The following is a 72,089-nucleotide window of genomic DNA, read 5'->3' as shown; positions in this document are numbered from 1 at the left end:
TCAGCAAGGCCTTTGATATTGTCCCCCACAGTAAACTCATGGAGAAGCTGTCAGCCCATGGCTTGTACAACAGCACTCTGTGCTGGATTAAGAAATGACTGTAGGGCCAAACCCAGAGAGTGGTGGTAAATGGTGCTATAACACATCTAAATGCCAGGTTCTACACATTGGCTACAACAACCCCATGCAGTGGTACAGGATGGGGTCAGAGTGGCTGGAGAGTGGCCAGGTAGAAAGGGCCATGGGGGTACTGGTTGATAGTAGGCTGAACTTGAGCCAGAAGTGTGCCCAGGTGGCCAAGAAGGCCAATGGCATCCTGGCCTGCATCAGGAATAGTGCGGCCAGCAGGAATACGGAAGTCATTGTACCCCTGTCCTCAGCACTGGTTAGGCCACACCTTGAGTCCTGTGTCCAGTTCTACACCCCTCAGTTTAGAAAAGATGTTGAGTTGCTGGAATGTGTCCAAAGAAGAGCAGCAAAGCTGGGGAGGGATTTGGAGCACAGCCCTATGACGAGAGGCTGAGGGAGCTTGGGTTGCTTAGCCTGGAGAAGAGGAGACCCAGGGGAGACATTATTGCATCTACAGCTACCTGAAGGGTGTTTGTAGCCAGGTGGGGGCTGGTGTCCTCTCCCACCAACAGGCAACCAGCACCAGAACAATAAGACACAGTCTCAAGCTGTTCAAGGGGAGGTTTAGGCTTGATCTTAGAAAGAAGTTCTTTACAGAAAGAGTGGTTGGCCATTGGAATGGGCTGCCCAGGGAGGTGGTGGGGTCAACATCCCTGGAGGTGTTTAAGAAAATATCAGATGAGGCACTTAGTGCCATGGTCTAGTTGATTAGATAAAGTTTAGTGATCAGTAGGAGTTGATGGTCTTGAGATCCTTTTCAATCTGTCTGATTCTGTGATTCTATGGTCTGTGATTGGCTCTTTTTGTGCTTGTTTACTTTAGTATATAAACATATCAGAGGCATACCCAGATATGTTTATTTCCCACAAAAGATACTAGAAAGTTTCCCAGTAATGCTGTCCTACTGACACTTTCTTATTTGTATATGACTAAGATATGCCATGTAAAATATTGTTTTGTTCATTAGGTGGTGTTTTTTCCAAACAATTCTGTGTGCTTTCCTTGACAAGTGAAACCACCACTGACTCATTTTGATTGTATGTCACCATCCTCCCTTGTCTTATCTCCTTAAATTGTCCCTCCAAGCTCCATGTACATCATAGTTTATACACAAAAGGCTTTAAGAAGCTATATGAAATAAAAGAGCCAAATTGTTTAGCAATCATGATTATTCAGAATCTGAGTAAGCAGGTTAATACTCTCAATTAAAGCAAGTGCTCTTAATTGAAGATGTGACATCTTCCTGTTTCTGTCAACCAATATTTCCTTGCTACTCTCTCTATGGACTGGCAGAGAAATTCAGCTGCCCTTCCATTTACCTGTTAAATATCTGGCATTTTCCTCTGCTGAACTCCCTACCTGCTGTGTGCCTGGTGCTGTTTCCTGCTGTCTACTCCACCTGTCCACTTTACTCTTTTATTTTCTCCTTAAATGTTAACATGGCACAGATGGGCTCTTACTGCCTGTGACTTTCTAATGGAGTTGTGGAATGTTAATGATACTTTGGAATTTAAAAAGAAAGAGATGGACAGTGACTAAAACAGCAAAGAAAATGAAGATATGCATTCAGTGTATCCATTTGTCTATAGGCAACACAATTAAACAGCTCATTAGAATATTTATTTTTGCAGTATAAAAGCATTGAAAGTCTCCAGACCACACCAAGTTGAACATTACTGGGATTTTTTTATATCTGAGAGTGAATATAAATTTGCCTCTGAAACAAATAGATTGCAGAAGAATGAAGGTTCTTCAACAGTCTGTTCCATTGCTTTGAAGCCCATAATACATCTGAGAAGGGAAATAGCCAAGGCATTAGAAATCAGACATTCCAAAATTTTTTCTACTTTGGAGGGCCCTATTATTTTCACAGAATCACAGGATTTTAGGGTTTGGAATGGACCTTGAGATATCATCCAGTCCAACCCTTCTGCCAACACAGGATCACCTATACCCCATTACACAGAGACTCCTTCATGTGGGTCTTGAATATCTCTAGAGAGGGAGACTCCACAATCCTGCTGGGCATCCTGTTCCAGTGTTCTGTCACACTCACAGTGAAATAATTCTTCCTCCTGTTTCCATGGAACTTCCTATGCCTCAGCTTCCACCCATTGCCCCTTGTCCTGTCATTGGGCATTCTCAAGAAGAGCCTGACTCCATCCTCTTGGCACTCACCCTTCACTTATTTATGAACATGAGGTCACCCCTTAGTCTCCTCTTCTCCAAGCTGAAGAGCCCTAGCTCCTTCAGTCTGTCCTCATAAGAGAGATGTTCCATTCCCTTAATCTTTTTTGTGGCTCTGTGTTGGACTCTTTCAAGCAGTTCCCTGTCCTTCCTGAACTGAGGGTCCCAGAACTGGACACAATATTCCAAATGTGGCCTCATTAGGGCAGAGTAGAGAGGGAAGAGAACCTCTCCTGACTTACTGACCACACCCCTTCTAATACAACCCAGAATACCATTAGCCTTCTTGGCCACAAGAGCACCTTGATGGCTCATGGTCAACCTTCCATCCACTAGGACCCCCAGATCCTTTTCCCTTTCACTGCTCTCCAGCCTAGGTCCCCAACCTATACTGGTACATGGGGTTGTTCTTTCCCAGGTGCAAGACTCTACACTAACCTCCTTCACAAGGCTGAATTCCAAGGAGGCCTTAGCCTTCCTAGTAGCCTCCCTACATCCTCTGACAACTCTCTTGTATTCCTTCCAAGTAGCCAGCCCCTCCTTCCATGATCTCTGGACTTTCTTCTTCCACCTGAGTTTGCTTAGCAGTTCCCTACTTAACCATGTAGGTCTCCTGGCTCCCCTTCTTGATTTCCGCCTCCTTGGAATGCTCTAATCTTGAGCTTGGAAGAAGAGGTCCTAGAATGCTAACTAATTGTCTTGGGTCCCTTTGCTTTCTAGTACCCTGCCCCATGAAACTTCCCTTAGCAATTGCTGGAAAAGGCCAAATTTAGCCCTGCTGAAATGCAAGGTTGTAATCCTGCTTGATACTTTCTTCCTACCACACAAGATCCTGAACTCCATCATCTCATGGTCACTGCAGCCAAGGCTGCCCTCAACCTTCACTGTTTCAACCAGTACCCCCTTGTTGGTGAGTAACAGGTCCAGTAACATTCCTCTCCTCATTAGTTCCTCCACCATTTGCATCAAGAAATTATCATCAATGCACTGGAGGAACCTCCTGGACTGTGGCTGGCTGGCTGTGTAGGCCTTCCAGCAAATATCTGAGCAGTTAAAGTCCCCCATGAAAACCAGGGCCTGGGATTGTGAGGCTGCTATCCACTGTCTATAGAAGGTCTCATCAACTTCATCATCCTGATCAGGTGGTCTGCAATAAATACCCACAGCAGTGTCACCCATGCCAGCGTGCCCCTTAATCCAAGCCCACAAATTCTCAACTCACCCCTCAACCACCCCTGGGCTGAGCTCAACACATTCTAGCTGCTCTCACACATAGAGAGCAACGCCACCACCTCTCTTAACTGATCTATCTTTCCTAAAAAGGACATAGCCATCCATGACCACATTGCAGTGGAAACTAATAAATTCAATAAAGAAAAGTAGCACAACTGTATAAAAGGGAGAACTGAAAATATCTGAAATTAACAGTAAAGCTCCCTTTAATAAAGCCATGTCATACATCTCTGCTTGTAAATACACAATTTTGCATGTTAAAACTATTGTTTAACCCTCTCTTTCTACCAAGTGGTTACTCTACAACTTCAAAACTCAGAATACTAGCATCTCCTTTAATTTTAAGATTACATTGGTTTATATTAAATCCACTTCATTATTATCTATTATCATATTTTCTTCAAATTCCATTTTCATATATACCATTAATCATTGTACTTATAGTCTGAAATAATATTCCCATCTCAGACTTCATACAGTTAAGCCAAATTCTTTTAGTGTAAAACTGTCCCTTTTTATGTCTGTTCGTTTGTTTTGTCGGTCTATTTCTTATGATTTTTCTTCAGCAAGGATGACCAGCATCCAAGTAAAACTACTCAAGCACACAGTACTTAAAATCTCTTGCCTGACAAACAAGAGCCTAAGATAACATCAATCTCTTTACCAGATGCACCACACTGGTAATGAATAGATATTTTATGATCTGTTAACATACTGTCTTCCATTTTCTTCTGTCATTTCTAATTAGTAGCCTCCAGATTTACAGAAGAATTAACAGTTCTAATTCCCATAAATTTCACACTACTTTTCATTTAATTATCAATATTGTTGACTTGTTTTTTATCATAGACCTTCCTTCATGTTGATCATACCTCTAATTTTATTTCATCAGGACATCCAAGGGACATTCATTCCCAAAAATCAAGCACATATTCTGAACAACTCTGCCTATCCAACATGGATGTTAAATTGTATTAATAAGCATATGCACTGTATACAGAAGTGCAAAGCTTGGCATTGAAGATAACCAATATGAACCTAAATAAATTTTCTCCTCAGCTCTTTATTGACTGTAAGGGAGAAGCTTATGCAATTACACAAAATTTGCAGATGACCAGTGCTGAGGACAGAAGCACAATGACTTCCCTGCAGCACCTTGAGTCCTGTGTCCAGTTCTGCACCCCTCAGTTTAGGAAAGGTTTTGAGTTGCTTAGCCTGGAGAAGAGGAGACTCGGGAGACATTATTGATGTCTACAGCTACCTGAAGGGTGTTTGTAGCCAGGTGGGGGCTGGTGTCTTCTCCCACCAACAGGCAACCAGCACCAGAGCAAGAGGACAGAGTCTCAAGCTGTGCCATGGGAGGTTTAGGCTGGATGTTAGCAAGAAGTTCTTCACAGAAAGAGTCATTGGCCATTGGAGAGGGCTGTCCAGGGAGGTGGTGGAGTCACCATCACTGGAGGTGTTTAAGAACAGACTGGATGAGGCACTTGGTGCCATGGTTTAGATGGTGTTGGATGATAGGTTGGACTTGATGATCTTGGAGGTCTTTTCCAACCTGGTTAATTCTGTTCCATTCTCATTCTCTTCCTTTATAGGGGCTACCTATACTGTGAAGACTGTACTGTTTTAGGCATCTGTTCAAGTTTGCATATATCATTTAGCTAAAAACTCAACTAAGTAAGTTAGCTTTACCTGGAGAAATCAGTAATAAACATGAAACACAGGCAATGATCTTCACTTTGTAGTTTCTATAGACAAGAGGCTTTTAATGTTTTATTTGTTCAGTATTTAGACCATTGAATCCTATGGTTAAGTCTTTTAAACACTTATTCCTAACTTGACACTTTCACTGATTAGTATTTCACTATTCACATGGAGGAGATACATCATCTAGTCATCAACTGCTTTCTATGGAGAACTGCAAGTCATCCTGTTTACACTAATGGATTTGGTTCAAAGCATAATGTTTGTTGAAATGAGCAATTCCACTGAATGATTTATTCAAGTGCTTTGTAGGTGAATTCATCTACCTGACTCGAGGCGCTTATCTGATACGTCTAAATGAGAAGTGAATACTACTCCATACTCATGAAGAGTAAGATCAACAACTCTTGCAATAATTCAGGACACTTTAAACTCTAATGACTTACTTGAGTACTTACAGGACTTTTCTTGCATCGTTAACTTTAGGAATAACTTAGAGTGATTTGACTTCTAACTTGGGTGCCTCTATTATGTTTCTAAAGTTCTCTAAGGTGAATGGAGGCTTGTAAAGACAGGAATATCATATTTTCATACAACTAGTAATGCAGTCAGGGTGGTTTGGGGACAGATACACTCTATTTGGAGTATATCCTTCATGATTCAAAATGCATATCTCATGCCCAAAATCATTAAGTGTAGTGCATTGGGATAAGATGTTCACAGGGGAAAGCCTGACTATGTCTATGGAAGGGTTACTGTACCTTTCTCTGAAACATCTGGTGCTGGCCAATATTAGCAACACAAGACTGGACTAGATGGACTGCAGGTCTGATCTGGTGTGGCAGTTCCTATGTTCCTGTGTTATTCCTCCACCTGGTGCAAGGGCAAAACTGTCAGGTATAATGAGGAAATCTTTGTTCAGGTCCTTGGGTAAGACTGTAAAGTTGGCAATTAAAAAATCATCTTTTGAAAAACTCAGAGAATTTTACTTCTTTTAATGAGAAAATATACTTTATTTATACTGAATTTTGTCCAATTATTTCCCTAATTCTAAACAAATAAGATTAACACAGATAGATGAAGAGAACATTCCCAGAGAATATATGGCTACTATTATTCTATATTAGTTTTTCGTTGTCATGCAGTCATGGAGTGGAGTAGACTTTATTGTCTATATTCTATATTACTATAGGAAAAAAGATAGTTTTGTCTCTAAAATCTTACATTTAGATCTCTAATTCTAGATCTCATAACTGTATTTCCTAAATGAAGTGCTTAGTTGTCTTGGGAGCATTGTAAGTGATGCAGAAAAATGAGTTTCAGATAAGCTCCAGATGAAGTTTCAGGTTTGAACACCTTCCCCCCGCCACCTCCAATGATAAGTTTTTCTCTTCACTGAGAAAAGTGAAGAGAAAAACATATTTCTCTCCACTGACTACAAACCAAACCTAAGTACCCTTTTTAAGTGAATGTGACCAAAAAGGATTAAATATGTTTTCATAAATACAATTGAAGACACAAAACCTTGAAACCAGTAGACAAAGTAGCAAAAAGAATCAAAAAGAAAATATTGTCCATCATTCGGCAAGTAGTGATACCAGAGCACCAGCAGCATGACTCTTCTGCAATTCCTAGTTTTTGAGCAATGCTCTATATTTTTTTGAGGATACATCTTTTTTTCCTCTGCCCCCTTGTATTATACTTGTGTCTACTTGTAAAGTACTTTAGTGATAAATGGCACAGGAAAAACTGGTATTTTGTGTCTAGAAAAATTTCTGATGCCTCATTATATACAAGTATTATGGTTTGAGATATTAATTCATTACTGTTTCAAAAGATGCAATGCTACTACAGTCACAGATATCGACAATATTTCAGAAATCCTGGAAACTTTGCCATCTCTGTATGAGGTTCTTGTACTTAAGGTTTTTGCTTTTCATAATCTCTTATCATAGCTATATCTGCTGAAATCCTAGTGAATTGGATACCAATTAGAATCTAGATGAAGGTATTCTGCCTCTGTCTCTTAATGGAGTTGTCTAATTGAGGCACACAGCCATCCTAGAGTCCCATTACATTCACTGGAGACAAAAAGAGGCACCTGCACATGCTGTGTCAGATCTAAAATAAGCTGAATTGTCTTTTAGAAGTGCTTATTTCTTCCTTCCATTGACAGGAGAAAGAACACAGCTGAACAGCAGGCTAAATTTAGTGCTCCCAGGAAGTGAACGGGATATTAGGAAGAACAAATCTGGCAGCAGCAGTTGGATCATAAGGTCAAGTGCTAAAACTCATCACACTGCTAGAAAAAGTGAAATAGAATTACATTTCTTCAGTACCTTGTTCCCTCTTCCTCTCAGCTTCCTCTGCTTGAGTCTTTGGCATATCACTTTTCCCTACCTTGCTTGGTTACCTGTCTTAACTATTTGCATTCCTTGTAGATATTGATGGGAAGAAGGAGATTTTAGTGTTGCCAGGTTTGTGACACACAGAGAGAATAAAAAAAAAATAAAATAAATAAATAAAAGGCCTTATTGATAAGAGTGAAATGTTTTATTCATAGAAAAATCTAAACTTAAATTTTGAAATTAGTCAATGAGACAAGCAAATTAACATTCTAGCATCACAGAATTGTAGAATCACAGAATACTAGGGTTTGGAATGGACCTGTGGAGAACATCAAGTTCAACTCTCCTGTCAAAGCATTCATGCAGGTCTCCTGCAAAGGAAAGCACTTATCTTCACAGATTCGCAAAATACATCTGATTGTAACAGACCACAAAGATCATCCAGTCCAACCTTTGACCTAGTACTGAAGGGTCAACACTAAACCATGTCCCTAAGCATCAGGTCCACACAAATCTTGAATGCCTCCAGGGATGATCACTTCACCACTGCCATGGGAAGACAGTTCCAATGTTTGATAACCTGTTCAGCTTGAGCTTTGAGGTAGTGATGTTTGGATACAAATCAGCTCTCTTGCATTTTCCTGCTTTCGAAAGTTTTGGCCCATAAGTCTCCTCTAAGTAGGTCATTGAATACGATAAATTTAACTCTCCTGCAGGCCAGTGTTACAATCCTGCTTATTACCCTGCTTCTCCCTTGTATGGTATAAAACTCTACCATGTCACAATGACTGCAGCCAAAGCTGCTTGGAACTTCCATTTGCCCAACAAGACCATCTTTTTTTCATTAATACAAGGTCCAGCAAACTGGATCAAACTCAGCTGAATTCCAATAATACAAGTTTAGTCATACTGTGTTGGGTTAGTTGGACAGAAGGAAAAGGGAGCTCACAATGGCATAGTGTTCAGTCAATACCACTGCTTCAGAAGAACATCATTCTGGTCCAGTGGAAGGTGTTCCTGTTCATGGCAGGGGGAGTTTGAACTAAGGTTCCCTCCAATCCTAACCATTGTATGAACCTATGGAACCAATAAGGGAAAAAAAAATACAAGGTCATTAGCAAACAGAAGATTACATACATAGATTGCATTTTTTGTTAAAAAATGAAGTATTTTGTTATTACTGTTGTTTCTGTGATTCATAATGGGAATGGGATCTCATTTCCTGTGCATCAACTTATGAAACAAAACAAAACATAATCCAAACAAAAAGAAAAATCCACAAATACCCTATAAAATAAGAGGTAACTTATGGAGTGTGATGCTGCTTGCATTAAGGTGATAAAATTTATTATTTGTGGAAATAGAAATGTCATTATAATCTCTTGGCCTGATACCATGAAAATTCCACTGTATTTTTCACACTGATGATGCATTTACACAAACTTTTTGAATAATAAACATTCAATATTCCATTACCAAGTCAGATTGTCAATGTTATGCCCACATAAAAGTTCAGTATTTGTATACATACCTGGATTATGGAGACAAAAAATCCATCTCAATCAATAATTCCTTTAATAATTATCAGTGGAAGTTCATAGAGTACATAGAATAAACCAGGTTGGAAGAGACCTTCAAGATCATTGCCCATCAACCCATCAACCAATCCAACCCACCTAATCTAGTATGTTCTAAATATGTGGAGTTTTCTTGGAGAGTAGGAGATAGTCCCTGATCCACTAAGACTGAAAATGCCCTCTTCCAGTTTTCAGCCCCTTGATCATGAAGTCTCAAGTGCACTGCAACACCCAGTAAAACTTCTTTTTTTTTATTTTTTTTTTTTTTGGCGAGAGGTTGCCTTTCCACCTACTGTCATTTACATGATAATTTCACAAATCATATTGCACACAAGATTTATAAAAGAAACCTCCTTATAGATGCAAGTGAGTAGAGATACTGGGATATATTTCCAGGTTGCCATTAGAAGGAAGAAGTTTTGCAGATGTGGAAGAAGAATGGCATTCTCATATAACAGTTCAATACTTCTGAATAAATCCTTTTAATTTCTCACGCAGTAGTGACACTCATCTCTCGTAAGTTTTATAATCTTATTTAAATTAGGTGTACATTCTCCCATGATCATCAATAGATATAGTTAGAAATCACTGTAAAGAGATTCAACTCATAAGATTAACCTGCATTAGGCGTGAGCAGATCAACTATTTGCTTAACCTAGTGGCTGAACTGAAGGAGGAAGTTACTAGACTTAGGACTGTAAGGGAATGTAAAAGGACATTGAACTTAAGTAACCAGGCTCTGCAGGCTCCTCTAGCAGAGGCAGGTGACCCAAAAAGCAATGGGGAATGGATACAGGTTCCTCTTAGGACATGCAAAGTGAAACTCCCACACCTCCCCTCACCTTCCCTGCTGCCCTTGCAAAACAAATATGGGGCAGTGGAACTTGAGGGTGAGGTGATTTTGATGGCAGAAGACACATGATCTGAGGTGTTGCCTAAGGAAAAACAGCCTGAGGCAAAACAGCCTACCCCCAGCATCAGGACTTGTTCCCTCAAAAAAAAGGGGAGGATTATTGCTATTGGTGATTCCCTTCTGAGAGGAACAGAGGGCCCCATATGTCAACCAGATCCTTCCCACAGGGAAGTCTGCTGCCTCCCTGGAGCCCAGGTCAGGGATCTTATCAGAAGGCTGCCTAGTCTGGTACAGTCCTCTGATTACTATCCCTTAATAGTCATGCAGTTAGGGAATCAAAAAGGACTTCAAGGCTCTGGGAGAACTGGTTGAGGAGTCAGGGGTACAGATAATTTTTTGCAGGAAGGAATACCAAAAGGAACAGGTCAGCAGCTGTAATTAACAAGTGGCTCAGAGGCTGGTGCTACCAAAACAATTTGGGATTTTTGATCTTGAGGAACTTTCTGTGGCACCAGGTCAGCTAGCAACAGATGGAGCTTATCTGTCCCAGAGCATGAGAAAGATCTTAGCACATGAGAATGACCTATCCCCCAAAGGGAAAAAGCTTCTAGGAAGGAAGTTGGCAGGTCTCATTGATAGGGCTTTAAACTAGATTTGAAGGGGGAGGGGGCTGAAACCACTCCCCCCAGACAGGAGTCTGAGAGTGGTAAGCTGGAGTCAGGGGTGAAACCAGCAGCCCAGCTAAAGTGCACGTACACTAATGCACAAAACATGGGTAACAAACAAGGGGAGCTGGAAGCCTTGTTACAGCAGGAAAGTTACGATGTAGTGGCCATCACAGAAATGTGGTGGGATGACTCATATGACTGGAGCACTGCAATTGATGGCTACAGGCCCTTCAGGAGAGACAGGTGAGGGAGAAGGGGTGGAGGGGTGGGCCTGTACATCAGGGAGGCACTAGATGCCATCGAACTAGAGATCAAGGATGATCAAGGTGAGTGCCTGTGGGTGAAAATTGGAAGGAATGCCAGCAAGGCTGACATCCTGGTTGGAGTCTGTTATAGACCACCCAACCATGATGAAGTTGATGAATTATTTTATAGGCAGTGTGGTAGGTTGAGAGACCAATTCTCCCACCATGGGGAAAATAAAAGACTCAGACAAACATATTGCAAAAGTGGTGGAAAGTTTAAATGGAAAAAAAAAAAAAAAAAGAAAGTTTTACAGAGAACCACAAGCACCTTGACAAAAGAGAGATCCCAAAACATACCCAAAAGCATCCCTTCTGAGGGTACACCCAAAACCCCCAGGGGTTTTTGTCCTGCCCCCCCCCAGCCTTGGGCCTAGCCAGGCCCAAGAGGGGGCTGGGAGGTGGTTTACCCTATTACCCAGGTAGCGTTGAGGGAAGAAAAAGAGAGAGAGGAGCCCCCCCTGATGTCTTATAGAGGAGCAGAGCATTATGGGATGAAATACCTGGCTTCCTGTGCTCATCCACTGGGCTGGTCCCTCTGTGGCATCACAGTTGTGGCTTGTGCAACAGCACCCAGCCTAAACCACCACAGGCAGCTAGAGGCAGTCTCAAGATTGCCAGATCTTGTTCTTATGGGCAATTTTAACCTGCCTGATATCTGCTGGGAACTCAAAACAGCTGAGAGGAGGCAGCCCAGAAGGCTCTTAGAGTGTACAGAGGATAGCTTCTTATCCCAGTTGCTGCGTGAGCCTACTAGGGGTAAGGCTCTGCTTAACCTCCTTTTTACAAACAGAGAAGGGCTGTTGGGAGATGTGGTGGCTGGAGGCTGTCTGGGGTCCAGCGACCACAAAATAACTGAATTTTCAATACGCAGTCAAGCTAAGAGGGGCAGCAACAAAACCTCCACTGGACATCTGGAGGGCAGAATTCAGGTTACTTAAGGAACTAACTCAGAAGGTACCTTGGGAAACAGCCCTTGAAAACAAAACGGTCCAGGAGGGCTGGACCTACTTCAAGAAAGAATTCTTGAAGGTGCAGGAACAGGCTGTGCCAATGTGCCAGAATATGAGCCGCCAGGGTAGATGGCTGGCCTGGGCAGGCAATGAGCTTCTAAGCAGATTTAGGGAAAAAGAGCGGGTATATCATCTTTGGAAAGAATGTGAAGTAACCCATGGAATGTTTAAGGATGTTGCTACATCATGCAGGAGAAAAATTAGAGAGGCAAAAGCTCATTTAGAGCTTAGACTAGCCACTGCTGTGAAGGCCAACAAAAAATCCATCCACAAATATATTAATAACAAGAGGAGGGGCAAAGACAACCTCCACTCCTTGATGGACATGGAGGGGAACATAGTAATAAAAGATGAGGAAGAGGCAGAGGTACTTAATACCTTCTTTGCCTCAATCTTTAATAGCAGAACAGATTGTCTTCCTGACAACTGGGCTCCTGGGCTGGCAGATGGAGTCAAGGAGCAGTATAGTGTCCCTGTGATTCAGGAGGAAGTAATTAGAGAGCTCCTTAGCCACTTGGATCCCCACAAGTCCATGGGGCTGGATGGGATCCATCCTAGGCTGAGAGAGCTGGCAGATGAGCTGGCCAAGCTTCTCTCCATCATTTTTCAACACTCTTGGATCACTGGAGAAGTCCCTGATGACTAGAAGATGGCCAACATGATGCCCATCCACAGGAAGGGCCAATTGGGTGAGCCAGGGAATTACAGCCTGTTAGCCTGACCTCAGTGCCAGGCAGGCTTATGGAACAGGTCATCTAGAGTGCAATCCCACTTGTGGATATAAACAGCGTAGATTTTATTTTTTTTTCCCCCTATATATGGTAAACTAATTTTACAGAGATAATTCAGTTAAGATCCGGAGATTATGTTAATATGGTGCTTACACATAAGACTCACAAAAGACAAATATTTTGTAAATTCTTCACTTAGTTATCTCTTATCTATTAACAAGAAACAAAGCAAACATCTTCCCCTTATATTCATGCTTTGAGATAAGCAAGGGAAATGTTAAAGTTTTTAGGACTACAAATAAAAATTTTAAATTGTGGAAACTTTGTATTTTCATTTATGAAAAACACAAAACGAGAAAAATATATAGAGAAAAAGAACTATACACACACAACCACCCCACCACCACCAAAATCCCAAAATCAAACTAAAAACAAACAAAAAAAATCTTAGATCTTAGAAATAAGTTCTTCATAGAAAGAGGAGTTATTCATTGGAATGGGCTGTCCAGGGAGGTATTTAACCAAAGACTGGATAAGGTACTCAGTGCTGTGGTCTAGTTGATTAGATAGAGCTGACTGATCTATTGGATTTGATGAACTTGGATGTCTCTTCCAACCTGCTTGATTCTGTGATTCAGATCTCCAACCCAGCCTTTCCTCCTCCAGTCTTCTCCTCCTTCATCCAGGGTCTGGAATTCACAGGGGAGTTCAGTCTTTGAAGTAAAGACTGAAGTAAAGAAACCATTCAACAACTCTGCCTTCTCTGCATCCTCAGTTGTCAGGGTAACACCTTCAGCAGTGGGCCCATGCCTTCCCTATTCTTCTTTTTCCTACTGATATATTTGAAGAAGGCCTTCTTGTTCTCTTTTACTTCCTTTGTAGTTTTAGTTCCAAGAACTAAATTCCAACCAATCTCTGAACATAGCAGAGAGATAAGAGACTGTTCCTTCTATTAGTTATAGACAGGAATACTGAAATAGAGAAGCCATAAATTGTAGAATACCAAATAATGCATGCATCTGGACTATTGATTGAGTCTTAGTGAGGTGCTTCTCCACAGATTACTGCTTTTAAATAGGAGGAAGGAAAAAAGAGCAGTACTCACAATTTATTCTCATTTAACATGATGAAAGTTTGTCGTAGTTTGGGCTGGGTGCCCTCTGCTACAGGGGTGTTTCCTGTGTCCAGAAGTCCATCCCAGTGGGTGGACTCAGGAAATTAGGTATTTCTACCATAATCCCTTGCACCACTATAAATTTTGCGGTGGGGTCTGGCACTTCCTCTTTCCTTCCCTCTCCGAGACTTGGTAACTGGGGGAGAGATCTCCCGGCCATGGGCCTGATTGGGCCCAAGGCCACAGGGGGATGGGCAGTCTCAGGCCTGGCCAGCTGAGACTAGCCCAGCAGAGGGAGGGGGAAGAAGGAGCCCTGGGGGTTTTGCATGCACCCTCAGGTGGGGATGGGATCTTTCTTTGTCACTGCGCTTTGGGTTTTCTGTAACATTCACTGCTTTCTATTTAAACTTTCATCACTTTTGCAATCCGTTTGCCTGAGTCGTTATTTCTGCCTGTGTTGGGGAGGGGACCTGCCCCAACCCATGACAAAGTTAGAGATATTACTGCAAGAAGATAAAATGGTTCCTGGAAAGGAAAGATGTTTAACCACTTTGGAAGAAAAAACAAGGCTGGTTTTGGGTAAATGGAAATAGCTAAGGAACTGGATTCAGTTAAAGTTGTCTGCCTTCTCTAATGGCAACTAGTTTATTTGAAATGCAGTTTGTGTTTCTGCCTGGCTCTGAAAGGGGATCTGATAATAAAGAGTGATTTGAACATGCTATACCAGAGCATGGTTATCTTTCAGGAACAATACCTTCATGGATTTGCAGCAATTTGTCCCTCACATACTAAATTTGCTACATTTCTATGTAAATATTATCATGCAAATAATCTCAAAAGAATGAATCCTGTTGTGAATATAGTTAGTGAGCACATATAGGCACATCACTGAATTGAATTCAGTGAATAAACAATTACATTAAGCACAAGATCTTTAAACTCCACTCTAATATGTAAATATAATTAAGCTTACATTGTATTATATCTGGAGCAATTGTGCACTTAAGAAAAAAAAACATTACATGCAAAAAATGGGAACAGAAGAAATTGAAAAAATCTATTTTTTCTCATTCAATATTCAGTTAGGAATGGGTATAAAGTCCATGTTTTTATGTCTCTGTTAGTCTCAATCTCTCAGATACAAGCAGCCATTTTCCATCTTCTACAAGACTTCACAGCTTTGCCTTCAAAAGTAAATAATATTGCTATGAGTTCTTGGTGTGCAGTATATTGTTAGTAGTAATTCTTATTATTTCTAGAAATACTTATAAAAACTAAATAATGATCTCTGCATTCTCAGAGCACTATAATCTTGCTTCATGTCTAAACAACACTAGGGGTTTTGTTTTTTCCAAGCTGCCTTTTATAAAGTCAAGAGGAAATTTCTAAACAAAATAAAAATATTTTTTGCCATATCATTATAATTTACAGTATGAAGTAGCACCAGACCTGTAGTGATGAAACTAAAACTGATTGTGATACACCATGTGCACTGGTTAGGCCGTACCTCGAGTACTGTGTCCAGTTCTGGTCCCCTCAGTTTAGGAAGGATGTTGACTTGCTGGAATGAGTCCAGAGACGAGCAACGAAGTTGGTGAGGGGTTTGGAACACAAGCCCTACGAGGAGAGGATGAGGGAGCTGGGGTTGCTTAGCCTGGAGAAGAGGAGACTCAGGGGTGACCTTATTACTCTCTACAACTACCTGAAGGGAAGTTGTGGACAGGCGGATGTTGGTCTCTTCTCTCAGGCAGCCAGTACCAGAACAAGAGGACATAGTCTCAGGCTGCAACAGGGGAGGTTTAGGTTGGATGTTAGGAAAAACAGACTGAGACAGCTGGGGTTGCTCAGCCTAGAGAAGAGAAGCCACCAAGGAGACCTTATAGGAGCCTTCAAATATTTGAAGGGAGGCCTACAGTGCAGATGGAGAGGGACTTTTTGCAAAGGTATGAAGTGATAGCATAAGGGGTAACAGCTTCAAACTGGAAGAAGATTTAGGTTAGACTTTAGGAAGAAATGCTTCAACACTAATGCAGTGAAACACAGGAACAAGTTGCCCAGAGAACCTGCGAAGGCTTTCTGGAGGTTTTCAATGCCAGGTTGGGTGGGGCCTTGAGCAACCTCTTTTAGTAGAGGTGGCCCTATGAATGGCAGTGAGGTTAGAAGTAGGTAATTTTTAAGGTCCCTTCTAACCCAAGCCTTCATATGATCTTATGATCTAATGAATCCCTCTAATAAAGCAGTATATCTTCACCCAAAGATTGCTGTAAGTCATCATGTAAAGGTAAAAACATAAAGGAAAAATATTTCAATAGTCTAGATGTAATTGTCTGATTTTGAAATGTTGATTCATAGTTTTCTTTCTTTCACCTCCAAGTTTGAACTTCAAGTCATCTACAAAAAAGCAAAACACTCAATAAGCTACTACACAAATTGTCTTTGTAAATTGAAATACTTACCAAATGTGGAAATAGAAGGCTTTCTCATATAATGATGCAGTAATACTGAATAGAAGTCCTTAGCTCTTAAGCATTTATAGACATTTCCATGTACTACTTCCCCAGATTTGTTGCTGGGGTATTGAAAAGAGAAAAGATCTAATTAAAAGTAATCTAAATTGTTTAAGAAATCTAACAGAAAACTTAAGTAAATCCCAGGATTGCCTGTATTAGCAAATGAATAAAAATAACTATTTTTAATAGGCATATAAGAGATTAATAGCAGTATCTCAATTGGGTTTGATTATTGTTTTTAATTATGGGTCATGAAAACTAGTAATGATGTAGTTTAAGAGATTCTCTCATGAGGTAATGCACATATGAACTCACCATACTTATGTGAATGTGCATGTCTGTGTTAATGTATTACAGTATCACAGTATAACTAAGGTTGGAAGAGACCTCAAGGATCAGCGAGTCCAACCTGTCTCCACAGACCTCACAACTAGACCATGGCACCAAGTGCCACATCCAATCTCCTCTTGAACACCTCCAGGGACGGCGACTCCACCACCTCCCTGGGCAGCCCATTCTAATGACGAATGACTCGCTCCGTGAAGAACTTTCTCCTCACTTCGAGTCTAAACCTCCCCTGGCACAGCTTCAGACTGTGTCCCCTTGTTCTGGTACTGGCTGCCTGGGAGAAGAGACCAACCCCTTCCTGGCTACAACCACCTTTCAGGTAGTTGTAGAGAGCAGTGAGGTCACCCCTGAGCCTTCTCTTCTCCAGGCTAAACAATCCCAGCTCCCTCAGCCTCTCCTCATAGGGCTTGTGCTCAAGGCCTCTCACCAGCCTTGTTGCCCTTCTCTGGACACGTTCAAGTGTCTCGATGTCCTTCTTAAACTGAGGGGCCCAGAACTGGACACAGTACTCAAGGTGTGGCCTAACCAATGCAGAGTACAGGGGCAGAATGACCTCCCTGCTCCTGTTGACCACACTATTCCTAATGCAGGCCAAGATGCCATTGGCCTTCTTGGCCACCTGGGCACACTGCTGGCTCATGTTTTGGCGGCTGTCAATCAGTACCCCCAGGTCCCTCTCTCTTTGGGAGATCTTGTGTATCATCCCACCCAAAATACTCCATTGTAAGAAAAAAAAAAGATGTAGAAACGAAAGAAAGGAAGCACTCTTCATTTTAATTCTGTCAAAAAGCATACATGGTGTTATGATATTAATAAAAATATTGATAACTTTTTATTAATATGAAAATTTGCCAAAAATTAATTCAATAGGTTTGGTGTATGTTTGGAATATATATTTACAATAGGAATGTAAAGTATTTAGGCAATATTTAACATTTTAAGCAATTTTAAGCAAATCAGACAAATAAATGGCAAAGAGAATCCCTAGCACAATATGGTGCCCTACCACAGGGGAAGACTTGACAAGAACTACAAATACAAAGGAGGAAATGAATTACTTACAAGTACATTCCACCCATGTAGGGGGGGTGCTGCTGCCATTGAGGATTTTGGGGGTGCTCTCATGCCCCTAGCATGGCAAGAGACTGGTGCTAGATGCTGTTAGGAATACCACACATTCTTGATGGCTGTTCTGGCTTCAGCACAATGGCAGGCATTACAACACATTTCTGCAAAGGGTTCTTGCATCTTCCTGCATAAACAGAGGTATGGCATGAATTCCAGTTGCAACAGAAGTGAGATTTCTGCCCCTGTACACTGCACTGGTTAGGCCGCACCTCGAGTACTGTGTCCAGTTCTGGGCCCCTCAGTTTAGGAAGGATGTTGACTTGCTGGAACGAGTCCAGAGAAGAGCAACAAAGTTGGTGAGGGGTTTGGAACATAAGCCCTACGAGGAGAGGCTGAGGGAGCTGGGGTTGCTTGGCCTGGAGAAGAGGAGACTCAGGGGTGACCTTATTACTCTCTACAACTACCTGAAGGGAGGTTGTAGACAGACGGATGTTGGTCTCTTCTCCCAGGCAAGCAGTACCAGAACAAGAGGACACAGTCTCAGGCTGCGCCAGGGGAGATTCAGGCTGGATGTTAGAAAAAAGTTCTATACAGAAAGAGTGATTGCACATTGGAATGGGCTGCCTGGGGAGGTGGTGGAGTCGCCATCACTGGAGGTTTTTAGGAGAAGACTTGACAGGGTACTTGGTGCTGTGGGTTAGTTGCTTGGGCGGTGTTGGATTGGTTGATGGGTTGGACGCGATGATCTTGAAGGTCTCTTCCAACCTGGTTTATTCTATGTATTCTATGTATTCTATATTCTAAGGTTCATGGCTTCTCAGGCTTGCAGAAAATAGGGCTCATGGCTTCTATCCCAGGTCTTCAACAAGGAGACTCAAGGCAAGGTGAGTCCAGGCAGGCAAGTCCAGGCAAGACAAATTAGAATAGAATAGAACAAACCAGGTTGGAAGAGACCTTCAAGATCATCGTGTCCAACCTATCATCCAACACCACCCAACCAACTAAACCATGCAACCAAGCACCCTGTCAAGTCTCCTCCTGAACACCTCCAGTGGTGGTGACTCCACCACCTCCTCGGGCAGCCCATTCCAATGGGCAACCACTCTCTCTGTGTAAAACTTCCTCCTAACCTCCAGCCTAAACCTCCCCTGGTGCAGCCTGAGACTGTGTCCTCTTGTTCTGGTACTAGTTGCCTGGGAGAAGAGACCAACCCCTGCAAGGCAAAGCAAGGCAAATACAATTCAGCCTGTATTTATAATTTGTCTGAGATTCAATTGGGCCAATAGGACAAATGAAGCCAGCAAACTGTCACCCAGCGAAATAGGACCTTGCTAGGCTGTGACCATGAAACGCAGAAACACAGGCCTAGTCTAGGAGAGGCGTGGCCAGTGCACGTGCTCTTACATCAAATGGAGACCTTGTTTACCAGACTTGTTGGTGATTGGTTTTTTTGTCCCTTTTCCTGTGTTATGCCAGACTCCTGCAGGAGGGAAGAGAATGAGAACATGTCTAGACATACCTCTCTGGGTTTGTGCTAGGCCTGTTTGGCCCTACCAACATATGGCAGAGAATGATTTCACAGAACAAATGCTGTAGTATGGTAGGTGGTTACCAAGTAATAAGTTACTTTCCAAGGACAAATCATAGACAGTCTATGATAGATACATTTTATACAACCTTGCCCCTTGTAAGTTCTCCAGGAGAAAAGAAAGCACACAAAAATTTATTAGTCATATAATTTATTAGTTGTTAATTACTTGCTTCTCTTTATAAACATACTACACCTCAGAGAATAACTATGAGGTAGGTAACTTGAACTAGGCTTCCTTTGTTGATGTGTAATTTACAACATAAAGTATGTACATAATGAGTAGAAATGAGTGCCCAAAAATAATTTTAGCAAGTACTGTCTTTGGGGGCTTAAATATGCACAACAGAAGTCACAGCAGGAAGGCAGAAGCTGAAGGGAATATTTCAGAAATAAGATGACACAGATTAACTCCATGTCTGAACAGAGAGAGGTATGATTATAAGGAAATGTGAAGGCTTGCCATTATGTTTGCAGAATGAATGGGAAACCATTTAGCAAACCTTTTTAAAGTGTCCCACAGGAAATGAATATAAGAGAGATGCATACACTTAGACTGGCACTGTGGCAGAAACATATCACCACTTAAACTGCATGCCTAAATTAGTGGGTGAAATTTTGGTCAATAGAGGGAGAAATAATGTCTCCCAAAGAATCATTCTGAGTGCTAGTAAAGTAAAGTGTCATCTCACTTCTCTTCAGATGTTTCATGGCAGTGCCTGGACTGAAAACTACCATAGCTGCTGTCCTTTGCCTGGAGCAGAGGAGGCTCAGGGGAGAACTTATTGCTGTCTACAACTGCCTTAAAAGAGGTTGTAGTCTCTTCCCCCAGGCAACCGGCACCAGAACAAGAGGACACAGTCTCAAGCTGCACCAGGTGAGGTTGAGGCTGGATGTTAGGAAGAAGTTCTTTATAGAAAGAGTGACTGTCCATTGGAACAGGCTGCCCAGGGAGGTGGTGGAGTCACCATCACTGAAGGTGTTTAAGAAGAGACTGCATGGGGCACTTGGTGCTATGGTTTATTTTATTAGATGGTGTTGAGTGATTCTATTCTATTCTATTCTATTCTATTCTATTCTATTCTATTCTATTCTATTCTATTCTATTCTATTCTATTCTATTCTATTCTATTCTATTCTAATAAAAAGAGAATGGGAGGCTGCTGTGAAGCCCAGAGGAAGCTAAAGCTATGCATGATAATTCACTCAGTCTGCCTGTTGAAGACAAGGTGAAAATGTGGTTACAGAGTTAAGATAAAGCCCATGAGATCTCATCTACCAGTTACCTGGGTTCTGCTTCTCCTCTTATGTTAAATCGTCCAAATGAAAATGGTTCAAAGTTACGCCAGGGACTGTTTATACTTAACACTGGGAAGCCTTTCTTTACAGATAACATAGATGAACACTGGAATAAGCTTCCTAGGAGGTGCTTGGTGTCCCAAGCCTGTTGATGCTTAACAGGTATTTGGAGAATCCCCTTTAGCAACATGCATTAACTTTTGATCATCCCTGAACTGGTCAGGCATTTGGACTAGATGATCATTGCAGATCTTTTCTGAAAGAAATAGTTCTGTTCCGTTCCGTTCCATTCCATTCCATTCCATTCCTATTCTATTCTATTCCATCCCATTCCATTCTGTTCTATCTTTATTCCTGTAATTAGAGATGCATCAAGATAAAAATAAGCATGAGAAGAACCTAGGTCCTAGCTATTTCCCTAGGAAAAGAAGCAAAACTGTTTTGTAGAAATATATACATGATTCTTACTTCTGTAAACACCAATGTTTCTGTAGAGTGTGGGTTATGTTGCAACCAGTGCCATTCTGACACTGTCCTCAATAAGCAGATAATTAATGGATTAAGATGACCATGATAATACTTATGGGTTTGATACAAATTTGATTTTTAACGGAATTGTAGTAAAATTGACACGTTATTATGATCCAAGATTGTGCCAATCCAGACTCATTCAATTTATGAAGAGTTTTCTATTAACTTCAGTGAGCACTGAAGTGAGTGTTGTGACTTGAAATATTTGTCTGCCTTCTGTGCCAAGGAACAAAGGTTAGAAGATTTATCCTGCAGATGTTGGATTTTATACTAGGCAAGCAGTCACAGTCAAAGAGAAAGAAATAATTTACATCATGAAAGTGCAACCTCAGAATGGTGAAACTTATTGACATTATTCCAGTTTTGCTTTATTGTAAATAAGAACATAGGTCTGTGTGTCAAAAGAGACTTTTTTCTCCCTACAATTAAGAATAAAAGAGGGAGGGGAGGGAAGAGGGAAATGTACTTAAATAGCAAACACATGCAGACAGAAAGTTATTGCCCAGTTCCCAGAAAAAAAAACAAAGCCAAAAGCAAAACCAAACCAACCAACGAATCTACCCAACCCAACTCAAAACCCACAAAAAAAAAAAAAACCAAAAAAAACCACCCCCCCCAACCAAAATAAAACCAAACCCCAAAACAAAGCAAAGCAAAACAACCAACCACTCAACCAGCCGAAAAAAACCAACATATTTTCTGTTGCACAAATGAACTGAAATAATTTTGGATGTTTTACTTTAATGCGTGAGGCATAGGCATAGATCTCACAAAACTTATTTACCTGGCAGTGAATGATGTATGACTGTTGAGAAAATCTCAAATTTAAATTAAAAAAAAAATGTTATGCATTTGTGTGCTTCCTGGGTAATACAAAAGCTCAAATATGATGGAAGAACAGAGTGACAAAGGCAAAAACAAAGATACTGTAACCATATGGAATGAACATTGTACAGCGTGATACACAATACATCACTTTTAGACTTTTATAACATAATAACTTAATAAACAGATGTACATGGTGTTCTTTTGAAAACACTCATTCTTTGGGTGAAGAACAAAAAATAATTTGGTATTAAGATACTTCTCAAATTAACAGGATTGTTTGCAGTGTTTGGGATTTACAGAAACAGTTCACTGAGTCCAGTGATTTAATCCAGCATAATACAATTTAGTTTTATAGAAAGTCTTGTATGCAACACGGTTACAGAAGTAAATAATGAATAATAGTACAGGCAGGAATGAGAACAGAAAGCAATACATAAGAAAAATAACAATTTTATTTGTAATTTAAGAAATAAAATCTTTGACACGAAAAAAATGTAAAAAAGATTATTAAAAACCCCAAAACGTGTCCATCTACATTCTATTGAATAATGAAGTTATTGACCTTGTAAATTCCATGGTTTAACTAGATGAATAGCTCAGTGATGTTCAGAATGTGTTTTCATGTTTATTTGGATTAGGACCAGAGCTGGATTTTTTCTTTTTTTTTCCCCTTAGGGAAAGAGTAGCTGAACTCAGGATGAAAAAAAACAACAACAACAACAACAACAAAACATTAAAAAAAATGTTGGGGCACTGTGTGAAGAAACATTGTGAAAAGAATTAAAATATGGAAGGGGAAAACCAACCAAGCAAGCAAACCCATAACAAAAAACTAATAGAAATGTACAATTCAGATGTAATCTCAAGAGGTTAGAGCTTAAAAAACTGGAGGATTTATTTTAAACAATTTTTTTGGAAGATGGTAATTACCAGGATGCAACAAATACTGCTCATGCAATAAACCTGAGTCACATGATATTGTGAATGGTGTCTAAACTTATGACACAAGTAGGCTGCTAGAAGTCAAATATCAAACATTACTGGCTGTGGATGCTATATATCTGGACGTTAATAAAGCATTTGAATCACCTCTTGCATTGTCCTCCTGGATGAACTGGCTGCTCATGGCTTAAATGAGTGACGCTTCACTCCATAAAAACATTGCTTGTATGGTCAGGCTGAAACAATGGTGGTAGTAAATGGAGTTAAATTCAGTTGGTGACCAGTACAAAGAGGTATTCCCCAGTGCTGACGACTGGGGCCAGATTTACATAGAATAGAATACATAGAATAAACCAGGTTGGAAAAGACCTTCAAGATCATCTCATCCAACCCATCAACCAATCCAACCCATCTAATCAACTAAACAATGGCACCAAGCACCCCATCAAGTCTTCTCCTGAACACCTTCAATGATGGTGACTCCACCACCTCCTCAGGTAGCCCATCCCAATGAGCAATCACTCTCCCTGTATAGAACTTCTTCCTAACATCCAACCTAAACCTCCCCTGGTGCAGCCTGAGACTGTGTCCTCTTGTTCTGGTGCTGGGCTGCCTGGAAGAAAAGACTAACAGGTGTAGAGAGTAATAAGGTCGCCCCTGAGTCTCCTCTTCTCCAGGCTAAGCAACCCCAGCTCCCTCAGTCTCTCCTCATAGGGATTGTGTTCCAAGCCCCTCACCAACTTTGTTGCCACATTGTTCTTGATGCAGGCCAGGATGCCATTGGCCCTCTTGGCTGCCTGGCCACAATGCAGGCTCATGTTCAGCCTACTGTCAACCAGTACCCCCAGGTCCCTCTCCACCTAGCTGCTCTCCAGCCACTCTGACCCCAGCCTGTAGCTCTGCATGGGGTTATTGTGGCCAATGTGCAGAACCCAGAACTTGGATGTGTTAAATCTCATGCCATTGGATTCTGCCCACCTGTCCAGCCTGTCAAGGTCCCTCTGCAGAGCCTCTCTACCCTCTAGCAGATCAACTCCTGCCCCCAGCTTGGTGTCGTCAGTAAACTTACTGATGATGGACTCAATGCCCTCATCCAGATCATCAATAAAGATGTTAAAGAGCATGGGGCCCAGTACTGATCCTTGGGGCACACCACTAGTGACTGGCTGCCAGCTGGATGTGGCACCATTCACCACCACTCTCTGGGCTCGGCCCTCCAGCCAGTTCCTAACCAAATGCAGTGTGCTCCCATCCAAGCCATGGGCTGACAGCTCGGCCAGCAGTTTGCTATCGGGAACGATGTCAAAGGCCTTGCTGAGGTCCAGGTAGACTACATCCACAGGCCTCCCCACATCCACCAGGTGGGTCACCTGATTGTAGAATGAGATCAGGTTGGTCAGGCATGACCTGCCCTTCCTAAATCCATGCTGGCTAGGCCTGATCCCTTGACCATCCTCTAAGTGCTGTGTGATTGCACTCAGGATACATAGAATACATAGAATACATAGAATAAACCAGGTTGGAAGAGACCTTCAAGATCACTGCGTCCAACCCATCAACCAATCAAACACCACCCAAACAACTAACCCCCGGCACCAAGCACCCCATCAAGTCTCCTCCTGAAAACCTCCAGTGATGGCGACTCCACTACCTCCCCAGGCAGCCCATTCCAATGTGCAATCACTCTTTCTGTATAGAACTTTCTCCTAACATGTAGCCTGAACCTCCCCTGGATGACCTGTTCCATAATCTTGACTGGCACTGAGGTCAGGCTGACAGGCCTGTAATTCCCTGGCTCATCCAATTAGCCCTTCTTGTGGATGGGTACGACGTTGGCCAGATTCCAGTCTTCTGGGACCTCTCCAGTGAGCCAGGACTGCTGAAAAATGATGGAGAGTGTATTGGCCAGCTCATCTACCAGCTCTCTCAGCACCCTAGGATGCATCCCATCTGGTCCCATGGACTTGTGGGGATCCAAGCAGCTGAGGAGAGCTCCAATCGCCTGCCCATGGAAAATAGGGAAACTGCTGCTCCCTGGCCCCTTCTGCCAGCTCTGCAGGCCAGCTGTCTGGAAGACGTTCTGTCCTGCTAGTAAAAATTGAGGCAAAGAAGATGTTAATTAACTCTGCCTTTTCCTCATCCTGTGATACAACATTTCCCTTCATGTCAACCAAGGAGTGGAGGTTGTCCTTGCCCTTCCTCTTGCTATTATATATTTATAGAAGGACTTTTTGTTGTCCTTCACAGCAGAGGCCAGTTTAAGCTCCAAATGTGCTTTTGCCTCCATAATTTTCTTCCTGCATGATTTGGCTACATCCTTAAACATTCCGTGAGTTGCCTCACCTTTCTTCCTAAGATGATACACCCTCTTTGTTTCCCTTAGTTCTATTATAAGTTCACTAGCCATTGAGGCTGGCCGTCTGCCCCAGTGGCTCATCTTCTGGCGCATTTCTATCAGTGATCTGGATAAGGGGATTTGGCGCACCCTCAATGCATTTGTAGATACCACTGAAGACAGCAGACGGACAGGCTGAGCTGATATGTCGAGGCCAACTGTATGAGATTTAACAAGGTCAAATTAGTTATAACAACTCTAACACTCCATACTTGAGGGACAGAGTGTCTCGAAAGTTGCCCAGTAAAGAAAGACCTGGGGGTGTTGGTCAACAGCCAGGAGAATATGAGCCAGCATGGGTCTAAATGGCCAAGAAGTCAAACAGTATCCTGGCTTGTATCAAGAACAGTGTGACTAGTAGGGAAACGATGATGACCCTATACTTGGTAGTGGTGAAGCCACATCTTGAGGACTGTGTTCAGTTCAGGGGTCCTCACTACAAGAAGGACATTAAGTAGCAGAAGCATGTCCAAAGAAGGGCAACAAAGCGGGGGAAGGGCCTTGAGAACAGATCTGATGAGGAACTACCCAGAGAATTGTTTTTTTTCAGTCTTAAAGAGGCTGAGAAGAAACCTTAAAGCTCTCCACAACTATCTGAAAAGAGATTGTAGAATGGTGCTGCTCTCTTCTCCCTAGTAAGTAGTAAAACAATGAGGGAAAATGGGCTCCAGCTGCTCCAGGGGAGGTTTAGAAAGGATATTAGCAGAAACTTCACTGAAAGAGTTATCAAACAGTGGAAGATGCTCCTCAGGAAGGTGGTGGAATCACCATCCCTGGAGCTTTTTTTTTTACAAGATTCATAGAACCAGTTCTAAGAGAAATGTTTTAGCCCCAGATTTAGTATAGTTAGATAATATCTGGACTCAATGGTCTCAAAGGTCTTTTCTAATCAAAATGGTTCTATGATTCCATGTTATATCATTGTAATTTGCCTGATAAAAAGGATCACAAAAAGTTCACTCTGCTACAAAAGGAGGACACCTTCACTGTTACTCAGCTACAATTTCACACATCTTCAAAAACATAACCCAGTTTTACAAAAGAAACCAATCAACAAAACAAAACCCCTTAAAATCTGAGAAAAGTACTTGTGAACTGTCTTTTTAGAAAATATTCTGGGGTTTAGCTCATTCCTCAGTAAGTCATATGAAATAACTTCTTTATCCCAAAACCAGTATGTCAAGCTTCTCAACAGCGTTACTTCTCTTGACAGGGTAATTATATTGGATGAATGGAGAAAAATGTAAATTTAAAATGCATATATTTGGAGAAAACAAGAATCAAAACCATACACCAAGAATCAAAACCAAATTCACCATTAAAAATGAAGGTGTAAGTGTTCAGGTTGAAGACAAAATTAATGAATAATGGAAAAACAATTAAATAGGAACTAAAGTCTGCTCCTGGAAACCACTTGATTCATAAACCACAGATGTCATAAGCAAGATCCACAATAAAGTAACCTTAGTAAATTAGTAAAGTCAATGGAAGCATTGTGATGACTTCAGAAGATGACTCACAAGAGTTAAACATTTTGAAGTTAGTGCAGTAAGGTCAATCTGATGTAAATTCTTAGAAGTTTTGTCATGTTTGGGGAGACCATACAGCAGTTTTTCAACACTTAAATAGGGCCTGCAGAAAAGATGGAGGTAGTCTTTATCATAGAGTGTAGTGACAGGATGAGTGGTAACAGTTCTAAATATAAAGAAAGTAGAGTTAAACTAGATAGTAAGAAGCCATTCTTCAATGTAAGGTTGGTGAGACACTGGGACAGCATTGTCCAGAGAAGTTCGAGATGTTACTTGCCTGGAAGCATTTAAAGCCAGGCTGCATCAGGCTTTGAGCAGCCTGATCTTGTGGAAGGTGTCCTTGGTCATGTCAGAAGGGCAGCTAGAGAACTGAAAGAAACAAGGAAGTCTTTCAGGTTGTCTCATCTAACTGTCCTGCATGTTCTTTATTGCACTTGTATTTATTCTACCCATTTGTTTATTTCCCAGTCTGCAAAAAATGTCATATGGTCATATTGTATTGCACTCTCTTATTTCCCACCCCACCACCCCGCCACCCCCCCCTCCCTAATTTTCCTTTTGGAAGAAAACGATAATCCTGCAAATAGTGAATACTCACTATATTGTTTTCTGTAATGTATTTATTGTTCTGTGAAATATGCTATTTCCCTAAAGAAGAAGTTTCATAGCCTCATAAAACTCTGTTTGGCAGATTCCTCACACAAACACAAATTCTGCTTTAGACTATTTCAACAATAATTGGAATTTAGTAGTAGAAGGGAAAAAATTGACCAACAATTTTTTTTTAATTTATATTTCAGTATGTTAGTACAATGGGAATCTGACATTTTCAGAGTTAAGAAAATAGTAGGGGAAAACATTTAAGAAATGGTCATGACTTATTTTGATTAGTAAACCAACCAAAAAAACCCAATAATAATCAAAGTGTGACAAAAACAATACATAAAAAAAGTAAAGGAAATTGCCCACTCTTTTTTAACTAACTGCAGAAATAAATTATTGACATACAGCAGTTAATTATAGTAGTATGACTGCAAGAACTCTGTCACTAAATTCAGTTGTCTCCCCTCAGTGTCAAGATTTTGATTTCTTGATTCTCATAGAATTGTTTTTCTTATATATTTTACTCTCTTGTGAATAGACAAGAGTTCTTGTTTCTCTGTCTGTACTTCACAAATTCACTGTGCACATTTTCAAGAAACATCTGCAGGTAACCATTGGAAAACTTCACCTATGCAGCAAGGTGAATAATGCTTCCGGAAGTATGAGGTTGAGAATATAGACTCATACGGTCTTTTAAGATGAGTTTCATTTATATTCACTTTCCCTGCAAACACTGAAGTATCTGATATTATTAGAAACCCTCCATAAGGATGCAAAGTCACAGCAGGTAATGAAGATTTCAGGGATTTCCAAATCTATGCACTAATATAGGCAGAAATCTGTACTTGTATTTGTTAGTATTTTGGCCTTACGTGAGCAAAAGTGGCTCAGTTGGTAGCATATAAGACCCTTAATGGGAAGGTTGTGAGTTCAAGCCTGCAGTGGGCAGTAGTGACAGGTTGGACTCAATGATCTTTGAGGTCTCTTCCAACCTTAGTGATACTGAACCAAAACAGCTATTCCTTCCTTTTTGTATATCCAGCTTGTTCTACACATCTACCTGAGTGCACTACACAAATGTGCTCCTTTCTACAAGATGTATAGTAAAAGATCTTACCGTCTGTGCAGCAGAGAGGAGCTTAAAATCTGTCTCCTGAATAGACAGAAACAGAATTCTGGTATAAGGCAAATCTCTGTGGAAATATCATGATTTACACCAGTGTGTTGTTCCTTTGTTCAGTACAATCTGCAAGGTTCTCTGTGAAAGTAGAGGCTATTGAATACATTTAGTATTTCTACTTCTTTCCTCCCCCCTTATTTTTCTCTTTGGATCAGTTATATTTTCTATATTCATTTGTACATGTGTTCACATGAATTCATACACATTTACTTATATAATTAGGTAATTTGGTATTCTTACCAAAAAAAAGCTAGGTTTTACTAAAAATAAATCTTAGGCCAGTATTGTGTTGCTCTCATTCTGAAAATGGTTCCAGAACAGCTTTTACTCTGCCTGTGATGGTAATATATATTCTCCTGAATGTGGCTGTTTATTCACTTAAAGGCGTCTTTGAATTATTGTCCAATTCTTTGCTCTGTACCACAGTGTTCTTTGCTGCTTTATAGAATGAGTAACAGACTGGATAGAGGAAAAAGAATTAGAATTAGAGGCAATTGAGTTTATTCTTCTTCATCTTTGTGAAAAATAATGACATAGAATGTGCAATATTTTACCACTATCTCCTTAATAATTCTCATAAATTATGAATATGTATTTCATTTATTCCTGCCTGTCTGGTGTCACTATTACAGATTTTTTTTTTTCTTTCATCAATAGAACCTTCTTCCTTCTTTACCTTCTGGAAATGAACTATTTATGCCACTAAAAACACGAAGTTTGCTAGCCTATTAAGTTTAAACTGTTGAGTAGTTGGGATCTAGACACAAAATAGGAAAGAACCTTTCTTTAACAAGAGAAAAGAGAATTGTAGACAGTGCAAGCAGGTCAAAGAGTGAAAGGCTGAATATGTATATACATATGTGTGTGTTTATAGTTAAAATTAAATTTAATGAGAAGAGGAATGGCCTGAGAGGATAACAGTAAGAGGAGTTGATGCACATTAATCTTTTGATTTGGAGAATCTGTAACAGTAATTGGCTTCAGAGCTTACACCATGTATTATTGCAGATTTCCGGATGACAAAAATGCATGTCATATAATCACCTACTGTATTTATGATCTTTTAAGGGTATCTGGGGATTCTTTCTTTCAATAGAACAGCTTGAGATTTTGTATTCTACAGATATAGCCCTATAATACAAAGCCAAAGGCACTACTGTAATAGCTGTGGAATGACTACTTTTGTTGGTTGTTTCTATTCTGAAGTATAAGTGAGCATCAGTTAATAAAATTTCATCTGTTATTCTCAGGCTGTCTTGTCCTTGTGGAAGATGCGCCCCTTCATAATGACTGTGTTGTGCAATATTTAAAGAATAGAGAACCAACCTTAAGTACACTGAGTCACTGAAAATATACCTTTTAATCTGAAGGACTTTTCACAAGGACTGTTCCAGAAAACAGTCTCCAGAAAACAGTCTCATTCTCTCTTCTTGATGAATATTTCACTAAAACAAAATAGCCTTGGAAAGACAAATTAAAATGTAATGTAAAGTATGCAGCCCTATGTACTTTGTACTCTTCAGCCCAAAATTTAAAGAGTGCATATCCACTACAAATATTGCTCTTATAAACACCTTCCTTCATCCCAGACCAGACAGGTACTAAGCATCTTCTCCAGAGTCCCAAGAAATTATTGGATAAGCTTGAAAACAGTCCTGTAACCTAATTAAATAGTGAGGGAGGAAATCTTGCCTAGAGATTATGATTCTTCATGTAATCCAAAGATATAACTGCACACTGTAAGAAAGCTGAAGTAATTGCATTTCTAGCTATTGACCTCCAAGTCATTAAGGCAAAAGTCACTTCAGTCCAGAGTTCTTTAAGTAGTTAGTGACTGAAGCACTTAAGCACAAAAACCAAACCAAACCAAACCAAAACAAAACAAACCCCAGACACCAAAGGCATAAGTGGACACAAATTATTTCAAATGACAGATAAATTTTGCCCCAGCTATCATCCTTAGGTTTCCAGTAGAACTTACCATAATGAAATTATCTCTCATTTTAAATAAACAAATCACAAAGTGAGTAGGTGTTTGGAAGTGTATCATGTAGTCACTGATGGTGACAGAGTCAGTACCTAGGAAGCCTTCTTGAAAAAGAGACATGGAAAAAAAACAAACCCTGAGACTGCTGAGGAGGACAGAATGAATACTACTTTATTGAGTATGCAACTAACATCAGCAGACAACACTTCTTCATTGAGGAGCCAGTGAATTCCATCTACAGGGAAAAACAAAACAAATCAAAACAGTGCATACCTTAAGAAGCAGCATGCAGGTCAGGTGTCTCAGGACACAGATAAAAATGTTTGCAGTAAATACTAGATTTCAGCATGTGAATCACTAAGCACCCCACTGTTCAATTTCTCTGTGAATTTGAGTTTCTCTTTTATTATCCCAATTTTAACAATTTAAATATAACCATTCCTTTTGTTTTCTGTAGTTGACAGAGATAGTGTTCAGCTGAGTTTAAGAAGATAAAAAACACACAGAAAGACAACATAGGAATTGAAAGTGATGACTTGTTTTAATAATCAAGGAATTGGTAGTTGCTTTGGAAGTGACATGTACTAACTTCATTCTTCCAGGAGTATGTGCTGATTTCTGTAAGATACCTAATAGAACTGGAAATAGCTAGTTGAATTTTGACTGAAAATTTTACAGACATTTCCAAACAGCTGGAATTACATAGTCCATGGGCTACCCAACATAAGAACAAGAGAAGTTTGTGTATGGTTTTGCAGTACATAAAATATTACCACTCAGCAATGACACATCTATACTCTCACAACGAATGATAGTAGTTCCAGAACTGGATACTGACAGCAACACTGGTGCCAATTGTACTACAAACTGTCTCAAGACAAGCATTTTCTACTTCATTATATAGATCAATAAATTTTACTGTGAAGGAACATTTCTTAATTTCTGAAACTCATCAAAACTTGCCCCTTCTCCATATAGATCTTATTGCTTCAGACAGTGTTCTTCCCCATCATGCTCATTCATCAAGCAAAACAGTCCAATGACAGATTGCATTAATTGATCTTTGCAGTTTACATTATGGTACTGAAGAGGAAAAATAAAATAAATGGGGTATTTTGCTAGTGTATTAAAAAAGAAACTCCCTTTCCCACAGCAAATGACTGATTAACTCCTCTCTGAACTTCATATATTTGTAGAGAACTGTCTTTTTGGTTTTAGATGGAAGTGAGGTGATACATTTGAGAATGTGTTATCAAAATATGCACCTTTTTTAAAAAAAAAAATATTTCCCCAGGATTCCTAAGCCACCCGTTATCATGGATCACAAAACTAGAGTTTAATTAAAAAAATCACAATAATGACAAATGATATGTTAACTTGTACTATTATTGCTTTAAAGAATTGTCTGAATCAAATGCATACTGATACCTTTGAAAAACAGCACAATTTACCACAGGTAAATTAAACTGAAAATTAAATACTTCATATCATTTTTTTCCAGAAGCAAAACTGTTTTGACAGAAATTTTTTTTTTTCCCTTTTTCTCCTTATTAAGAGCTATGGAAAAATAACCTTTCTGTGGAGCTCAGTTGCTGCATTTTCTTTGATAATTAGTTCACCACAGTTGTTACCAGAATTTAAAAAAGATTTAACCTTTCCTATTCAATTCCCTTAGCTAAGATTTTCTGAAATTGGTGTCTGATGTAGGGTTCCTTCATGTGTATTAAGATGCTAATGTTACATTTTTCTAGAGCATCAGCCCTTTTGAACAAAGACGCATTTATTTAGCATCCTACATTTTTAATGCATTTCAGAGTTATTCGTGTTCTACTTGAAGGTTTCACTAGCTGCTGAAGCATTAAGGTGTGCTAGTAATCCTGTGCTGTTTTAAAGAGAGAAAGGTCCAGAATTGTCCACATGTATCATTCAGGGAACTCAAATGAATTGCTTTACTTCATCACTGAAATACAACTAGGATAAGAGTAAGACACTTTACTGGCTGAAATTTCCCTTATCTACATGATTATCCATTCACTAAGAAGCCTATGTTATAGACTATTGCCAACCCCAGCTATTAAACCAGAACCTGATTAGTATTTTGGAAGTTGCTGTACCTGGCATGGACATCATAGACCCTCTGCTGAAGTGGGGCCTCCTAATAGCAGAGCCAGCAGGAGATTTCCTAAACTTGTCACAGCTGGATGTCACACTTTCTGCATGATACACTCGTATTATTCATTAAGTCACTTTCTGTCTCCATATGAAACTCTATCAACACACCTGTATCAACGTTAATTTCTGGAAGGAGACAAAAGATTTTTTTGCCTTGGAAATCTGCTGAAAACAGGAGCAGCAGTGCAAAGAGCATAGCCACAAAACAGACAACAGTTTTATTTCAAGAATTGGTACATGAGGAAGATTTGTCCTCTATGAGTACAGTTTTTCGGTGTTTTAGTAGAGCATCAAACAGATCATGCTGAGAAATATCAGACCAATATAACACTACTGATAATTCAGATCTGGTTCAAACAGCAAGAAATATTGTCTCCCTTAACATAAGATAAAAGACAATGTTCTTGGAAAATCCATGTCTCTAAACAAAACCCAGGTGGGACTAAAGTATATTAATTTCTTTTCCTAATTAAATGAAATGTTTTCCCATGAAAACAAACCTAGGAAAAAGCTTTACTACTTGGTAATCAAGCTTGTAAGCTCTGTGCCATTTTCTGGTGATACTTATACTCTGCTCTAAAGAGGGATAAAGACAAATATGAGGGCCACACTTCTTGTTCAGATCCTCATTTCTTTAAACTCATTATTATGCAGCAAGACAGACTAAAGTAATTTAGAGGAATGTCAACAGCTCTTATCATCCTGTCTTTTCCATACCTGAACTTACCACAATTAGGAAGTAATTCTCAGTCATCCACATACTTATTCTCAATATTCTTTTCTTTCTTCACACAGTTGCATTAACCACTGAGCTGATCTCAGGAAGGAAACTATTCTCCTCATCATTATCTGTTTTCCTTCTCATCACTATCTTCTTTCCTCCTTATCACTATTTGCATTCCAAATGTGAAACATTTCAGGACATTTTGAATGAACCACACTTCATAATAGATGGTAGTGAGTCATTTATCTACCTGATTCTTAGCTGTGGTGTCTCCTGACCGGGAGATAGAAGATTTTCTTGGTATCTATCATTATCACATCACCAAGACAGAGTTGGAAGGAGATTCAGGTTCAATACACCAGTGTGTCAGGAGGTCTTCACATTCAAATCCCAAGGTGGATATGTGCTATGTGTAAAGATGTTGCTGTATAAAAGGAGCTTAGTCCAACATAACACAAGACTTTTGTAGATAAAGACCAGTAGTCGTATTTAGTAGAAGACTGGTGCCCTGTATAAACACATGATGTCCATGGCTTGTTCATTCACTTTGAATGACAGAATATGAAAAAGTGAAACAGAGATCTGGCCTGATTCTTTGATAGTCTAGGTTTAAAATTCTGTGAAAGGGAGATAGAGACCAGGGTTAAGTCAAAATGAAACTGGCTGTGTGACTTGTCTGAGACATAGGTCTCACTTAGCTCTTCCTGAAAACAAGTTTAAAGAAGATGTTGAATACACACACATACACAAAAAATCACCTTCCATACAAAACACAAAGCATCTTCCAAACTCATCAAATTAACTCCCACAGAAGTTAGGAACTAGGAAGATTTATAACAACAACAAAAAGTCTGCTTTCACAAGTTGGTCGATGTTGCTTTCCATATCTGCTGAACAGACTTGGAATCACAAATTGTGTGTTAAGGTACTCTTTTGGTGTTCAGGTCCACATGTTTCAGAAGTCAACAGAGTATACAGCTTTTTTAGACACTTCCAGTGAAGAAGACAAATGATCCTCAGAACAACATCCAGTAATCTCTGACTGAAATCCTACAAAATGTTTTGCTTATCAATTAAACATTCATACATGAAAAATAATACCCTTTAGGGACCAGGATATTTGATAGTTATTTTAAAAATTTTAAAATTTGGAAAGCAAATTTTGTATGCATCTTTTTCTCAATAAGATGTTGTTTGGTATATGTTTCAGGCTTTTAAGAAGTTCTGATAGTGTGTTGTGGTTTTCTTGTTCTTGTTGTTGTTCTTTTTCATGTTTTGTTGTGGGGTTTTATTTTGTTTTGTTTTTTAGCTTAATGTGTCATGAGTTGCTATCCTGGGGCACTGACTGAGCTAAAAATAACATTAAAAAACAAAAAGTTTTTTGGTAGCAGGTTAAAAGCAAAGAAACAAGGTGCTAAACAAGAAACTTCTATACAGAGTTAAATACTATACAGGACAGTTTTCACAGAAGCTAACAAAACTTCAATGTGGTGCTGTGTTTTTTGGTTTGGTTTGTTTTCGGGTTTTTCCACTTTTTCTCTTGAGAAACTCCATAGAGAATTTCAGGAAACCTTTTCCTCATTCACTTTAAGGATTATTTTATCTAATTTTAAATGTAATCCAATAAAAAGGCATTTACATCTAAAAAGAGACCCTGGATTTTCCAAAAACTGTATCAGTGATTACAATGAAATTAAATAAAGTGACTTGTCCTGCTTACGTCCATATATTTTTCCTTTAATATGAAGATGATGACCTCAGGCTGGATGTGAGGAGGAAGCTCTTCACCATGAGAGTGGTGAAGCCCTGGAATGGGTTGTCCAGGGAGGTGGCTGAGGCCCCGTCCCTGGAGGTGTTTAAGCCCAGGCTGGACGAGGCTCTGGCCAGCCTGATCTAGTGTGGGGTGTCCCTGCCCATGGCAGGGTGGTCGGAACTAGATGATCCTTGTGGTCCCTTCCAACCCTGACTGATACTATGATACTATGATGCTATGATACTATACTATGAATAATGAAAATAAGTACTTGAAACAATTTTTTTTTGTTTTGTTTTTTGAGTTCTCAAAGATATATATGCAATGTGCAACACTTCTTTCTAGATTTGTGTGGGAGTTCCTGATTTTGGAAATATCCTGTAGTTCCTAGTGCTTTATTTCAGCTAGTTCCAGTCAGGTGGTTAATTCAAGAACACACATTTACTGAGATATTTTTACTGACTTAGGTGCGTAGCATTCTTTACGTTTCATCTTGTTTCTATGCTATTCTCCAGAGTAGCATTACATATTGCCCAGACATCTGCTTCTAAAACTGAAATATCAAAGCCTCAGAGCTCCAAAAAGCTAATGTAGTTTCATGATGTTGGCAGGGAAGTACTTCTTGAAACAGATCCATACAGACTTCTTTTGCAGGCAGGTAAGACTTAGCAACAACACTGAAAACCACCCATTTTAGCTTTGGTTTTCTTCTCTAACTACGCTACCAACTCATTTCCAGAGCCTCATTTTTCTGGTCTTAAAAGATTTTTTATTTTTTAATTTTTAGTTTATTTGCTTCCCAGTCTTTAGATACCAATTTTCTGCTCCACCAGCATCTCTCTTAAGCTTAAGTAGCCTGTTGTGCTTCCTGATGTTTACCTTCTCAAAATGTTTACTCTCTGCAGTCCTATTCTGTCATCTTTCATTTTGCCAGGCTGAAAATACCCAGCTGCTTTCATCTCAGGTAGTTCAATACATTCTCTAGTCTCTGGTCTCTGCAGCAGTCCTTTGTGCTTTCTCCCACATGATTTTCTTCCCATAATCATTCTCAGTATTTCAGATTGAGTCCAGTATTACACTGTACAAATGACATTTGTTCTTCCCTGTATTATCTAGATTTTCAAACTATCCACATTAAGCTGATGATAATAATTGGTGAAAAAATCATGAACCCACAATTATTATCTTTGTCCCTATTAGTACTGATATTAAAGGGAAAATTCTTGCTACCTTTCTCAGAGTAAATAGCCTGGTAATTCACTGTGTTAAATTAATCTGATTTCAGTTCCTCCTGTCTTCAAGATCATACAATTACTCCTGTCAGATATTCTCATCTTTCTCTGTAATGACACTGCCTCCCACAATAAGTTAAACTAGCACATTTCATTGCAAATATACAGCCTCAGTTTACAAAACTTTCTGTCATTTTCCTATTTATTGAAAAATTAGGTTTTGCTGTGATATCGTTAGTAGCACTGAACTGTGAAAACAGTTCAACTTAAAGGGAAATGATGATTTGTATGTGTTGAAAAATCTGCTTTCTGAGCATATGGAGGTGTTGTTTAGGCTTACAAATATATTTAAGACTTTACAGTAAATTGTCCTAAATTAAGAGATCCTTAAACTACAGTTTCTTCAAGAGAAGTAAGAAGAAAATAAATTTAATTCACTCTTTTTATCTTTCTTAAGAGAAATAAAATATTTTCCCTTTCATGTCCACATACACACACAAAACCACCCTTGTAGCTATTCATTACATCCTTAAAAGAGAACTAAAATTAAGCTACCCTTTGAGGATAACAAAATGCAAAATTAACTCTGGACTGAATGAAGTGCATATGGCCATGGAGAATTATTTGTGAGCTATTCTCTGTGAAATGTGCACATCTAATTTGATTCCAATGGTGTTTCTTGAAGAAATAAACTCTTTAGTCTTATGTCCCTGTCACAATTTTATGCTTAAACTTCCTCACCACACAGCACCAAAATTTTTACATTGAACTCTCTATTCCCCCTTCTCCTCTTCTGGTACTTGCTCACACAAGTAAATAGCATACATTAGGAATAATCAGTGAGCCATTGAGTTTGAAATAATTTTTGTATGACAATGTCACTGGTTGTGCTATGTTTAGGGGTTCAGTATGATTAAGCCTTTCTGGACACCCATGTTCATAATTTCAAGCCTCCTGAGACAGCAGGGTTGTAATTATGACATGTTATTTCAGACTTGTGTTTCATTGCAAACTGAAAGTTAGTGAGATTGGAGTGTCTATTAACAGCTTTTCAAGAAGACCTGACTTTTATGGTCTTTTAATTTCCTTAAATTAGAAAATGCATCTCAGGGTCATGGAGTACCCTGAACATCATCAGTATTTTTTCACTGGAAAATATCTCTTCTTAAGCTCTTTTTTTCTACTCAAATTGGCTTACTTAGTGGCTAGAATGAGCATCACTAAGTTAATGACAATTGCTTATGTTTGTTTGCCATGCTAAGGTTTTCATGAAGAAGTTGCTGTTCATTGAACAGGCAGCTGTTTCTCTAACATACTAAGTGATACAACAGTCTTCTTTTTTTTTTCTTTTTTTTTTTTTTATTTAGAGAAAATAAGGCAATACAAAGTCCATGTCCTAGTATGCCCTTTCTCAAGGTAACTCATATTTGAGAAAAATAATAAAATTAACAATGACCTTTCAGTGTTGACTTCAGATTCTGAACTTAGACCATACCAAAATAAATTAGTAATTATATACATTTCAGTATGGTGGTCTCTGAAAATACATATTCAGAGTAAATATTCCCACTGAGAGTAGTAAGAGAGTAATTTTGATATAGTGATGTTTACCACACATTCTCCTACTGGTTTAAGAGACTATATACCAATTTAGTCAATGAAAAGTAGGATATTATATGGGAACATTGATATTAAGAGACAAAAATAAGTGATTTATTCTTTTACACAGTAGGATTATACAGGGGAAGGAAGGCAGAATGATCAAGATCCATCCTGATGGAGTCACAATGACTCTGTGTGAGTCTGATGTTGAGACACAGTAGTGTGTCTGTCTCCACACATCCACCAGGACAGATGATTTTAATCAAAAGTCCTACAACGATGTATTAAAGTTTTCTTCTCTGCCTTGCTGAGAAATACTAAAGACAATTGAAATGTGTGTTAGGAGGTGTAAGACAGCTTCTTTTAATGTCTGAAGACAAGGCAAAAGATCTTTTTCAATATTGAAATTTTTTTGCAAAACCAGAAGACGCTTTATGGTCAGTCATCCAGAATTTGAATTAAAAGGCAGATTTTTTTTAATGGTTAGATCAATTAATCACAGAATCATGGAATCACAGAATGTTAAGGATTGGAAGGGATCTTGATAGATCATCCAGTCCATGTCCCCCGCCCAGAGCAGGATCACCTGTGATCCTCTGATACAGATCACAGGAACGCATCAATGCAGGTTTTGAGTATCTCCAGAGAGGGAGACTCCACAACTGCCCTGGGCAGCCTGTTCTAGTGCTCTGTCACCCTCATAGTGAAAGATATTTTCCTCATGTTTACATGGAACTTCCTATGCCTCAAATTCCACTCATTGTCCCTTGCCCTGTCATTGGACATCACCACAAAAAGCCTGGCTCCATCCTCTTGGCACCCTTTACATATTTATAAACATTAGTAAGGTCACACCTTAGTATCCTTTTCTCCAAAGTAAATAGACTCAGCTCCCTCAGTCTCTCCTTACAAGGAGATGACAGTAGACTCGACTTCATAATCATAGATGCTTCTGGTGGGTTGGAAATTCTCTAAGACAGTCTTTATTTGGTATTTTGACCTCTTCATAAGCCTTTGGCATTCTCCATAGCCAATGTTTGCAAACCTATTTGAAAACAGAAAGCTCTGCAAAAAGTGTAAATATTCTCAAGTTTAAACCCATTTAGCTTTCAATCCCACAACTTGAAACAATCATGAGGAAGAAGTAGAGTCATATTATGGCAATGCATTACAGGGGGAGTTATCATGCTTTTCTGGAACTAGTTAGAAAAACAAAATTGAAAAGGAAAATACTTGTTTCTGAATATTGTTATTTTCTAGGATCTGTAGCACACAATCTGGGACTGTAGGTCCTTTTCCCCTACCCAGTAGACAGAGCTCAGATGCAAATGGAGCAGACATCAGGTATTAACTCAGGGTAACTCCAGTATGAAACCTAACCAGAATGAATTGAGTGTCAGAGTAAGTCTTATGGCCACCTTATCTTAATACCAACTGTAAGAATAAATGTTATTTTTATTCAGGTAATGATAAACTGTCTAAAATCACTTCCTTCACCACTTTGTGACATGCTCATTCTTTTTGGAAATAGTCTTCAGGAAAGGTTTTATTGACAGGTTGTATTGTTATATATGTAAATGGATAAGAACCAACAACCTAGCAAATAGCACTCCATATTATGAGGAAATTGAACTTCAAGATTTGTTTCATCTTCAAGATTAAATTTACAGCAGATTGTCACTCATTGATCATTGCTCACTTGTGGCAAACTAGCCTGTAATATATCATAAATGAAAAAATAACCCAATAATGCAGCACAGCAGCAAGAAAATCAAACTAAGGGGCTAACATTCATTTCATCTGCACTAGCTATACATACCTTAGATAAGCATCTCACATTCTTATGTAATCAGTAGAGAGCAACAAGTATTCTCAGGATGTAGTTTTATATGTCTATTTTATGACAAGATTATTCTTATACTGATTTTCCCCTGTCTCTCTAATCATTGAAGACAGACGTTGAGTGATTATCTTGGAAGCTGACGCCAGTGCTGTAATAGTGCTGTAATTTGCATACATGGCCTCCGACATAGATGCTTGGCAAACAGTTGCTGTTTACTCTGAGGTGAGTATAAAGCCACTGCCTTTCACCTTTCGCCTATTGTCTTTGGGTGTTTATGGTTCCTCCACAGTAAAGATGAAGCCACTTCAGCACTCCTCATCTAATAAATGCTTAAATAATCTTCAATGTTATTCAAGTCCACAGTTTCAGTCTCCTGGACAGGGATTCAGATGAAGATTTTGCAGATTATTCTCATAGAATAGGCAGATACAGTGTGTGCATAGCTAAACAATGCAAATAGAGGGAGGAGAGGTTCAGAGAAGTTCGGAGAGGAGAGGTTTGGAGAGGTTCAGAAAGGAGAGGAGAAGTTGGGAGAGAAGAGATGAGGTTGGGAGAGGAGAGGAGAGGATGTATTGATTTAATGGGGCAGCTTCTACATTGAATCTGTATCTTTTTTTCATCACCATTGGTCTCAACATGTTAATCAAGACCGACCCCACTTCACTGTAAGCTCAATGACACTGCTTACATTAGGAAATTACTTACTGTTTGCTTTCCTTGTACTAAAAAAGAAAACACAGACTGTACCAGAGGTCTCAAATGGATTCTTAGATGGAAGGAAGGAAAGAAGCATGGATTTTATAAAATTGTCTCTGGTTCCAAGGATTTAGAAAACCAATCTCATTTTGCTATATCTCTATTTAGCTATTTCTAGATCATGAGATGACACCATCCATCATTAAAAAGGTACTAGTCTATCTTTATCAGCTGAACTGGGATAACTAACTACATACATTCCTTGCTGCGTGATCAAAGACATCATTTAACATATAATTCTAATGACTGATTAATATTTATCTAAATTTAGTAAACTGAAGATTGGTGTTTTTAATAGATGTGTCTATTCAATAATTTAGTCTTTAACAATGAATTCAATGAGAAATGACATGAAGTAGAAGTTCAAGTATCTTACACCTTTACAATTTGATGCAGTACAACTTTGGAACTGAATCAAGCAAAATCGATATAAGACCACTTTAATCCTCAATCAGAGATCCACATGATAGTTTAATGAAATTGAAATAATCCACTTTAAAAAAAATAATGCAGATCCTCTATAGACACAGACCCCTAAGAGTTCTGCAATACTATAACTTGGATAAATCACAGTTTCAGTCTATGTAAAACTGCATGGGATAATATATCCCTTCAGGACCTACCACACTGGAGTCTTGTTCTTCAATGCTAAAAACAAACAAAACAACAAAACAAAAAACCCTCACACAAACCAAACCAAACAACTATTGACTGCATGAGTATCAAAGTCAGTTATTTAAAATATGTGGATCAAAGTCAAAACCACATACTTTTCCATACCTATTGCTCCACATACTTTCCTCTCTTCTCAATGGTAGATATTTTGAGGATATACTGTTCGCTTATTATTTGTAGGTGACTCTCCTGACATTTCTTGTGAATTAGGATGCCTTGCTAATCTATTTTTCAAATACCATAAATGATCTTGAAATTCTCATGTGTCTCTTTTCATTTGTTAGCAGACAGGTATTCACTTATAATTTGATTCTAATCATATCCTTCCTCATTTATCCTTGGTTTGTACTAGCCGTTAAGGATGTTCCACCAGCTGCCAACTGCTATAACTCAATCTCAACTTATAGAATTACATCTGTACTGCTACTGAAGACAAAGTAAAGAGTGGATTTGTCCAGTCTAGCACAATTTAGCAATATTTTTCAACAGTCTCCTAGATAATCACAAGCCAGTGATGTTGTTACTTGCTAGTCAACATTAGCAATTGTGTTCCCACAGTTAACATCCTTTCTGCAGCCATAAAAACAAACCAAACCCAAAAATCACAAACAAACAAAAACCCACAACAAAAGAAACAAATAAACCAACCAACCACAGCCACCCCCTCTCCCACCCCCCCAAACCAAACCAAACCAAACAAAAAACACAACCAAACACACAAGGATGAACCACACCTGGATATTCTCCTTCTTTTGTCCTTCTAGGGCTATAATGAGAAAAAAATGAAAGTGACCTTACATTGTGGGACACTCCTTATGGTGTTTTAATACAAATTACATTACACTGAAAGTCTTGCAAGGTATTCATTAGATCATTCTTAAAGTCTTTGTGAACAGCTTAATAGCTAAAATAAGCTATTGAAATTAGCCAGTCATTCTATAATTGAACTCTCCATGCAGTAAAGTTATTTGAGGTACTACATGTATGATTTACTGCTTGATATGTGACAAATAAATGAATAACAGTGATGAAATTAATGTGTAAGAGTTCACAACAATTCTTTTGTTCTTGTGTTTCTCACAGTCCTGAACCTTTGAGTTTAATCTATATTGGATTCTAGACAGGTACTTTCTAATTCTTCATGGAAATCCTCATTGAGTATTTTACCATGTTCCACACAATCAAATTAACCATTTGATGCCATGGCAAACAAGAAAGTTGTTTGTTTGTATTCTTATCCTTCATCTATAGTTTTCCTTCTTCTAATCCAGAATAGGTATATTTATATTAGCAACAGTCTTTAAGCTGCTTCTTCGATGAAGGTGTCATTGTGCCGGGTGCTGTGCAAACACACAAAATAATGTCTCTCTCTTTTTTACACACATGATCCCTCAAAGCAAATTTACTCTAAATTCACTTTTGTTATGTGCACTGGGGTAATCAGATACCTCTTTTTCAAGTAACTATGCACAATGAGTGAGATACAATACCCTTAAAGGTTTTTATTTTTGCTCATCTACTAGGGAGGAAGCCTAGACAATAAATCAGCTATCGTCTTCCTTAGCAAGTACTGAAAACCAACAGGAGCTGGTGTCCCTAACATGTATGGCTTTACCTTTCCAATCAACTCTGCTACAGCTCAGTGGATTGAATGTCTACTTGTGGCTTGATTATGTATGATGTACTCCAAAAGCAGATTTGACAAAATTTCTTTTGTGGACAATCATTTGTGGACACCTAGCTTATATATTCTACAATGTAAACCAAACATAACTAGTAAGGAAGAATAGGGAATTTGAAGAATGCTCTCCTGATCTAAATTCAAACAAGAACACCATCCTAATAAAAGCACATCCTTAATTAATATTATAAATAAGATAAACTTTATCCACATATTCATGGTTGTTTTCAACAGCAAGGTACTGTATGTCATGATGATAGTAGGCTCTTCTAGATCTTTGCTTACAAATTCAATAATTTATTGTAGAAATATTTTGATAACTTTGAAAAATGTAAATACTGTCACATATGGGTTTTCACATAAATTTTGGCCTTTTTTTTTAGCACTGAATTTATGTATACACATGTGCTTTTGAGTTAGTGTAGAAAGAACATCTATCCACACATATATATGTGCATGTAAATATACACACATACAAACACACACATATATATAAGAAAAAAACATTGCAGACTACAAATAAAATACATTTCTTGGTAAGTATAATGAAGATGAAACAGAAGAAATCGGATGCTTCAAACTGTACGAAGTGTTTCAGGCAAATTACATTTTGTGTATTATGCTAGCAGAAGCAGCAAAGCTGGCATTTGTCTAGGATGGGATTTTTACCCAAGATTGTTGGTGGCCCTGTGAAAAGAGTAGAGGCTTCTTTCCTGCCACTTGTGGCAATGTTAAGGACACTCACAGAATTTCTTAGACAGTCTGGAGGCTGTCACAATGTCAGAAGCTTCTTATTTGCTCATTGGAGTAGAAGGTTGCAATGCGCCTATCTACACAAAAGAGGCAGAGGCACTGACTTTTTAAGGGATACACATAGCGATACCATGCTTTCTCCTAGCACAAAGCACCTTCTACTTAATACTAGACAAATATTTAACAGCTTATTAGAACATCACAATTGGAAAAGGACATCCTTATCCAAACTTGTACTTACATGTTTGGCAGCTTTGATTGAAGTAACTGTGAATTGAGCCAGTAGATAGTTTGGCCTAGTTAATTAGCCATGCCTTCTCTAGTGTGTTGTCAGTCCTTGGCATAATGAAAGTATGGACATAGGCTAAGGCACAATACAGTGGGAAAGAGGGCTGGAAAAAAATATTTTAAAAAGTTCTTTCATTGCAGGTAAAATGATAATTAGTCAGATGTGTATTTCAAGAGGCAGCAGCATCAGAGCAGATTGTGTATGGTATCCTGCAATTTTCTAAATACTTTTAATTATCATTCAACTATTAACAGTTCTTGTCCAATCCAAATGTATTTGGCCAGCACTGTTTCCTTTTGGTTTTTCCTTTTCCATTTCCCCCCTTACTTGATGTAATCTAGACCCAGTTCCAACTGCTAACGCATCAATGTCAGAAACTGCAGTCAAGCACAGCCTGTCCCCAAATCCCAACCTCTATAAACATGATGGCTCATTAATAACTTAAAATGAATGATGACACTGATACTATTTATAGGGCCCTGCCAGCCAGGACTGCCAAAGTTAAGGAAATTAACATGGAAAAATTGTCAGCTGCAAAACATTAGTGTTTATCAACAAATCAATCAAACTTCAACTACTGTAAATTGCGCTTTTTTAGCTAAATAAAACTTATCCACAATGACAATTTATTGAATGCCTTATTTTGTTACTCTTGTGCCCTTGTATAAGTTTCAATGAGAGACAGAGAAAGAAAAAAGGGTGAGACAGAAACTCCTACACTCCCCTTTCCACCTTCACTCTTCAACTCCCCTGACACCTGCAAAACCTCCCACAACTGCTGAGCTCTCAAAAGTTACAGCTACATGTTTCATGATGAGTGGCAAATCAGAACTGCTGAACAAAATTCTCACGAAGTCAATTAAGTGTTAATTAGCTTTGACTGAGGATACATGAGTCTCCAGCAAGCTGAATAAATGTCAAGGTGACGAGGCTCTATACTAAGTACTGAGTTTACATGTGTGGACAGCTTAAGGTTTAAGGGATTTTATTTTTTTTCTTCTTTCACCATTACCTCCTCTCTCTCTTTTATATCAAAAAGACACAGAAAGTTACAGCAGAATGCAGCTTTGATTCGTTTGTTCACCGTCACATTTGCTACAAATTGTTGCACAGGAAATTTGCTGTAAATTGTTGGGTAGTCCTGCTGATGGGAAAGTGATTTATTGGCATAAAAGTAGGCTTTGGAGGGAGGGGAATAAAATTAAGCCTAAGAGAGGACTTTGAAAAGTATGATGTTCAAAGACAGCTCTGATTCTAATTAATTGTTTCTAGTATTTTATATTCTGTATAGAAAAATAAATAATAGCTAATTATATAAATAAACAAACAAATAAATAAATGTGCTATGAATAATTTTACCTGTCAAGTCTTGAGAAGGCACACATGAAGATTTATAAATAGACAAACAGAAACTTCACTGCAAACTCTACTTTGGTCTGAAAGAGACTCAGAAGTTAAAAGCTAATGTATCTTCTTCCATGACCTTAATACTATGAGTAATAAAACTTATTTATACTAACTTAAGCCTAGATTGGGGTCTAGATGCCTCAGTCAAGATCAGGGCCCCAGTCTCATAGATGTTATTACAAGACCGAAAGTCCTTCCCACCAGGATTTCACAATCTCTAATTTGTATCTTTGTGATTAATTTACAGTAGGTCAGTTCCAACACTGAGCTGATTACATGAGTGAGGTTTCAAACTGATATGAAATGGAGGAAAAGTGTGACAACATAAATATTACAGGTTCAGACAGAAAATTAAGTACTTTGCCCAGGGTCACACAATATATGACACCAGTAATGAAAAAGTTGGAAATTCAAGCTTGACTTCAAGAGGCTAAACTTGAGTTTACATTGTAACTCTGTGCACACTGGAAAGATTTCTGTAGAGAGCTGATGATATCCCAGTTTGGATGGCAGACAGGGTCTTTCAACTGTGACTAACACATCTCCAAGGAGGTGTTTGAACTGTAGCAGTTAATAGTAACAAACCAGAAATTAAAGTTGCTGGCATATTTTAGAGGGTGAAATAGGCAGATTAGCAAATTGTTTTCTGCTTTATGAGACTAAAATGATGGCATAAGCCGTACACCTAAACTGAATACTCATTTGATGTATTTGTCTAAACTAATGACTTTTATAGAAAGTACTTAGTGATTAGGTAAGACACTTCAAATTCCTGCCAAGGAAAAGATACCCCCTTTTTTTGTTTTGTTTGTTTGTTTGTTTTTCCCCCCCACCCACCCAGGAATGGGGCAAGTTTGATATGAATAGAGGAATCACGTCTTCAGAACTATGAAAAACTATTTAAGTGCCAGACTCGGATCATGGAGTATTTTCCTCTATCTTTGCCCACACACAGACAGACTCTAGAGTTTCAGAGGAAAATCCCTTACTTGTCAGTTTTATGAGATTTTTTTCAACTTTTAATCTGACTACTTCTGAGGGGCGTTCTCAGTGTAAAGACATTGTGAAGTATCTAGCTATCTTCACTTGCTGGTCTAAGTTCTCATTAGTTTAGAAACAAACAAAAAATCCCAACGACAACAAACAACCAAAAGAAACACACACAGAGAAATCATCTTTCTACAGAACTTTTCTGAGACACAGCGTTATCAGTAATGTCATAAAATGAGAGAATGGGACAGAATGCCATTTCAGTGGCCTGTTGATTCTCTCTTGTGATTTGAGGGAATTGTGAGATACACACAAAGAAGATGAAGTAAAAATATATCTCATTCTCCCTGGCAGAGAGAATAGACTGTATAGAACAAGAAACAGGTATTTGTTGAATCTGAAAAGTAACACATTATTGAATAATTAACATGAAAACATTATTCATAAACAGACTGTGGAACTTTTTTGACACAAGACCAAATAAATACCAAAATATCAAGAACAATGAATAAAATGTAAAAAGTCTATGGACATAAAATCTCAGTGAAACATCTTGCAATAAATATTTAATTTCATAGTCTAACTGTGGATATAGATTTGTAGGAGATGGTTGCAGTGGGTTTTTTTGGTGGTTTGCTTGGTAGATAACTAGGAGAGAATATGCTATATCTATGTTTGTTGACCAGAGCTGTAGATAGGTTATTCATTCTGTTGGCTAAGTCAAACACAGTCATTACAAGATGGTCATTAGGATATTAATCCTCTGTAAGTATATATCTTCTTACATGTAGAAACCAGAAGTCTAGAAAAGTCTTCTCTATTTTGGTTTTGTAAAATATTTTTTTTCAGTTTGTGGTGTTCATACTGAAAATATCAAATACGGGAATATATGATGAATGAATGTTATGGTTACTGATTCTGGTAGTAGAATCGGTTGTCAGTTTTGAATGGAGAGAAGTTGTCTGCATAGCACCTAATGAAAAACCTGATTGACTCTAGTCAATACATGAAGGTATCCTCCACCACTGTCCTTTAGACCAGCCTTCTCAGAATGATGGAAATGTGTCATTATGTCCTGGATGGTCCATGTCAGGCTTCTCTTTAGAACTAAGTGTATGATGTAGACTTATAACTCCAGCTCATTTCCAGTTACTGATTAGAATTTGTCATGATGTCTTATCATGGAGCTGATTTTAATTGTTCAGACATATTTCTACTTCATTATCACAGTCATGAATGTGACCTAGGTGATTTACAGGCATTTCAGATGTTGATTATTTTTTTCTCTTTTTCTCCCTTACTCTTCACTTTTTGGCACTACCTTATAAACTAACATTAATGACTGTTAAGATTTTTTTGCATTAGGAATACAGGATGTTTTGTAGTATTCCTGCCAGGAACATCACAAAGAGAGCACATTGCCTACACTTTCTGGCTTGCACGCTTGAATATATAAGTAATACTCTACAAAAGAGATCAACATTTAGATTCCAAAGTGTATTACAATTTTTTGCTTCCTAAGATAAATCTTTCTGGCAAGGCATAGGAGCTCTCAATTAGGTGTAAATTACATTTATGGCCATGAATGTAAGGCTTATTGACATGGTTAAACCAGTATAAAGTAGTCTCAGTGAAAATGACAATCAGGCCCTGAGGCTTAGATGGATGGACAAAAAAAAAAACAAAATATCTGTGTGGTTTTATGCTACCTTTGCAAAAAGAAGTAACAGTTTAAAATAATAATAAAAATAAAATAATTCATTGCAAAATAAATTGGTTCATCATGGAATTAATCCTGGAAACCAGGACACAAAAGGAAAGGTGAAAACAAACATAAAATGAACTTATTGTTCTCCCCCTGCATGTTGGTGAGTGAATATAAATCTGACAGAAATCAGATAAGATAGGTGAGTTCCATCTTTGACTCAAATAGACCTGTCCTGTAATACACTATCTAAATCACTTCTACGCACATCCTCATTCCCTAAGACATGGTTTTCCCAGCTATATTATTTAGATGATGGCCTATTTTTTACTTTAAAACACTTTAACTATATGCATAAAAAGTGGTATATGAAGGCTTCTGAGTATTATAAGAACACTCATTTGTTCATTATAAAATATATGTCTGAAGTGTTGGGCTGATCTCACTTCTATAACAGAAATGTTAGAAAGGATTCACCTCACTGTTTTACCTTACAAATTAATATATATGCAATCTCTTCAAGGTCTTCTGTTCCTAAATCAGAACAGATGTGTCAACTATCTGTTTCTGTTATGGAGGCTCTGAAATGAAGGAGCATAACATTAATTCTTCTAACCCTGCTCCTACTTGAAAAAAGTGAACTCAGCTGTATGTCCATGACTACACCTGGAGGTACTGTAATCTATGCATTCTGGTTTGAAGCCATATATTTATTTATATGAATATATTGACATGCACTTCAGTAAGAGTTTGTCTATTGCTAGACTTCAGTTAGTTCTTAACTACAAAACCTAACCACTTCTAATAGTATTTAGTTACCTACATAACACATTTTTACCTTTTAAAAGTAACTTTTAAAAATTTTAAAACTTGCACTTTCTTTGAAAAATATAGTGGAAATTCTAATGCACAGTGATTACTTTTTTTTTTTTTTTAAAGAATGACTGTAGTGTCACAACAGTCACTATAACTTGAAAATGAGACTCAGCATCAATTTATGCAAAGCAAAGAATAAGTTACAACTGCTATTTAGTTCACTTTGTTTGGGATGGAGATTTTGTTCTGTGAACCTAAAATGTTTGGACTGTCATCTAGTGACAATATGTTTACAGCTGTGCTGCTATAACACAGGAAAAGTACGAGACCATTTTCCTGGTGATACTTATAATGATGCATAAATTTAATTTCAATAAGCCATATGCAGACTCTGTAACTGACAGAACTTCTTAAAGCCTAGCATGCTTATAATTTGTCACCACAAAATTCTTATGGAAAACTCATCTTCTTGTAGATCCTAGTGCATTAAGTTTATGCAGAAAGAATTCTGCTGCAATACACTTGGGAAAGAAAAAAAGGAAAAAAAAAGATTAAAAAAAGAAAATAAAAATGAAAAATAAAGGAGAGAAAAATAAAGAAAACTCATTTGCACAAAGTGTTTTTCAGAACTCACAAAACTTTCCACTTGCCCTTCCCATAGCTGCACAGAGTTTGGCTGATTGCTTCAGCCATTAATTTGATCCCAAGAAATAGTTTTCCTGTTATTCTACATCCTTCCTGGCTGCTCTTTACTGATGTCATTTGTAGCCATTGATGAAATTAGAATGTGATGAAATTAGGAGTTTTTGATGGTATAGAAAATATGTTGAACACTAGGAATTATTGTGTCAAACCTAGTATGCTTGCAATGATTTCTAAATTAGGACATTGGTGCAGGCCAAATTTCTTACTGTCCTTCAAATTCTTGGCAGCCAAATGCTTTCTGCATCACTTAAATAGGAAATGTTGAAGACACAATGAATAACATGCTAAAAAAAGAAAAAGTGCATAGCTTAAAAACTTGTCAGATTCACTTTATCCAAATCTACAGACACATATTTCTTTGTCTTCTTGTCCTAGAAAGTTCCTTAAGCACTGGAAATTACAATATTGCTTTTTCCTTAGTTCATTACTGTAGTTTTCTATTTACATTATTCCAGCTACAGAAAAGAAGCTTTGCAGCTAGACATTATCATAGTCTCCTCTAGCTTTCCCCCATTCAAACTTCTCTGGTAAAGCAATCTCTACTCAATGTTGACACAGACAAAGCTACAGTGACCTTTGGCAATTTGGCTACCAAGGTGAAATCTCCTGTAGTTAGGTACTGTGAGTAGTAAAATTTCCCCATTTCAGTGTTTTCTTACCCTAACCTACAATACCTGGTGATGTAGGCATGCATCTATTACCTGGCTCTATTACCTGTACTCTAAAACAGTACGACAAATGGGTTCCCCCTGATTGTTGTAGTGGGAGATGAGCTCATCAGATAAGAGAAAGAAAAGGAGAAACAGAGAGCCATAGAAGTGGATCTTGGGGGGAAAAAAATAGGCAAATTATTGTATGAGCCAGCAATGTACCCTCATGGGCCAGTAAGTCCAAAAATATTCTGGTTTGCATTAAGAAAGGTATGGCTGGCAGGTCAAGGGAGGTTCTATTCCATCTCTACTCTTCCCTGATGAGGCTGCACCTAGAGTATTGTGTCCAGTTGAAGAGGGGCAGGGAACTACTGGAGAGAGTCCAATGGAGGGCCAAAAAGATGATTACTGGGCTGGAGCACGTCTCTTACAAAGAGAGGCTGAGAGACCTGGGGCTATTCAGCCTGGAGGAGAGAAAACATAGAAGGAATCTTTATTATATTTTACTGTGGGGGATGATGAGACACTGGTATATATCCTTGAAAGTGTTTAAGATCAGGATGGATGAGGCTATCGCAGGGGGAGTTAACTGGATGATCCTTAAAGTACCTTTCAACTGAAGTCATTCTAGGATTCTATGAATCTTTCAGATGCATAAAAATATCTAAAAGGGGGAGGTCATGAGGATAGGGATGGCTTTTGTGGTAGTGGTGTCTGATGACAGGACAAGGGCCAATGTGTATGAACTAGGAAATGGGAGGTTTCTCTTGAAGTGGAGAAAATTTTTGGAGGATGATGGAGCACTGGAACAGACTGTCCAAAGAGTTTGTCTTTATCTGGAGACTTTAAGCAGCTTCCAGGAAGCTTTTCTGTGTCTCCTGCTGTATGAGAACCTGCATTAGCAGCAGGGTAGCATTAGATGATCTCCAGAGCCCTTTTCCAGCCTGTATAATTCTATGATCGTATAATGCAATAAGTGCAGTAGGCAAAAGACATGTGTGGGTATTACTGAATACTGAAGAAATACTGAGCCACTGCTGTTTCCTGAGGAAGTAATTTAATGTTATATTTCTTCCAGTGGCAAATCAAAATAAGAGACAGTTTTCATGTTCTTTTCCATGATTACTTGCTTGGTCCTGCCTTTATATGAAAGGTGAGATGTGACAATATAAAGAACTGTCAGGCAAACAAGAAATAGAGAATTAAAACTAACAAAAAAAGCCCTTAAAAATTTATTATCACAGAATCACAGAATGTCAGGGGTTGAAAGGGACCTTGAGAGACCATCCAGTCCAAACCCCCTGCCAAAGCAGGATCACCTATACCAGGTCACACAGAAATTCATCCAGGTGGGTCCTAAATATCTCCAGAGCCATATCCACTGCTCTACCATCATCTATCCACCTAGTTATATTGAGAATCTGTGGACTCTCTTCTTCCACCTGAGTTGCTTAGCAGTTCCCTACTTAACCATGTAGGTCTCTTAGCTCCCGTTCTCAATTTCCTCCTCTTTGGGATGCTCTAATCTTGAGCTTGGAAGAAGAGGTCCTAGAATGCTAACTAATTGTCTTGGGTCCCTTTGCTTTCTAGTACCCTGCCCCATGAAACTTCCCTTAGCAATTGCTGGAAAAGGCCAAATTCAGCCCTGCTGAAATGCAAGGTTGTAATCCTGCTTGATACTTTCTTCCTACCACACAAGATCCTGAACTCCATCATCTCATGGTCACTGCAGCCAAGGCTGCCCTCAACCTTCACTGTTTCAACCAGTACCCCCTTGTTGGTGAGTAACAGGTCCAGTAACACTCCTCTCCTCATTAGTTCCTCCACCATTTGCATCAAGAAATTATCATCAATGCACTGGAGGAACCTCCTGGACTGTGGCTGGCTGGCTGTGTAGGCCTTCCAGCAAATATCTGAGCAGTTAAAGTCCCCCATGAAAACCAGGGCCTGGGATTGTGAGGCTGCTATCCACTGTCTATAGAAGGTCTCATCAACTTCATCATCCTGATCAGGTGGTCTGCAATAAATACCCACAGCAGTGTCACCATGCCATGTGCCCTTTAATCCAAGCCCACAAACTCTCAACTCACCCCTCACCCACCCCTGGGCTGAACTCAACACACCACCACCTCACTTAACCGATGTATATTTCCTAAAAAGGACATAGCCATTCATGACCACATTCCAGTCATGTGAGCTGTCCCACCATGTTTCTGTAACTGTCACTAGATCATAACCCCTTGACCACACATGGACTTCTACCGCCTCCCTGATATTCCCCATGCTGAGTGCACTGGTGTACAGACTGCAGGAGGGAGCTGAACACACCAGTTCCACTCTGGGGAGGGGTGGGAGGCCTTCTGGTCCACAATAATACCAGGATGCTGCCCCTCTGGTGTGAGCCCAGAAACAACCCTGTTCTCCTTCAACTCTAGTTTAAAGATCTGTGAATGAGCCCTGCTAGTTCTTGTCCTAGAATCCTTTTTATCCTGCAAGATAAGCCTCTCCCACATACTACCATCCATCCTGGTGTCCTACAAAACCAGTCATTATCAAAGAACCCAAAGCCCTGCCTGTAACATCAGTCTTGGAGCCAGGTATTTACAGATTGGATTCTTCTACTTCCGTCCATATCATGGCTGGGTACTGGAAGTAGAGAAGAGAAAAACACTTGTGCCCCAGACTCTTTCACCAACCATCCCAAAGACTTGAAGTCTGTTCATCCCCCTCAGATGATGCAGCAATGCAGCTTCCTCCCCATCTGTCTGGAAGATCAGCAATGAGTAATAGTCATGTGACTGCACCATGTTAGAATAGAATAGCATAGGATAGAATAGAATAGAATAGAATAGAATAGAATAGAATAGAATAGAATAGAATAGAATAGAATAGAATAGAATAGAATTAACCAGGTTGGAAAAGACCTTTCAGATCATCAAGTCCAACTGATCATTCAACACTATCTAATCAACTAAGCCATGGCACCCAAGCACCCCATCCAGTCTCTTCTTAAACACCTCCAGTGATGGTGACTCCACCACCTTCCTGGACAACCCATTCCAATAGCAAATCACTCTTTCTATGAAGACTTCTGCCTAATATCCAGCCTAAACCTCCACTGGCACAGAATGAGACTGTGTCCTCTTGTTATGGTGCTAGTTGTTGGGAGTTCTTCAGTGATATCCCTGATTTGGACTCTAGGGAGACTACAGACTTCCCTATGTTGAAGGCCCTCTATTCCATCCAGGAGTGAGTCTTCAACAACCAGCACTCTTCTGTTCCTTGTAGAAGAGGCTGCTATGTGCACTCAACCCCTGCCACAGCCATGAACCCTCCACCCTTCACCCCCTCCATTTCAGCTTCTGTGTTGCATCTGACAGGTGTAGGATACAGGGGCCTCTCGATCTGGGCTCTCAACTTCCAGCACTCCATATCTGTTGAGTAGGGGTAACTGGGAAGGTGAGGGAGGCTGGGAAGGGGTCTGCCTACCTCCCTGAGCAGGGACCTATATCCACTCCTCTTCTTTTCTTAGGCCACTTCCTTCTGCTGGGTGACCTTCTCCTTCTGCCTGATGTGGCTTCTTTGATTTCTGGTGAGCCTCTCTCAGAGATCTAAGGGTGTTACTCCACCAGTCTATCTCCCTTTCATTTTCCCAAATGCTCCTTAGTCTTTCTACCTCTTCCTTAAGCTCTGCCACCATATAGAGCAGATAGTTTATCTGCTCGCACTGTATGCAGGTGTCTTGTACTATTCTCTGGTACTACCAGCAGGCTAAGACATTCCTTTCAATCCTTTTCACTGTTTCAGTGCAGAGTAAAGCCTTAAACTCTGACACATATGTGTATGATCTCACAAATCCAAACATAGATGTATTTTTCCTGTACAAACATTCATGCCCATACCTATAATTACATAGCAACTCATTGCATGTACACTTCAGAAAGAGTAAATACAACAAAGACGTTTTTCTGCCATGAAAAATATAATCATAGAATAATTTGGTTTGGAAGGGGCCTCCCAGGGTCATCTAGTTGAACATTCCCTGAAGTGAGCAGGAACATCCTTCAGTAGATCATGCTCAGAAACTCAAGACTATCCTATTACTTTTTTAGCTGTAGACCAGGGCTTGGTTTAAGAGCAACTATACTATGCAGAAATACCTTATGACATACCAAATGGGTTACAATTACATGCTGTAGAACTTGTTCTGTAGTCTTTATAATGTGCCATACTGTTTTATGTTTTGGACCTTGTCTGTAATAGTTCCTTTCATCCTCTAGCCTTTCAGAGATTCGGTAGGTCTGTAATAGTTCCTTTCATCCTCTAGCCTTTCAGAGATTCGGTAGGTCTTTAGCACATGCATACGTTCAGCAGTTTCTCTCCATTAAACAATTTTAAAAACCAACCCCCCCCAAAAAAAATAAAGACAAATAAAAGGTCAAGAAAAGGACACAAAAAACCCCCAGATGACAACCCCCACCAAGCAAGTAAACAAATAGACTAAAAAAAACCCCAGACCAATAAAACCCACAAACCCACAAAACAAAAAAAACCACAACCAAAACAAACAAAGAAACAAACACCAAAAAAACCACCAAAGCAGTCTCATTGCACATATCATTAAGTTTCTGCTCATGCTGCTCTTTCTTCCTATTGTCCTGTTTTCCAAATAAATTACTTCTTCATTACACTTTAAACTACTTCTGTAAAAAATGATGATTTAGAAAACAAGAACAAGAAAAACTTACTTTAGTAAAGGGACTCATATATTTTTAAAACCCGATCTCATCATAGAAGCAGATTAGAGTGTATAAAAAACACTGTTGTCAATACACAGAACCAGAGAGTAAGTTTCTGAGGGAAGGGAGGAGCAGGAACTCCCTCAGCTGTATTTGCTGCTGTAACATGGGTGTCTCTGAAGGTAAAACTCAGGTGTTCACTCCAACCTCAAACTCAAGTACATTGCCTATCTCTTTTATGGTCCTCTATGATTGAAAATGTTGTTTTGTTGTTTTGTTTGTTTGGTTGGTTGGGGTTTTATTGTTGGTTGGGTTTTTTGTTTGTGGGTTTTTTTTTTTTTTAATATAGTTGCATATCATCTTATTATTTAGGTTTAAGAAATATTAACCAAAGAGAGTGAGAATGGCTATTTGGTAGCAAGAACCAGTACACCAGAACAAACAAATGGCCCATTCTGCCCTGTACCTGGTCTCTGGAGTATGCAGTGGGAGGCATAAAATCCCCTCATTATGCATTAATATACCATCAGATATTTTCCCCTGATGCCTGTGATTACTAACTCATCTGAAACCTGAATGTACAGGAAATCTCAAGAGAAAAACTTCATTTGCTCAACATTTCAAATTTTGAGAAGTTTTACTAAAGACAAGAGAGACAGAAAAAATTGTCTGCTTTTATTTTTACTGCAAACACCATACAAAAACATTGAAGTTCTCTCCAAGCTCACACAGTTGTAATTTGTACCAGATTTCACTGTGAGAATATATAAAAATTATCACCCACCCCCTTAGTTTTGTTCCCTGTGTGTTATTCATTGCAATGAAACTTATTGAAAATTTTGTCAACAATCAGCTATATAAAAACTTTGCACATTGTCTGCATAAAAACACAATTTTGATGAGAAAATTACTACTAATGAGAACATGTTCTTTTCAAGCATCAGACTTGAAGAGACACAGGTCATAAATCTCTTTCATCTTCTTGCAAAAAGCTATAATCAAGGAAAAAAACAAGTGTTGATTTTTTTTGGTCCTTATTTTTTTCTTAAAAGTTCCTGATAGAAACAATTCCACTTAATAATCAGTAATATATCATGTTTGTTTCTTCCCACCCCTCTTTCTTTCTCCTTGTGCTTTTATTTGCTTTTGATTTTTTAGTTCTATCTATTTCCCCTGGTTTCACAGGGGAAGAAGATAATTTTTCAAGGGAGATTGTTAGGAGAGAATTGGGGCAATTTTGGTTTGTGGTTTTGGGGTTCATTTAGAAAGTGAGAGTGGGGTGAAAAACAAAAGCAAAAACAAACTAACAAGACAAAAAAGAAACTATATATATATAAAAAGCAACCACAACAAAACCCCTAAATACGAAGAAGAATCCTACACAATTTCAATAAACCACTGCCTTTTTCAGATGTGTCAATACTGCCATCTATTGCCTCTTCAATATCCTGGGCAAGAAACTGTACTTTAATGAAAACTGAAGAATGAACGTGCACCCATAAACAAGCAGATATTAAAAGGCTAAGTTTTCCAAGAGAGAAGAGTGAATTTTGTGTGGTATATTTTTGATGTTTTGAGAAGAATATTTTTCATAAATTTTCTTCCTTCTGTTGCTGTGTAATTTCATGTGCCCCTTAAACTGTACAATTGCAACAACTAAGACTTCAGCTAGCAATTTAAGACTGAAATTAATTAAATTTAGCCATTATGAAGAATACAAAGGCTCTGTATTATAATCAAATAATGATCATGTTAAGTTTGTATGTCTCCCTTGCTGTGATGACAACATGCAGGTATGAAAACACACAGGAAATACAGAGGTATATAGATTTCAAATAAATTTCAGCTGCCATCTGAGCATTATAACAATAAGTCTTAAGACAGGTATATTTTCTACTGAAATAATTTCCAGAAATTTCAGGTATTTATTCATGTATATCTATGCTTATGACAGTGATTAACTTTTTTAGTCATGAAACATCATTTTGCATAAATGTAATGGTCAATATTTTGGACCTTTTCATTATGATCCATATGAAAACTATTGTTTCGAAGAGAGAAATTCAAAAGAACTGCATAGTTATCAGTGTAAAATGCTGTTTTCTAGGCTGCTGCCTAGGAAAAGGTGCTATTTTATCGTTTTAATTCTTGTGCAGTTGCACTAGTAATACCAGAAATATGGAGTCTTCTGAAGTGAAAATTAATGAAAGTTTCATACTTAAAACAAAAAGAAAAAATATTTATTAAGTTAGATGGGATGATGTCAGGGGTGTAAAAGCATATCACCATTCAGGTGTTAAAAGGAGACTGACACTCAATTATTTTTGCATTATTAAAAGTTATTTTTGGGTCCAACATCTGTGTTATTAAAAGTCTTCATGTGCTTACCTAAACATGAGCTGTTATGCTTCTATATTTTGATGATATTATTCAGGTTTTTCAGAAGCTTACAATATGTCCCACTCAGGAACGTGATATCCCATTTAGAGGTGTGATATATGATGTTGCAAATATCTAGGTAAAGGTTACAGTCAGGTTTCTCACAGATTCACAGAGTTGGTTAACATGCGCTGTCCATGAGTAACTTATTATTGTAGCCTTCTAGGGCTACCCAGGCCAAGCTCAAGACCAGTGTTTTATTATTCCCTTCCCTCCTCATAATTTATTAGTTTTTTTTAATTCTATCCAGGAATATTTATGGCGTGTATGTATGTGCATATAGCTAAGAAGTGAGATGGTAATTAAGGGGCAAAAACCCTAAACCTGGCAGTTGTGTCATTGAAGAGTAAATGCTTTATCAACAAACCACAGGTGTGCAGCACTAAAGCAGACAAAAACATATAGGACCTGAGATGACAGTTCTGTGTTCAAAATGCATTAATCATCCAAGGTAAATTTGTGCAGCTGTTATACACTGTAGGTGTTTCACTTACTGTGTTCTAGAGATAGTAAAGGAGATGAAAATCTTTCCCCTTTTCGTTGTGGTTGGTCCAAGAAATACACATGGCATTTTCCTACACCATGTGACTTCTTGATCTGTCACATCTGTTCTGCTTGCTCCTATGTGCTCACACCACTCCTCTGAACAATTCATGAGTCTGGGACATGCAACTCTATTGTGTTCCCAAGGGCCAAAGTCCATAGTGCCCAAATCAAAAAAAGTCTCAGTATTGTCAATAAGGTATGCAGTTTAATTAGCATGATGGAAACTTTCCCATAATGATGTCTTTGAGTCAATGGACTGCCATTTCATTTATTTTCTATCAGTAATTTTGAGGTCTCAGAGATTAATTACAACCAGATTAGTTTCAGACAGATCTCCAAATTTAAGCAATTTCTAGTGTAAATAATAGTGTTCTGATTCTTGATCAGTTTGGGTGAGTTCTAGAAGTCATCTGTATTACCAGCCACAAAAAAAGAAAACTCATATATAACAATAATGACAGCAACTCCTGATTTCACCTATTTTGTGTAGAATAACCTTAATTCTGCTGTTTGTGCTCAAAAGATTAGGGGAGGTGTGGAGGTAGGGAGAGGAGAAGACAACTTACTATTAAGCCTGATGGTGACATTTGTGATTCCTGATCATTGGGGAAGCGGTGAATTATTCACTGGATTCATGAACCAAGCTAAGCCATGGAATTAAAATTCTTTTTATCTAAAAGTATTATTTATAGGTTTCCTAGGTGCAAGATAAATAGTTGATGAAAAAATTTTCTGCACAGTTTATCACTATCAATAGATGGAATGCATTATTTCTTTTCTCCAGAGCTTCAACTTTGACTTTTTTTAGCTTAATTATTTTACCTCCAGCAAAACACACATTTAAAAAATTTAAAACTTCATCCTTACATACGATCTTGCCCATCAACACATTGAGAGCTCTCCTTCATCATAACCAAGGTGCTTTGCACCATGTGATGCATTCTCCTTTAGAATTTTGAAATATTTAAAATGTGCTTTCTTTGATACAATGTGCTTTCTTCAATGCAGCCTGGTCCAGTTGAGGATGTCCTTGTTGACTGTGGGGAGATCAGACTAGACGACCTTTGGAGGTCCCATCCAGCCTGGACCATTCTGTGATTCCATAATACAGTATTTTTAACTGAGAGAAACCCTGCTTTTATCTGAACCAGATTTCTAAAATTTCCTTCCCTTCTCTTTCCACCCTTTATTGATTTTTATTCCATAAACAATCTTACGGCAATGATACTGACTAATATCCTAAACTTAACCTAAACACTTAAAAGTGTTTATGTACAAGTACTCTGGGAAAACAAACAAACAAACAAATAAACAAAACCAACCCAAACCAAGCAAACAAACAATTAAACAAACTAAACAAAAAAAACACACATGCAAAACAAACAAACAAATAAAGACACAAAAAAGAAAGACATCAGGAAGGAAGGTTCAGGTAAGATACAGAGAAATCAGATGGTCTGGTCCAGAAGATTTGTGAAACTCACTTTAAAAAATGTAATGAAGAATGTTTTATTTTCATCAAGCATGTATCATCTCAAGTTCATAGCTACTTCTTCCCAGTGTGGAATATCAGACAACAGTAAAAAGGCGAGATGAAAGCAATTGGAATGACTTTTAAATCTCTTCTCTGCTTTTCAGACCTGGTTAATTTGCTCAGAAGTACATCTGCATCTTCTTGCAAGATATAAAGGGTACTTACATTCAACAGGAACAGGGAGCATCTTCGTGAGATTTTTTTTTTTAAGGGTCTTAGTGTGGTAATATCCCAACCACTGACAATACAGATAGAACATACCAGGTAGAAGATACCTTTCTACATTTGACATGTGTATGTGACTATATTCACTGTTAGATGTTATGCACATATAACTTGAGGAGATAAATCTCAGGTGGCCACTAAAATAATTTAAAAGGTTTTTCCTTTATAAGGAGTAACAAATTTAACTTTCTTCCCCACATTATTCTTTGATGTATGCTAAGAGCATTTGGATTAATTTTAGAGAAATACAGATTCAGTTCAAACCAGTGATTCTCATGGTGTAGTCCCAGCCCACAGTTGAATTGTGGCCCCTCACAGCTTCTTGTGAAGAAAATTAATTCTGCCCTACCTGAACTCAGGACAGTGATTCACTAAAATTTTCTAGTGTCCTTGAGAATGTTTGTCTATAAAACTTGAAAAAGTATTCTTAACCTTACCAAATTCCTCCATTTTGTCTTCTACCCATAAATCACATTCTTATTTGAAGCAGCATCAGTAAGTTATGAGTTCTTTTACATGTGATTCACTGCTTTCTTTCCAATGTTTTTGTATGGTTTTTGTATGGTTTTTGTTTGGTTTGGTTTGTGTGTTTGGTTGTTGTTTTTTTTTTTTTTCCTAGGAATTGTTAAATTTCTGCCTATCCACTTGTGAGATTTTTAAAGAATCCCTTCAAAATCAGAATTTTCAGCTTATAAAATAAAGAAATCACTTTTTTTTTTTCAGTCTTTTTTTCAGTTTTCTTTCATAAAGATTGCTGTTCTATCACTGAATCTTTCAACTTTACTTTCTGAACATATTACACAAGCCAAGTGTACTCTCATAAGCTAGCATTGAGCATACCAACCAGCAACAATTAATAAATGTACAGGTGATTAACTGCCTTGGAAGGTTGTCTAAATAAGTTTTTGGAAGTGCAAAAGGAATTATTTTATTGTAGTGAATGTTTTGTTTCCAGTTATATTTAGAAAATGGGTAGGTAAGGGCAGACAAGGATTTTAGTAATATGGGTTGCTTTTAGTAGTATAGACTAAACCAAAATTTGTATTAGAAGGAGATTCTTTTTTATATTTATATAATACTGACATTCTTCATTCTTCATCCTAAATGTAATTGCTATAGACAGGAATTTTGGCTTTTGAACAAAGTATGGTATTCCCTGTTGTTCCAAGATTTCTCTTGATTGCAAGTAAAGCTGCTCTCTATCAGTGAGGAGTATGAGAGTTTTGTGTTACTACTAGAGATGACAGTTAAGAGCACTCAAGAAGCTGGCCGGGTCAGATCCATAGGCCTACTCAAGCTGATGAGATATGTTTCACTGGTGATTTCAGGATTGACAACCTTAGTTAAAACTTCATATCTATACTAGCCAGGTTCCTTGGTGTCCTCATTTCTGTTTTTTCCCCTTTTTGTTTTGGCAGGGTTTTGTGTTGTGGTGGTTTTGGGTTGTGTTTGGTTGGTTGGTTGGCTTGGTTTGGTTTGGTTTGGTTTGTTTCCCTTCAGGCCACATATTCAAGTCAGCTCCTCTGCAAAACATGAGGTATACAGGGTGTTCTTGAGATCTCTTCTAGCACACAGAAATATGTCATTACTGCCTGATACTGTCTAATACAGTCTAAAGTACGTTACTCTTCCACAGAAGTATCATGGAGTGATTTTGTCTGATTCTTATAGCTGCCCTAGAATTTTAGTTTAGCGCACAATATTTGTCACTCAGTTTTCCTTGCTGTTTCACTATTGTTCACAAAAATGTGCAGCTTTGTTTTCTCTTTTGTTTGGTCATTTCAATTATATGAAGTTTGCTTTCCATACAGCAACTGGAACACATTTATTTCTTTCAAGTGGTAGCACTGGATATATTATAAAGCTAAGCAGTCTCAAGAAGCTTTTCATATTTGCACACAGTTATAAGCAGAATTTCATTAATATAAGTATATATATATGTGTGTGTGTATATTTCTTTTATTCATGTATATACTCTATCTCTTTAACAACAGAGGTTTTGTAATGATTTAATGATGGATGTTGATGGTTAGAGGCAGCTTCTCTCTCCCTTAACAGTATGAATAAAGCAACAGGGCATCTGTGAAATACAGATCTGCAATTCTCAAAACAGCAAGGGTAGTTTGTGTGTTTCCTTTTCCCCAGAATTTCCCATTTGTGTTAAGCAATGGTTGTGTATTTTTTCCAATATTGGTAGGATTTCTTTGTGTATCTCTTATTGTTTGAGACAAGGGATGGCTGAATGAATTCAGGTAAAATAAGACCGTATTCTATTCTAACATGTATCCAAGACATAACCTTCACTCAAATTGATCATTCATGGAGATTCACAAAAACTACACAGTTCACTACCTTCATTTTTTAATTCCTGATGATTTAGGATGCAGAAAGTGACACTAAAATTCTCAAGAGGAAGATCTGCTCCTGGCACATTTTTAGGTCAAATTTTCAGACTCCGGAGATCCTATTAGCTCAGGTAAACCCTGAATAAACATAGTTTGGGGTATTTATCAACATTTATCTGAACAAGAAGTATATGAAAGTTCACTCATCACTTGGCTAATCATTGTGGCATATGAAATAAGCATCCTTTTCAAAGATTGGAGAAAGACATGACTTGAAACCCTTGTTATATTCTATTTTATTATTGAATAAAATACACAAAGAAATGTGGTGCAAAAGAAGGGATGTGTATTTATGTGAAAGGGAAATATATACACAGAGATTTCCAGGAGAATATCCAAATTGATGTTATAGACATAAGTAAATAGAGGTACCAGTCATTGTATTTTTCCTATCACCACAATAATAAAATGAAAATTTTATTCAGATCCCACAAGAATAGCTGGTTTGATAGCATGACAACCAACATGCTCAAGTGAAGTAATTCTATTTTTCTCTTTCCTGTGTGTGCTCAATTTGTAAATCATTTGATCCAGTACCACAACCCATTAAAAAAGGAATCTACATTTTAAAAAACTACCCCACCCTCCAATAAAATCGCTGAATAATTGCTTTCTGTGTCATGTTTTAATTAAAGATAGCAGCACCACAATCTAAGATATATCTGGGAATTATTAGAAACCTTTTCCAGAGGCAAACAGAATCAATATCTCTTTGTCTCAGTGTATAAAACATCTCTCTGTTACCTCTTTCCTGCTGGCAGAAGAGAAAGTGGCAAGAGTCTAAGATTGGAATAATAGCATCACTAAAGGGGTCAAATGAGCATGTATTATTATTGTTGTTGTTGTTGTTATTATTATTATTATTATTATTATTATTATTATTATTATTATTATTATTATTATTATTATTATTATTATTATTATTTAAGCAAAGAGGTCTGCTTCCATCCCTGCAGGAAGTTTGGCTGCTTTGGTGTCAGAAGCAGAAGACAGCAAGTGGAGATATTGACTCAAGCATCTGACAAAAGGAATGTAACTATATGATGAACCTGGGAGTCAGATCCTGGCTTTCCTTCCTGACTTCACCATGGATCAGCTGTGTGATGATGCTCAGATTACTGGATGCTGAGAAAATACAGGTCTTGTGCTTTGTACAATGATGATCATTTCTCCAGAGAGTAATTTCTTGTTGACTGTAGTTGCCTGAACAGATTGACTTTGGTTTTCACCTTTTTTCTTTCTGAAAGAAAGTGTGGAAGTGGCAATATTTGAGCCTGGATATGCCTCATGTGAGAGTTTGTCAGCATGGTTTTTCTTCCCTTCCTAACCCAAATGCACCACAGAAGGGATTAATCTAGTTTTCTCCAACAGTCGGTGGTGAGGAATAATTACTTCAGATGAAATGGCAAATAAACCATGATCATAAAAGTGCTTTATTTTTCCCTCTTTTTTACATTAAAAGAAGCAAGAGATAATGAGCTCATGTGTCTGTACTATAGAAGAATAGAATCAGACAGCATTAAGTTGGGCTGCAGTTTCCCCCTATATAAACTGGGGTAACAGGACATCAATTAATATCATATATAATCAGCTTGCTCTCACCCCCTTCTTTATGTAAGTAGATTGTAGTCTTTCGTGGGAGAAAAGCCCATGTCAATTTACAGTGGAAGAGAAATGTTATCCCCTTGCTGCCTGCTGCCCTTCTCACTTTTCTTTACCAAAGTTACTGCATTTCTTTTCTCTGTATAAGCTGCAAGGCAAGTAGTAAATGCAGCTGAACTAGCTGCACTCCCTAACATTGCTTCCAGAAACATGGTTGAAATGTGATTGTAAACAAGTATTTCAAAAGTCATAAGTTCTAACAAGCCCCCACAAAATCCACAAGTGATTGGCTAAAAAGCATTTTTTCATTTATTTATTCAAGATGTTAAGAGTGGAATGAGCATTTTGACTATAAAGTCTGATGTCCTAAATAACACAATTAGCCTTTGTTCATATGTGTCAAGCTATCCTTCAGCTGAAACATGTATTTCAGAAGGAATCAAACCAGACTCCAGAATTCTTAGTTTGGAAACTGCTAGGTGACACTGTTGAAGAATTTCAAATATTAATTATTATTTCAATTAAAATTATAACATGGGAGAATTTTAAAATTCACTAGCACAGTTGACCTTGCTATCATGGACTTAGTTACCCTTCCCTCTGAATCACTTCTGGGCCTCAAGGTTTCAAGAAATTTCTCCCCCAGACTCAGATTTCTGGAGAATTCTTTATCCCCTCTCATTTGTGAGGTGTGATAGGATAACAGCAGCAATCCAGTCCTTATGGTCTGTATCTGCAGATGAACAATGCTGTATAAATGCAAAGTGTTATTATTATTGTTAGGAAATAATAATACTAATAAACCAAAATGAATCGAAGTCTTGTCTTCAGATAGTTATTTTAGCAATCCAGAAATCTAAAGCCCATGAAATAGACAATTAAGAGTGGTTAGATACTTAATATCAGCTGTTCTGTTTTGGAAGAATTTTGCAATAACACAGCTACTATTATAATACAAAATTTTATTTCTCCTTACAGAAAGGAAGCAGTTGTGTTTTCAGAGGATCCTGGAAGTCCTGCTGCAGAATGCAGAACTTTTTTTTTTTTTTGGTGTGGGTGCCTGCCTGCGTTTGTGTGCTCAGATTTTTCTCTCTTCTATTGCAACAGCTCCATCTTTGGGAGAAAGAAGGGTAAACATTTCTTTCTTTTAGCTCAGCAAACAAAAGAAACCTTGGAAATCTTATTTTGCCTTGGAATACCTTTCTTATTTCCCCTCTTCTCACCATTCCTTCCCTCCCCTTCTCTTCAGCAGTTGAGAAATTAAAAAAAAAAACACCACAAACAAAAACCAACAATACCCTGTTTCTCTTATTTCTGACACAAATAAGAAGCACAGACTCATTTAATTAGTCTCTCTCATGTGTGTTGTAGCCCTGTTCAAGGCAAACATTTACCCCTGGGTTTCAGTGCTGCTGCTTAGACATTGACTTTTTCCTTTTAATTTTTTTTTTTTTTTGGTTGTTGTTCAGGAAAATGTTGTATCATGTTAATGACTATTGGAGATCCTATGGCTAAATCATAATCATAATTGTCTACACTAAGCAATTGTCTTGATCTTGCAGTGTGCATCCCTCCTTCCTGTCAGTTTGCAGTCTTGTCCTGATCCCTTTGTGCTGTGTACTTACATTGTGTATTAACCTAGGTGGGGTTGCCATTTCAGTCATTGTTGTCTAGTGAGGATCTAAGCTTAGGAAACACAGACTTCCAAACCTTGTAGAAAGGGTTACTCCATCTATCTTTGTAATAATCTTATTCCAGACTCCTCCTACAAGGGGAGTCACTTTCTATATTTACTAGGGCTCACATTTCCCTTTCAGTGTGAGGCTGACCTAGAAACCCACAATGAAGAGCTTCTGTCACTCACTGCTTTTAATCACTGAGCTACATTTGAAACTGTTGTTTTCTCTCCTCCTGAATCTTTCATGCCTTTTCTTGCAGTGGCCCATCTCCAGCAAAAGAGATTACATCTTCCCCTCCCCCTTCACCAACCTGAGGAGCATGACATGATCCAGCACAACAGAAGCTGGAGGGTGGAAAACCTTTCCCTGATACAGACGCAGAATATTTTCTCCATGTCCTAGTTGCAGTATCTCATCACCAGATCAATTTTCAGGAATCTGTCAGTCATAAATATCCATCTATTCTGGCAGCAGTGATTATGAAAGGCAAAGTAATAGTACCAGTTTATTTGTGATGCATGTGATCTAGTCAACATGTAGTGGCCAGCCAGATGAGATTCTTCAAGTGACAGAAAGCCATGAATTGATCTTGATTAGGCAATGTACACATTAAATGCCAAGGACATTTAGATGTTCAAGGCTCTATGAAATACATGAGGATACTGTAAAAAGTATAGTTTCAAGGGAAAAGGGGATAGGATTTGTTATATTCAGTGATTACTGTCATTGAATTACAAGTGAGTAGTGTAAAATTAAAAGTAAATCTTGAGCTGTCAAGCCCAAGCTTACTTTTTGCTGAAGACAGGAAGGAGAAAAAAACCTAAGAGATGGGGAGGAATTGAGGTAGGTCCCTCTCTGGTGAGGCAGGAGAGGCAGGCAAGCCCCCTCCCTGTCCCCTCAGTCTTCCCAGTTGCCCACACACAACAAATATGGGGCCCTTGAAACAGAGGGATGGATGAATGAGGATGGAGATGAATATCCATGTGTACAGCTCCCCAGGACTTGTCAGCCAGTCCCACAACTTAGGACTAGTGCAATCAAGAGAGAAAAAAAAAAAAAAAAAAAAGATGGTAGTGGTAGGGGATTCTCTTCTCAGGGGAACTGAGGGCCTGATTTACAGACCTGATCCATCCCACACAGAGGTCTGCTGCCTGCCTAGGGCACGCATTAGGAAGGTTTCTAAGAGACTATGGTGAGGCCATCAGACCACTACCTGTTGCTGGTTATGAAGATTGGGAGTGATGAGGCAATGCATAGGAGTACAAAAGCAATTAAAATATACTTCAGGGCTTTCAGGAGATTACCTGAGAGCTCAGGAGCACAACTGGTGTTCTCCTTAATCCCTCTAGCAACAGGGAGTGATATTAGAAGGAAAGAACAAAAATCCATGTGATTAACACATGGCTTAGAGGTTGGTGCCATCAACAGAACTTTGGGGGTTTTGGCCATGGAGAAGTTTTCTTGGCACTGCATCTACTGGCAATGATGGAGTTCATCTGTCCCATAAAGAGACAAGAATCCTTGCACATAAGTTGGCTGGGCTCATTGACAAGCCTTTAAATTAGTTTTAAAGGGGCATGAGGATGTACCTGGCTTTGCCACCAAGAACTCTGGGTGTAGTAGCCCAATATTTGTGGACCAGTGTACTAGCATCTTAGATAACCAGAAAGTCTACCCTTTCTCAAGGTTGAAAACTGTGTATTCCACTGCCTCCCTGAAATGTTCATATACCAATGAATGCATCATGGGCAATAAACAGGAGGAGCTGGAAGCCAGTGTGCTACTGGGAAACTATGATATAGCAGCCATCACGGAAACCTGGTGGGATGAATCCCACAACTAGGCTGCTGCAGTATATGGGTACCAACTTTTCAGAACAGATAGGCAAGGAAGAAGAGGTGGTGGAGTGGCCCTCTGTGTTAGGGAGAAGGTGATGACAGGGTTGAGTCCTTACGGGTAAGAAGCAAGAGTAAGACCAGCAAGAGTGATGTCATGGTGGGAATCTGTTGTAGACGATCCAACCAGGATGAAGAGGTAGATTAATTTTTATATAAGTTGAAAGAGGTTTCACAATTGCTACACTGCTTAGACATACACAAGCCTATGGGGCTGGATGGGCTACACCCAAGGGTGCTGAAGGAGTTGGCAGATGAGCTGGCCAAGCCATTTGCATGATTTACCTGAAGTCCTGCCTAACTGGGGAGGTCCCTGCAGGGTAGCAAATGTAACAGCTATCTACAAGAAAGGAAGAAAGGAGGACACAGGAAACTATAGAGCTGTCAGTCTGACTTCAGTAGAAGGGAAGGTCATAGAACAGGTCATCTCAAGCACCATCACACACCAAAAAGAGGACAACCAGGGCATCAGGCCCAGTCAGCTTGGGTTTATGAAGGGCAGGTCCTGCCTGGCCAACCTGATCTCCTTCTAAGACAAGATGACCTGACTGTTGGAAAAGGGAAAGGCTGTGGATATTGTCTATCTAAACTTTCAAAAAGACTCTGCATTGTTTCCCACAGAATTCTCGTGAACAAATTGGCTGCTTGTGGCTTAGATGAGCACATGCTCTGCTGGATAAAGCACTTGATGAACAGGCCCAAAGAGTGGTGGTCAATGGAGTTAAACTCAGCTGGCAGCCAGTCACAAGTTGTGTTCCTCAGGGATTGGTGTTGGGACCACTTCTGTTTAACATCTTTATTGGTGAGCTTGATGGAGACATAGCGTGTCATCAGTAAGTTTGCAGATGACACCGAGCTGGGTGGGCGTGTTGATCTTCACAAAGGTAGGGAGACTCTGCAGAGGGACTTTGATAGATTGGATCAATGGGCCAGTGTTAATGGCATGAGCTTCAACAAGGCCAAATGCCAGGTTCTGCACTTGGGTTACAACAACCTCATGCAATGCCTGGAGAAGTGTGGATGGAAAGCTTTCTGGCAGAAAGGGACCGGGGGGTTCTAATTTACAAGCAACTGAATATGAGCAAGCAGTGTGCCCAAGTGGCCAAGAAAGCCAATAGCATCCTGGCCTGTATCAGAAATGCTGTATCCAGAAGGAGTAGGGAGGTGATTGTCCCCTTGTTCTCAGCTCTGGTGAGGCCAGACCTTGAGCATTGTGCCCAGTTTTGGGCACCTCAATACAAGAGAGATGTTGAGATGTTGGAGCAAGTGCAGAGGCAGGCAATGATGCTGGTGAAGGGCCTGGGGAATAAATGTTATGAAGAGCAACTGAAGGAGCTGGGGCTGTTTAGTTTGAAAAGGAGGAGGGTGCAAAACCTTGTTGCTGCCTACAATGAACTGAATAGACATTATGTAGAGAGGCTGCTGCTGGTCTCTTTTCCCAGGTAATTAGTGATAGAACAAGCTGTGACTGGGTAGGTTTAGACTGGACAGCAGGAAACATTTTTTCACAGAAAAAGTGGTCAGTCATTGGAATGGGCTGCCCAGGGAGATGGTTGATTGTGATAGTTTATTAATTTATGAAATTATGAAATATGAAATTTTAATAATAATATTAATTATTAATACTAGAAAAATAGTGATAGACTTATAACAGTATGTATTTGCAGATTCTAGTGGACAATTTTAGATATATCCCATAAACTGGTACAGTTTAACGATTTTGAACCAAATCAGAAAAAAGAACCATGGTTACAATTCTGCCACTTATCCACCAGATGGCGACTTGACAAGATACCTGTCAGCTTATACAGTGGGGGTTCTAGGTGTCAGGCTCATACAATGTTAAAAGAACCATTCAGAGACTTAAACTAATTTTTTTACCACAAATTATGGCTCCAGGCATTCCCAGGGTGCTGTATTAACAAATTATACATCACGATACCACATAGGCTAAAGTGTGGCAATTTTAAACAGGCTCAAAACTGATGTTAAACATGTGAACACTGAAAAGAGATACAGTTTCACTTGCTGAAAGACTTGTTGCTGTGCTGGTTGCCGTGCTGGTTGCCATGGCTGGCCACCAAGGTTTGCAGGGACCCAGCAGGTCCATAGCTGACTCTGAGGGTGGTCTCTTCTGCATGTGGTGGAGGCAGCTTTCTCCTGTTGCTGCTGGGGGGTGTGGCATAGGCTGGTTCACCTGTAACAATTTCTCTTGCACATCCACTCACTCCTCCCATGGCTGCAGCTGGCACACAGGGGCTGCTAGGCATGGTCCTTGCTTTGCAAGCAGTGCATAGAGGACAACTTTGGCTTGCAGATCTGCACTTGCAGCAGGCACTTAGAACTGCTGAAATGGTTTTGGACAAGATCACCCCAGCTGGCTAGGCTTACCAATGGGACTCAGTCCTCAGGACATGTTGGCAGCTTCTTCCTGCTGGCTGGACTGCAGATACAATGCAAAGCTGTAGATTCCAATGCAGCTTATGCAAAAGACTGCGGGTTTCTGGGTAAGCTGAGGCACGAAGGCAGATCCTGGGTAGTAAGCTCCTCTCTGGACAGCAGACAAAGGCAGAACACGTGCATGAGAGCAGAGCACATGTACAGAGCAGGAACAGAAGCAAGAGCAATAGATCAAGAGCAAAAAAGAGTAAGCTGATTATAATTCAGGTAATATTTATAATTTGCTCAAGGCTTGGATTTAGTCAACAGTCAAATGCTTGGTCAGCACAATTAGCCAATAGTAAAGCATATGGAGAGAATATGTCCATACTTGGAAGAAGCACAAACACAGCACAAGCATCCCATAATTTGGGCTCATGATCTTCTTTACCCCAAGAAGGCAGGTTCAGCTGTTCATTCCAGCTTATGTCTGACCCTTTGTTTACTTAGCTCTGGCTGAGTATCCACTCCAGAATGGAGGAGGAAGGGAGGATTGAGCAAAACATGTAGGGACATGTTTTGGCAATATTTGGGGCATAATTCTGGGCATAGGCAGCCTTTACCACAGTGAGTCACCAACCCTGGATGTGTTTAGGTATCATTTGGATGGCGTGCTTGGGTATATGGTTTAAGGGTGAACCTTGTAGGGTAATTGATTGGACTTGGTGATCCTGACAGTGTATTTCAACCTGAGTGATTCTGTGAGAAAAGATGAAGAATATTATAGGAAAGGGAAATTTAATTCCCAGCAACTATACCAAGGTGTGGACAGGGATCAAAGAGTCAACCATTGAACTTCAAGAAATAGCTAAAGAGAAAAATTAGGATGCTAAAATAGTCATGGAATCAGGCAAGGTCCATAATAACCTAGGAACAAGACTAGAAAGGGCTCAGGCAGATACATCATGAAAAGAAATAAAACCAGAGCTTTCAGTGGCATGTTCATACATGATATGAAAAGCTAATAAACCAAACCAACCTAACAAACAAAAGCAAAACAAAATAAAACTTAGCTAACAAAAAAGTAACAACAAAAAAATAATAAACCAAAACAAATAGATACTGAACAAATGGCTCTAAGATTTTCAAATGTCAGAACTAGTGATTTCAGCATTCTTTGGTGTAATGAAAATCATCTTATACAGACTTAAATTCACCACATGGACTTTTGTTCAGATATCCTGGCTTTAATGTCACTGGAACAGAAGCATGTCATCCTATCTTGCCTGCTCTGCAGCATCTTAAGCAAGCCAGCTTCTCCAAATTCATGCTGATAAAACTTCATTATGGTTCTGTACTTGCAGTATGCATTCCCACTTTCACTCTCATCTGCAGTCCCTGGCACTGGTAGGATTTGAAGAGAAAGTGTAAAAACAGCTGTGTGGAAATATGCTTTTTGTTTGTTTGTTTTGTTTGTTTTATTTTTTTAAATTGGATTGTTTGGGGGTTTTTTGTATGTGTGGGGAGGTTTTTCTTTTTCATTAAGTGTATTTTCTGGGGGTGCAGAGGTGCTTGCATGCATCGTTAGCACTTTTTTGTTTGTGGGGTTTTGGTTCCCTGATAGTTGCTTTGTTTTTTGCCCTTTCTTTTTTTGCCCCCCCCCCCCTTTTTTTTTTTTTTTAATTTTTTTTTCTTGTTGTCGTTGTTGTTCTGATTTTTTTTCCCTATGCAATATCTTGGACACAGGTAATCCCAAAACTAAAAAATTATGTCCTTAAGAGAATTCCTTGACAAAAATAATTCATGGAAGGTTTATCATCAGTCACAGTATCACATGAAGTAATAGCTTTTATTTCCCCAGTCCAGGATTTCTTTCCCATAAACTGTAAGGAATGCAGTAAGGTTTCAGCATCTGAAACTAGGGAGTTTGGGTTCACTCCTAGTTATAGAATCAGCCTCAACAGCAAATCCTTACACCTTCTCCCCACAATTTCTCAAGTTATGTAACACTGCCATACAAACAACATTTGAACTCCTCAACATCTACATCCAAACCCTTAAATCTTGCACAATTACATATATGTATACATATAGTTATTTCCTCTTTTCTTCTAAAAGTTTCAGAGTAAGTTTGTGTGTTTGACAGAAATCTCAGAACAAAATGAAAGAACAAAATAATCTTCCTACAATTTAGTTATGAATGTAAGGGTTCAGGAAAGTCTATTG

Source organism: Dryobates pubescens, chromosome Z (assembly GCF_014839835.1).
Source record: "Dryobates pubescens isolate bDryPub1 chromosome Z, bDryPub1.pri, whole genome shotgun sequence".
NCBI classification, from domain to species: domain Eukaryota; kingdom Metazoa; phylum Chordata; class Aves; order Piciformes; family Picidae; genus Dryobates; species Dryobates pubescens.
This window is presented reverse-complemented; position numbering follows the sequence as displayed.